This window comes from Sinocyclocheilus grahami, unplaced genomic scaffold (assembly GCF_001515645.1).
Source record: "Sinocyclocheilus grahami isolate Dianchi unplaced genomic scaffold, SAMN03320097.WGS_v1.1 scaffold8.1, whole genome shotgun sequence".
Classification (NCBI taxonomy): Eukaryota; Metazoa; Chordata; class Actinopteri; order Cypriniformes; family Cyprinidae; genus Sinocyclocheilus; species Sinocyclocheilus grahami.
The window spans coordinates 2,046,925-2,118,754 of NW_015505187.1; the positions used below are offsets into that span (position 1 = coordinate 2,046,925).

Below are 71,830 nucleotides of genomic sequence, written 5' to 3' on the forward strand. Positions count from 1 at the left end.
CTGTCTGTCTGTCTGTCTGTCTGTCTGTCTGTCTATCTATCTATCTGTCTGTCTGTCTGTCTATCTATCTATCTGTCTCTCTGTCTGTCTGACGTAACTCCAATGTATCACTGGTCTTTGTACCTGTATGAAAGTTAGAGTTCACAATTCAGTTCGTAAATTGCAATTCATTTTTAAAATCACATTAGACTATTACAGTTTTTCTCAATTGCTTTGGCACATTTTTCGAAACAATCTTAACATTCTCTAAACTGTGAGTGCAAATGTCACAACTGTTTGCTGGATCTTCAGAACTTTATTGCATGTCTGCAAAATGTAGTTACTCACCCAAAACATTTCATTCATGCTTCAAAACCTAGTTATCGTGTCAGTAATTTGGCCAAGGCCACCAAAATATAACTGCAATGATCAGCTGTGATGTCCTCACATGCAGCATTCATGTCATCCAACAGAGACATCTGATCTTGTTGTCTATGATCATATACTTTCCACCTCCATGCTGAAAAAAACTCTTCTATTGGATTTAGGAATGGAGAGTATGGTGGAAGGAACTCCACTGTTATCTTCTGCTGACCAGCACCTAACAATGTAGGATCAGTGGAAGCTGATACGAAAGGTTTGCACAATTGATGACACTGTGGACCGGTTTACATTAGGCTGTACTCTTCGACCAGCCTCTTCCACTGTAAAACCACGATTTATGACATGATCCACAAGTGTGGCTCTGATTTCATCAGAGACTCTGACTCTTCTATTTCCACCTCTTCCTCTATTATGTCTTCCTCTAACACCACCACCATGTATTCTTACACGTCTTCCAATTGCTCTTCCACGAGCATGTTTCTGCAGTTCAGGGTTGTGGAAGTCCTCCATTCTTAGTGATTGTGCTGTGGGCACACAATACTACATACAGTATATAATGGTTGAATGGTTGATTCAAATTTTATTGCAATTAAAGGTAATTTGCCAATTTAGCAGACATTACAAACAATGTCAATGTCAGATATTTATAGAATATACATGCGTGTATACCAATTTTTCATAATTGAATGGATCGTTTTGAATGTGATGGCTTACACGATGAAAAATGGTTGAGAAGTTGTGAACAGTTTGACAGTTTAAGTGAGAATCGATCAGTTTTGATCAACAAGCCATATGCAATTAGTTGTTGTGCAAACTGCAGACAATTGTACTTACTGTTTGCACACATGTGCCAAAGCATTTGCAATTTGCTCAAATCAATAAGAAATTCCAATCTGATGTGAACAAGAAGCTAATTGTTCAGAGATCTGAACTTATTGTTTCGGGGGGGAAAATTCATTTGAGAATTGAGCCAAAGCAAAACTGAGAAAAACTGTAAATGTAAGTGCCGTGAAAATAAAACTTTTCAATCCATAAAGCATGTCAAAAGAAAAAATATATATAAGATTTGCTCATTTAATTCGGGTCTCCCGCATAATTTACTATGATGATGATGATGTAGCCTAGATGATGATGAGACATTTAAGTGTTATATTGATTAATTGTAATTTGGATTTTTATGATTATAAAGGTGTGTGTAATGACTTGTTGAATGTGTCACTGTGATACCGAAACTGAAACCACTTTACTTAGATTTTTCGTTCTTTAATTAGTTACTACTTCGGTGGGTTTCATAATTATGCATGTTTCATGACTGACATTTATGATTCGACATTAATGAAAAACCTCATGCTGTATGAATGAAATAAGAGCTCAATCTGTCTATGGAACACTGATAATAATGTTGCGGAGGTGCTCACTGACCACTGGATGACGCCATTTGACAAATTTCCTTTTACTTGATTTATAACTCAATATTACGCGTCTCTATGCATAGAATGAAGCGAATGCGCCTTGGTCGACATCGACCTTTTTTTCTTATGATTAGTAGACCATGAACTTATGTTAAAAGGAAGTAGCCAGATTCACTGGAAGAATCATTCTGCTGGAACAAATAGAAACGTGCATGCTGCGCTCAAATGAAATGATAGTTTATTTTACAATAGCCTACTTATTTTTATCTAATAAAAAAATCATAAACGTATTATATGAACTGGAAGTCAAATCGGACATATATTTGGACATATTACAATATGGACATAAATTGGACTCACGTCCGCCACCATAGAATTATAATTCACCCTTCTGACTGTTAATTTACTTGATTAATAAAACGACCAGTCCGAAACTCTTAATGTTATAAAGGAGTTATTGAAACATTGGCCGTTCATTGTCGATTAACACTCGGATCAAAGCGCGCGCAAGAACCTAAATACATGTTTCCCTTCGCATAAGCCTGCAACCAATATAGAAACAGAAAAATGCGCATGATATCATCACTTCTATGGTATGGTCATATGGCCATATAAGGTACTGTGTAAGAAATGAAATATTTATTTCTATTCTTGACTGTTCCCAGCTGTCTCACTGTAAAGCGTATTGAACTATTAAATTGCTAGGTACATAGGTAACCAAGCGCTTTGGATATGATATAGTGCAACTTTTTAAGCAATTATGTAATTCAGTTACAGATTTGGGTAGGAAATGTAAGAGATTAGATGTTCATCTGCATTCTTGCACTGGCACAGAAGTGCACTTTCTCATTTGTAAGACACCCATGAACTTTCGTGCAAACAGTGAGAACTAAAAAGGAGATTTCCATGATTTAAAGTTAGTGTCAACAAAACAATTTTCGTGTTCTCTTAATTTAAAGCTGCATCCCAGTATTTGAATGGCTATTTGAATAGTGCATAACACGTGTGCGTGTTTGGAGAGCTCCAAGTGCACATTTACGCGGGTGCAATATCAGAGTTTAGTGCTATAATTCAGAGCACAACATGGAAAGATGAATAATTTAGGTTGCTTTCTTGATTTCTGATGGCACAAGATGCGTGAATATATCAAGATCGTTTTGATTTAAAGGTCCAAACTGTAAACATTCCCAAAGTGCCAGACAAATTTGCGCACAGAGAGGATTTCCTCGTTTTTGATCTCATTTTTGAAGCGTTAACTCGTTCCATTAACTAATTTCGTTTAAAAATGATCAAAAATAACGTAAAGCTATTTGAAGTAACAAATAAATATGTTATTTGTCTTTTCATCTCGTTGGCAAGGAGATGTTGGCGTTCAAACCGGTCGTGGCGTTTATATGCGGACCGTCCAGTTCTGCGGTTATTATTATGCTGTAAGGGGTGGTTAATATGTAATTTGCACCATATGGCATTTTAAAATCCAACCTTATTCCCACAATCTTCGATCTGTGTGGATTTACCTAATGATGCCCAATTAGTCATTGAGCAGGACCAAAGATGAGGCTTGTGTGGATACTCTCTCGCTAATATTTGCTCTCCAAATATTTCCTTTGAAACGTTTACAACACATTTTATCTGCTAGCCAGACAAGGGACATCTGGGAGGGTTTTCAACTCACTATTTTTATAAATAAAACCACAATTGGTTCACATTTGCCCCTCTGACTCTATTTGTTCATGCTTGAAAGAAAATGTAATAAAAGGGGCACCATGATGGATTTATGATTTATCAAAAGCACTTTACCATATGGCAGTCGTCTTTGGAGCAGGTTTTCAAATGTTTGCTTTAAAAGAACTAAATCTGATTAACATGTAGCCTACGGTCGTCGCGTGGAAGGATGAAAGATGCGCCAGTCACGTGACCGCCGGAGAGCCTCAATCTCCAGTCGTTTGAGAATCACAGAAGTAAAATAGGGCTTGTATAGGCCCATAAATGAGTTTAACATGTCAGAATTATCCTTTAGGAGCTGACTACTTTCATATGTGGGCGCGCACTCCTTTCACTCGCTCATTCAGAACATCATGGGACCTGTTCAGCGCTGGGTGGTGCTGAAATCACACACTCCACACTTGCTGCTCTGTTCGCTCAGCAAAGGCAACGATTCAAACCCACCAAGCATTTATGATGCAAGTGTGGTTTAGCTAACTGAACACAAGTCCTCGAGTGGAAAAAAGTCAACTACTTTGTATCTACACTAAATGTTTGTTCTCATAGCCTATGTGCGCATGCATGGAACCTGTAAGTCTAGGAAATCATCTGTCCCGTTGATGCAAACTGAGTGAATTACTCAGTGACAATTGCGGGCGACTGTTTTAAATGAATTCTTGAGAGATTCTAAATGTAAGCTGTATTAAATTGAATGCAAAGGTAGGCCTACTTTGAGGTCCGTCCTGTGCGTCACTGCCATAGTAAGATTCATGTCAGTTATCTAAAATATTTTTCAAGCTAATAAGTGAATTTAATATGAAATGGAGAGTGCGCGAACTTCGTACAGATGTTATGGCTATTCCTCCTTTTAACGCATATTATGATGCTGCGGTCAGTTTAGTGAAATTCTGTGGGCCAAAAAGGTCAATAGTTGACGCAGTCACGCAGGAAACTGCGTACCAACCTCTGTGATCACTGGTGAGCACATAGTCACCATCGAGAGTCTTTAATTACTTTCTTCCTATGTGGACAGTACGTCATCTTCTTGATAAAGGCACTGGGTCATATATAAGATGTCACGCGTGGGGATTAGTGAGTGGGGGCCACGCGCAGGGACGCATCTCCTTCAAGAACAATAAGACCAGCTCGGCTGTAAGAAGAGGGTTAACCGCATTTTAACTCATTCGTTTTGCAATGTGTGTGTGTTTTTTTTCTCGCAGTAGATTTCATTATAATTTAATACATCAAATGTTAACTAAAATATAAATGTGATTTTTGTATTTTTTTTTTGCAAGGCTACCAGGTGCCCTTTGGGATGTGCGGCGCAAATTCTGATCTGGGAAACGAAGGTTGGCAATTGATCATTACAGTTCTTCCAAAGATTTTCACCCCCTAATTGCTGTCTTAATTCTTAGTAAAAAAAAAAATCAAAGCTGTACTGAAGTTAGACTTTTACTGATGAAAAACGAGCTGAAACTCATCAAATTGAGTAGCCTGTAAATCAGAAAAAAATATTAAAATGTTATATGAAAACATTTATATTTCCGCGTTTATACCCCAAAGACGCAGAAACCCGTTCTTTTCAACACTATCAGAAAAAAGGTAGGCCTACACATTGGTAATTGTGTAATTTAGGATAAATAAATAATTTATAGTATTTTAAAGATAGCCTACATAGCCTTAGTACCTAAAATGTATAGCCTGCTTAAGTTGCAACCTACATATTTGAAAGTGTACCGCACCAGTTTTATACATTTTTTCAGCTGATTTTGTAAGAAATTCCACTTTATCATAAATGCGCAAACCTCCCAATAATGTAACGTGTGTATGGATATGTGTCAGGGGAAGGGAGTGTGAATCAGCTGGGCGGTGTGTTTCTGAACGGCCGCCCTCTGCCCGTCTATAAACGGAGACTGATGATTGAGCTCGCGAACGAGGGGGTGAGACCATGTGAGATCTCCAGAATACTGAAGGTATTGAGTAAAATTCCCACTTTACCATGTGTTCATGCGAATATCAACAAGCTGGATTAACAGTGCGCTCTGTGCAGGTCTCCAACGGCTGCGTCAGTAAGATTTTGGGTAGGTTTCAGCGCACAGGGTTCATTGGTCCTAAAGCAACGGGAGGCAGTAGACCCAGACTCCTGACTCCTGATGTCATCTCCATCATAGCGCGGCACAAGCGGCAGAACCCCGCACTTTTCGCCTGGGAGATCCGACAAAAACTGGCGACAGATCGAGTCTGCACTGGAGATAAAGTCCCCAGTGTGGGTTAAAACTGGATTGATTTTGGTTGATTTTTCTTTACTAGGTCAATATCAAATATTAAAAAGTTTAACATCAAAAGCTGCTGTTGATTCAAATATGTAAACGTGTAATTTTGAAAGACAGTTTCTGTAAAGACACATACCATCAAATTAAAGAGATAGTTCACCCCAAAATTAAAATGGTGTTATCACTTATTTACCCTTATATCAGCCCAAACCTGTATGACTTTCTGTCTTCAGCATGAAGGTGAGTAAATAATTACAGAGCTTCAATTTTGGGTCGAACTATTTCTTAAAAATTTACTAACCTTTAGGGCATTTAAGATGTAGATGATTTAGTTTGCTTCATTGGAGCAGATTTGGAGAAACTGAGCATTACATCACTTGCTCACCAATGGATCCTCTGCAGTGAATGGGTGCCATCAGAATGAGGGTCCAAAAAACAATGGCTAGAAATGTCTTAATTATGAATTTGGTTATTACAAACACGCAGCTTTTCACTTTAATTGATGGACTGAGGATTATTGTGATGATTTTATCATCTGTTTTGACTCTCATTCTCACGGCACCCATTCACTGCAGAGGATCTGCTGGTGAGTAAGTGATGTAATGCTACATTTTTCTGATGAAGAAACAAACTCATCTGCATGTTGGGTGACCTGAGGCTGAGTAAGTTTTCTGCACATTTTCATTTTTGGGTAAACAATTTCTTTAAATGCACAAGTCCAGCCTACAAAAAAGTATTGAACATTTCCAATCTTATTGATCAGGAAAAATGTGTGTATGACTCATGAATCAATGATCATCAGGTGTCTTCCATAAACCGGATTCTTAAGAAGATTCATCTAGATGTGGACATGATGAGCAGTGCATATCCAAATGTAAAACACAGTTACACAGGTAATCTGTTTCAATGCTATAGGGTGAATGCAGGTCAAGTGTGGCATGTTCTGATTGTCTGTTTAGTAAAGAATAATGATAATGTGTAAATGTCCTACATGTATTCATCCTACTTTTAGGCCTAGAAACAAATTTGTCTACTAACCTTCCCACTTTGACTTCCTGTCACCCTAGAGGAACAAGTGGACGAGCAGAGGAGTTTACACACAACAGCTGAGACAAATCAGCAACAAATGAACACAAACCGGCAAGGCACCTCTCATCGCAGCAGAACAGCTTTCACTCCATATCAGAGTGAGAGGTTAGAGAAAGGTGATCATTTCAATCTCTCACTGTCTGCTCAGAGTCATCTGTGTGCTGTTGTACTGAGACACATTATAACATCTCCCCTTCTGATTTCTGGCCATTCAGAGTTCATCCATGGACTTTATCCAGACCTTCTGACCAGAGAAAAGCTGTCTGAGGAGACAAACCTTCCACAGAACACTATAAAGGCAATTCAGATTTAAAACTTGAGCTAACAACTTTTGTTCCTCAAAATCGGTCATATGAAAATGAGGCTTCCAGAGTTGGCAGATATTTAAAGGGGCTTGTGCTAGATGTTTGACTTGATCTTGATCTTCCATCTGAAGGTTTGGTTCTCCAATCGCAGAGCGAGGATGAGGAGGGAACAAAAGGAAGAACCAAGTGACTGTGGATCACTGGGTAAGTGCTGATGTCTCGTTTTCATTGTAAATTACATAGTCTGCATTGTAAACGGTGTCTCTTTCTCAGGTGTAACTAGGCCAGGGTTTCTGGGAAGTAGGAGTGCTTTGATTTCATTGTCAGCAACATCTGACAGCTCATTGGACGGTTACTTGGCTCATCACACACAATCCGCTTTTCCATTGGCCCATCACAGAGACAGAAACACTTTCCCATTGGCTCGTTTGAACTCAAATGCTGCGTCAGCATGTCCATTGGATCGCACAGAGAGTTTGACTCTGCCCTGCCACCATGGCAATGAGGAATCAGCTTACCGATTGGTTCCCTTTGTCACAGATGAAAGGATCTTAATGGCTAATCAATCACAGTGGGCTCCTGGTCAATCTCTGATTGGACAGAATTTTTCAATGTTTTGATATCCAAAATAGAACATTCATGAACATTGATGTTGTGGACAGTAGAGGGCAGTAAAGGAAAGAAATATCGGCACTTGTTGTAGAATGTGTTTTTTTTGTGTGTTATATTAGATATTATGATAATTTTATATTTGTTTATTGCTTAAGCCTATTAAAAACAAATCATTTATTTTATAGTTTGGTTGTATGATATAAGTGAAAGAAATGGTTTAAAATTTAAATGGACCAGAAGCTTAAAATATTGTCTGACTCCATTCAAATAAAAAATTATTTGTCAAATCAATGAAAATAGATATTAAACTGCTAAAAAAAGAAGAAAAAAAACCCTACACTGAAAAAACATCTTAATTTTTAATTAGTCTTTTTTTTCACTTTTTGTCTAATAAAAAAATGTGATATTCTTACAAATTTTTTTTTTTAAATATTTTTTCTTTAAATATACTTGTTTTTATAATGTATTTCTACAGGGTTTCCACAGGTCTCATGAATATTAATTTAAGACTTTTTAAGACCTAATTTTTTATAACCAAATATTTAAGGATGTTTAGATATTTGAACTGGAAAACAAGACACAAATGTTTAAAAGATCTTTGAAAGATATTTATTTTTTGCAGTGTACGCAACATTTAATGCAGTGACTTTATGAATTCAAGACTTTAGGCTCAGATTTAAGAATTTTTAAGGCCTTAATTGGCTGGAGGGCAAATTATGACTTATGAAGGCATTTTTAAGACCTGCATTTTTATCATTTATGTAGCATTTTATAGATATCTTACACTCTCAGAAAAAAAGGTACAAAAGCTGTCACTGGGGCGGAACCTTTTTAAAAAGTACACCTCTGTTCCTTAAGCATCCATATTGGTACCTTAAAGGTACGCAGTATCTAAGTGTACCTATAAAATGTATAAAAGTGTACCTTTTGGAAAGGTACCTCTACCACCCCAATAACAGCTTTTGTACCTTTTTTGTGTAGCTGAAAAATGCTCATTAAGAATTTTTCAGTGTAGAAATATGTCAGGGCCCCTTTATTCTACATTTAGCAGCGAAATCAATTCAGATTCATTAAAAAAATTAGGAAGTATTTTCAGAAAAGTACAAAACAAAAATAGAAATCCTAGTGGACTATTTGTGGTAGCTACATGTGCCAAGACCCCTGCTATTCATTCTAGTAGCCTCACTGACTTACATAATGTCTTATATACTAAATACTTCTCAGCAGGCACACAACGTCATATTGCAACGTCGGGTGACCAATGTTAAATTGATGTCCAATACCGATGTCAGCTGCCGTTGATATTTTGTCGTTTTTAGGTTGTGTAACTAAAATCCAATGTTAAGTCAACGTCCATTTGATGTCAAATATTGACGTCAACCGATTTTCATTTTCAACCAAAATGCAACGTCTGTCTGACGTCATGTCCAACGTCAACCTGACATTACATAGACGTCCGGTGCCTGCTGGGTTAGTACTTTAGGGCACACTCTTTCTCTCACCACCTCTGTCAGTTCATCTGGTAAGAAATCTCTCCTGTGAGCATTGGCCTAAACTCACATACTTCTACACAGCGAATGAACAAGATCAACACTTGGACACAAACCAGAATGCTTCAAGCACTAGCAGGGAGTCTGTCTGGACAACGCTGACAAACATGCAGAGGTCAAACTCACGGGCTTATTTCTAATATAAATGCAATTAATCTAAAGATGTTAGTGTTTATTTTCAACATTAGAAAGATCAAACACATAAACCCTTAGGAAAATATAAGATTCCCTATGTACATGCAGTAGAAAACTCTATAAAGGAAATATGCACCACTCATGAACAAGATGCTCAGAAATAAATAAAAGATTGAGGAGAGTCATTATACGGGCAGTTAACAAACCACTGAAGCAGAGAAATGACTTCAACTGATTTCGAGTGGAAATGTGGTTTTCTCTTGATTTAAACACAAAACCTCTGTGTTTTACTATACATCGGAGTCCTATAGAAGATCAGACGTCTTGTGTCTGTTCCAGTGGTTTTCAACTCTTGTCCTCTGGGATTCCGCAACAGCATAATTTGTTCCAGCCTTGAACTAACACATCTCATTCAACAATAATCAGCTGCTGCTGGATTAATTGAATCAGGTGTATTAGTTTAACCTCAAAAATCCATCATGGAGCTGGAGCTGAAACAGCTTATTCATGAAAGCTCTCCTGACTTTCATCCATGATTGCTTCAACATACTGTCTGTCTGCTCCCGTTTGACTCAAATAACTGCTTTATAAATTCAGTTTGCTTTTCAACAGTTCAAACTTTGACCTTTGACCCCTGCTGATTTCAGCTCCCTGAAGGAAACAGGAAACTATTGGTTTGGGTTTGCGTGACCTTTTTTCCTCACACGTCCTTTTGTATCGGCCATAGAGAAGGTTGTATTCGTCAGCTATGGTTTGCCTGAACACAACCTGCTGAAAGCAAATCGACACACACACTTGGTGGGTTGAAACATCAGATCTGAGCAAATGGAAACCATTAGGCCATGGAAAGTAACATTAGAATATCTAATTATTAGCCATTTTTCATTTAATAGCAGTGTTATTTAAGTATTATTTATATAGTATTGCTTTTGTTCATCTTTTGTAAGTCACCTTGGAGAAAAGCATCTGTTAAATGCATAAATGTGCATTTATTCTTATTACTTATTTATTACCTATTCATTATTTATTATTATTTAATTTATTCTTTATTAACATCTGCCAAATGTATAAATGTAAACGTATTCATATTTTGAATAATTGTTTTTAATATTTGTAAAATATAAAAAAGATTAAATGTTTTAGTCATTCTGTTATGTGCTTTTGTCATTTTCTTTAGTTGTTAATTATAGCTTTATTTTTCTATCTAATATTAAGTTTATATAATATTTAGATTAGCTTTTATACATTTGAATAGTTTTAGTTTTAGTTAACAGCACTGGTGAGTAGGAATTACAATATTACAAATTACAGAAAAAAAAACTTTTTAAAAAAGGTTTAATTATTTACAAATAAAACAAAAATGCCACAGGTATATTTACTTACATTTTAAAAGTTGAAAGTACAAAACAGACTATAAAAATAGTGTTCAAAATAACAGCAGCCTAGATATTCAATATTAAGACCATTGATGGCAGCAGCGCAGAAAATCACAAAACCGGGGTTAACAACACAAAACAAGTGTGAAAACTGATAAAATGTAAAAAAAACAGGCACCTTATATACACAGCGAACATAATATTTACAATAAAATACATTTTCGTATTAAAAATGCAATAAACATTGGTTAAAACCGTTACCCTGCCTGTTGTCAACTGCATTACTCTATTTAGTACTGCAGTTTGATTAAGTATCTTTGCACTCTTGGCTAAACTTTGACTTGAAAGACCCTCCACATGGGCGACACACACATGTGCGGCTTATAAACCTTCGGGGAGCCGTCTTTGAGTCGAAACACACTGTTATGACCCAATATTTTCCTTTAAAGACATATCGTCCTTTTGTCCGTTTACAAATGTTATTTCAAAATCTACACGCCAGATTAAACACAATAAACACTTCTGGAGGATGAAATGCCATGACTTAAGTCAATCTATAAAAGATATCAATAAATACTTTGCAAACAGCGTATGAAATTTCGACAGATATATTACACCTTGTTGAAAGCAAAGGCCTTCAGATGTTTGTACTTTCAGATCTATAAGACCTACGGATGTACAGAGTGACATTAGCACACTCTTTAGAGTGCAGTACACGAAACAGCCCCAAAGGGGCCACAGAACGCTCCAAACTGGAGTAAGGCAAGGTGCGAAACATTAGAATGTCACTGAACCCTTCTGGAAGTGTGTGATAACATCCCATTCAGGAATGAATAGCAGCCGCAGTGCAGACTGCCGATTCGTGAAGTGGTTGATGTTGAAAATGGTGTTTAGAACATCGTCCTCATAAGTTGCACCTAAAATGTCTTCAAAATGACACACAATGAAGAAAATTAGTCTGTGAACAAGTGATAATGTCTGAAAAATGCACCCCAGTGGAAACAAAAGCTCCGTCCTGTCTGAAAACGTTGGGTTATTGCCATCTTCAAGTATCTCCAGGGAATGACATTTAGAACATCTGCTCTGGTCTGACACAAATATGTTTCTGTGGATTGACACCACAGTTTCTTCTAATTGCTTTTCTTTCGTCATTTATCCATCTGTCCTTAATTTATAAGGGCTAAATCACCAGCCACAACAAACTTCTAGAGTTCAGAAGTTGTCATTTCCTCCAATTGTTGGTTTAAAAATAATGTCTGATGTCTGATTTTCACAGATTGTTTGCGAAAACATCAGATATTCTTGTCTTGTAACCTTTCCATTCCAGTGGTTTTCATTTAAGCTAAACTCTGGCCTCCAAGTTGTTTGTATACGAATCATACAGCAACCATGGTCTTCATGTTGTCGATGCTAAAAAACGCAACGCACCATTAGTTCTATTCACCAAATCTGTGGAAAATATAATAATCTAGTAACTTATTTCCAAGTCTGAATAATATTTGAAGACTTTGCGGATCCATTCAGAGTAGAAGGCCACGTTGACGAAGACGGCAGGACGCCTGGCGACGGCACATCCGCGGCCGTTGATGCTCACACCCACTATGACCTTGCTCTCTCCTTCCTGGCACACCAATGGGCCACCGTAGTCTTTCTGTAAGAGGTGAATCGATAAGAATAAAGGTTACACTCATGAAACAAACACCGTCATCTGAAACGATACTCCTCAAAAACCAGGATCTGATTCGTACCTCACAAACACCTTGGTCTCTTTTGCCTCCAGCGCAGATTTTGGTCTCTGTGATGGGCAGAATACCCTTGTGGCTTTGCGAACACCTCTTGTTGCTGACAATTGGAAGTCCCACCATCTTCAGACTGCCCTCATGACCTGTGCCTAACAGAGAGGTCAAAGGGTCAGTTTTAATTGAAATCTAAAGGTCTGGAAAGGTTTGAATGCAAAAGCAATTATCTTTATTTATTTGGCCCTGTATCAAAATAACTCAACACGGGTTTGGGAAAATGAGTTAAATATGAGCTAAGAATGTTTAGTTTGTACTAGTGTGTATTTGAATGATGATTCAAATAGAGTCAGATTAAATATTTATTTCTGTATCTTGTTCTTGTTCCACAAGATACAAACATGAACAAAAGATGCCATAAGTCATTGGGATTATTATCAAGACCATCTGAATGCATTCTAGAGCTGTGTTTTGAAGACCGGGGTTTTCAGATTTTGTACTGCCCGTTTAATAAAGTAAATTCCCATGTGGAAAATAAGTAAATAATTAAGTTGATAATGTAGTGTAGATTAACCATAATAAATATTTTATTTTTTATCATTTATATAAAATACATGAATTCTAATAATTGATCAAATATTAGTATTATTTATATCAGCACTAGTTCGAAGGAAAAAGGTATGAAAAAACATATCTGCGTGTATACACACACATAAGTGTGTGTGTGTATACACGCAGATATGTTTTTTCATAAATTTATATATTAACTTTGAAAGCCTAAACAAATACATTCTAGGGCAGTTTTGAGGTGGACAAAGAGCAAATAGAATTGAATATACCACAGTACAACAGAAAAGAGTTGAATAGAATGGAACCAGTAAAGGATAATTAACAATGGACCATTGCACTTTGGATATTCATTCATTTTTTTAAAATAATTTAACCCTTCAGACTCTATTTTGTTATTTTGCATATTATAACCAGAGAAATATGTAGTAATTATTTAAAATACTTTTTTAGGGGGAGTAGGGTTTCCAACCAAAAAATAAAACTGAAATTAACAGTTTAACAATGATTACATTTGTATGGAAAATCATAATGAGATCTTGATCGAATTGATGCGATTAAGAATTAAGTAATAAAAAAATAGGCATGTAACCATTTTACTACAATTAAGTCTTTATTCTGATTATTGGAAATAATCACATTGATGGTGCACATGTAAATGTAGCCAATGTTGCAGAATAGAATAGAATAGAATAGTACCTTTAGTGTCTCCCCAGCCATACATGAGGCAGTAGGTGCCTTCTGCAACAGCACATCCTGAGACAGGAAGCAGCACAGTTCGCACATGCTCAGAGAGAGGGGCAGGCCTGGGTATAAGACTATGAGTTACCATAAAGATGGTTGGATGGATGAGAAGATGAATGGGCAGATGGACAAATGCACTTACGTTGCGAGTTTGAGCAGGGCCAAGTTGGATCCCTCGGGCCCACAGACCACATGTGCGATCTGGAGACCCTGTGTGCCGGTGGACGCATTGAGATGAAGAAGCCCCACCTGCACGGTGTACTCCGAGAGGTCAGGAACGCTGAGGAACGCGCAAGAAACACTATATATGCATATATGTCAAGTACAGAAGTTATATGACAACTAAAGTATGCAACTTAAGTATCTCAGTAGAATGGTGATAAGTCATTTGAGCCTTCTGAAAATATATAATCTGATGTGGATCGCAGACAGAGCGGAGAAGACTTTCTACAAGCGTGAGATATGTAAGTTGGCGAGCATCCCTGGTAAAGTCATCTCCAGTTCTGATCAAGGCACAGAGGTCAGATCTAGCATCCAGCCCGGCCTGTGTCTTCATGCGAAGCATAAGATAGCTGAACCCAACAGGGAGCGGATCTGGGCAATGTAGAGATGATCTAAAAGCCAGACACACTCGTTCTCCTTCTCCTTCTGTCCCCCTTTTCCCCCTCAAACTAAACAGAGCCAGCAGGTTTTCACTCAAGTACCACTGAAGCAGATCCACAGGCGTATATCATGCAGCCGAACATAGAGTCTAAACAGATGCACCACTGACAGAGCAGAGAGCCATCAGTCACAACTCGAGCGGATCTGTCACTACTCTCTCTTAAACCGGAAACTCTGGATCCGCACGTCTCATAGAAAACATCAACTGACAGATGGGAACACAAGGCCGAGACAGGCCAGAATCATGCACGCCCAAGAATGAGGAAAACTCAAATGTGGTTGTACTGACAAGAGAGAGTAGCTAGTTAATAGTGGATGGAAGATGGGTTGGATGGAAGGATTACCAGGTAGAGAAGCACTGTTGATCAGTCAGAACCCATTCTTCTCTGATGAGAGAGCCACCGCACCAATGTTTGTTCCTGCAGGAGGAGAACCAATTAGAATGTGTCGTTATGCGTCGTTACTGTCTCCCATGCTATAAATATTACATATTTTTATGAATTTTCTAGATACTAAAACTTATTTTTTTAGCCAAATATCCTAAATCATAATGCCAAAAAAAACAACAACAATATTTTTGTGTTCCAAGTAAGTTGCAAATGTGTTTAATCTTTGTTTTTAAAGACATTCAGCATGTACAAACCAAATAAGTAAATTTGACATTTTGTAAATTAGATGTTATACTCATTCTCAAACTTCTGTTTTTTTTCCAATAGAGAATGTACTTTTCCTTAAATTACATCACTATACTGTACATTGTAGAAGGTTGTAACCTGCAGCTGTACCTAAAAGAGCTTTTTACCTGATTTAACCTATGAACTTAGTTTTGTAGGTATAAATATCTAGTTTAGTCATGAAACTCCCTATGGTTTACATGCAATATGCTAGCAATCACTTCATTTCCTACATGGCACAAGTCAAATGACCCCTGCTGATTTTGAAGTCTATGATATTGCTTGCTCAACATTTAAAAAGTCTGGTTCAGTTAGTTCTAAGCCGGTCCTGCATCATGCTATTAAGATTTTCTCTGAAACCCTCCACCTCCCCTAGCTCCCCCTGTCTAGATCTGCCTAAATCAGATCCATACTTGCTCTGCTGCAGCATACATAGCAGAACTAGTCCACCAAGACCAAATTCTTTAACATTGTCATGTCCATTAACATGCTAAAACTATTCAGAGAGTTGTCATGAATGAAATCATGTATTTACATTATTTCATTGATGTTATATAATATTTGGACTTGAATAAAACCAGTTAATTTATACGTTACCATTTTTTGTGTATATTTAATATTTGTTTAAAACACAGTATTCTTTTTATCTTCATATTTGCTTTAATTTATTTAGGTTGACTTAGATTATACACAATACTTCACACTGATCAAACAGGAAGTGTGTACCCTTTCTGAATGCTGACCACCCAGCTTCCATCCTCTGCCCACTGCACCTGCATCCCCCCAACAATTCGCGTGGTTTTGTGTATAAAACAAGATGGTTTTGGTCCTCCACCTGCTGAGAGCAAAAGACATAACTGTTAGAGAAGACTTAATGAAAAAGATATTACAGTAAAAATATGAATTTTTTTGAAGACATATTGTATATGCACTATAGAATATCATAGTCAAGTGGTTTCATGACCCAGAACGTTGAACATAAAAACACAAAACTGCACAGACCCAATAATAAGCAAAATTAATAACAGGCTGAAAATAATTTAAATGTAAATATAATTATGTACATTTTGTGAAAGCAAAGCAAATGAATCAATCAATCTATACAAATCAATAGGACACTTGTGCTATAGTTGTTGCATAGTGCTTAAAAGTTTTATTTAATTTTAATTTTTTTATATTATTTATTCTATTTATTTTAATTTTATTATTTGCGTTTAGCACATTTTTTCTTTGGTGCCTGTGACCACAAGAGGCCAGCGACCCACCAATTGAGAACCACTGTATGGTTATTATCTGCTAAAAAAACAACAACAAAAAAATAATAATTTTAACTTACTCTTTTGATGGTCATCCGATGACACTGATTTACCTGAATAATAAAGACATTAAATGTTAGTTTGCACTCAAAACTAGCAACGAAATATTATAATGAAACATTTCACGTGCATATTACCCATTGTTAAAAAAAACTTTCAGACAAATTCTCATTAATTAAAATGGTGATATTGTTGAAACTTAAAAAGAATCTAATATAATTTGGATAAACCTACATATAATCATGGAACTACACCCAGAACATGTTTCCTATTATGATGATGAATGCCAAGCCTGCACAAACAGCAACTCATTCATCATCAAGACCATCACAAACGTGCCTGAATGAAACACAATTATAAAAATCCAGCTGCAGTGACACAGCTGCATGGGCAGAAAGATGACGAGGATTGCATCTGTCTGGCATTGTAGTGTGACGACGCATTCAAGGAGACAATATCCACAGACACAAATTCAATACATAACATCCAACAGGCTTTGAAAGCTACAAATGATGACAAAATACCCCTGGCATGGAGGTCGAGACCCTGTCTGTCATCATAACCAGAGTTGTGTGCCATTCAGAATTAAACTGAGAATGTGTATTACGTTCCAACTGGATTTCTGAATTTGAAATGAGGTTGTAGAATGTAAGATTTTAAGGAAAGGAATTTAGGGAAGTGGAAAATGTATTACATATGGAATGAATTAATATAACTAACTAAATATGTAGAGCTATACGCTATATTGCCAAAAGTATTGGGACACCCCCTTCTAATGAACATTAGGTTTGACTACTTTAATAATTTCCATGAGTACAAATCTTAATTTTTAAGCATATAATGATATTCTAGGGAATTGTGTGCTTCTAATTTTAAAGCAACAGTTTGGACAGGACCCTTTTCTATTCTAACATGACAATGCCTCTGTGTATAAGGCAACGTTCAAAAAGAAATTATTGATTCAGTCAGTGTGGAAGAACTTGACTGGTCCAGCTGAACACCTCTGGTGCGACTTTAAATGCAGACCTTGAGCCAAAAACTCTCATCACCAAACACCAATGACTTGTACATACAGTATATGGACAAAAATATTGGGACGCCAGCCACCCTTCTTTAGAACAGTCTCTGTTGCAACAGTTTAATAAGCGTCTAAAATTACTGTACACATACAGTGGGGCAAAAAAGTATTTAGTCAGCCACCAAAGGCACTTCCAAAACTGTGGCAACAAAGATGGAATCATAATTCATGTACAGTATTTAAAATTTTTATTTCTATCTCTGTTGCAACAGTTTAATAAGCGTCTAAAATTACTGTACACATGTACAAGTCATTGGTGTTTGGTGATGAGTTTTTGGCTCAAGGTCTGCATTTAAAGTCAGGTGTTCAGCTGGGATTAGGACTCCTCTCTCATCTTTTTAAGTGGGAGAACTTGCACAATAGGTGGCTGACTAAATACTTTTTTGCCCCACTGTATGTACAAGTCATTGGTGTTTGGTGATGAGTTTTTGGCTCAAGGTCTGCATTTAAAGTCAGGTGTTCAGCTGGGATTAGGACTTGGCTTTCTGCAGGCCAGTCAAGTTCTTCCACACTGACTGAATCAATAATTTCTTTTTTAACCTTGTCTTATACACAGAGGCGTTGTCATGTTAGAATAGAAAAGGGTCCTGTACAAACTGTTCCTGTAAAATTAGAAACACAATTCCCTAGAATATCATTATATGCTTAAACATTTGTACTCGTATAAATTACTGAAGTAGTCAAACCTGTTCATTAGCTGGATAGATGGATATAGATAGATAGATAGATAGACAGACAGACAGACAGACAGGTAAAATGTTGGCAAACACCAAACCAGAAGCCAACCTGAACCAGTTTGAAGATTCATGCTAGTCTACACTGGTCTTTTAACCAGGAAAAAGAGGAGAAAAAGAGGAGAGAAACAGGAAGTAGGAACTCACATCGCTCTAGTCCGCAGTAGTCCCAAGGAATGGAGGAGTTGGACGTGTAGCACCATGGCCCGTGCTTATCTCGGTCTGGATTCCTGCACAAGTTCAACTCTAAGCCCGCGCTGGCCTTCGCTGACTGCAAGTCTCTCCTACACACACACAAAAACAAAGAACAGGAAATCAGCTACTCAGTTCAGAGAAACAGGCCAGCACAAGAGGAATTGAAATGTTGACTCGTATGTCGTTGTGTGACAAGATGTTCAAAGAAGGAATCATATTAATATCATCCCTCCAGCACCCATAAAAGTTCGAAAGTATGAACTCAGAACAGTCGCTGCAGCTCTGCGTATTACACCACCTGTCCTCAAGGCTACACACAAGCCAGGCTGAAACTGCACGCCAAGCGACTTCTACAGAGTTGACTTACAAAGAAAATAAATCCTAGAGCGAGACAGACAGCCCTGGGATCGCAGGGCCTGAAAACCCAGAGTGAAAAATGTATAGGAAGCAAAGAGTGATAGAGTGGAGAGGTAAATTCTCGTCCCCGGTGACCAAGCCAACGTTGAGTTTTCTCAGAGACAACCTTTCGACCCCATGTGAGGCAGACTCACTGGCTGGACGCCATTTGAAGAAGCTGATTGGCTTTGATCTGCCCATGTTTTGAGAGCGGGGGACAGCACTTCCTGGGGTCAGAGGTCACTCCTGCAACATGTCCATCTGTCTGTGCCATTTTGGCTTTTAAAATTCCTGTAAATTAAGTGATGTTAACAGCTGAGGAACTACAGGATGCTGAGCGAGCTGCTTTATGGGGCATTTGTCTCCCGTGGAACAGCGTGTGGCATTTTCTGTCCTCGGTGTATCAGTGATGAATATGAGCGGCCCGGCTCGCCCTTCTCTGTTTGTTATCACTGCCTCAGTTCTCTTTCAATGTTGTAATACTGCCTGATAACTGCCTTCAAAACTCAACATCCCACGAGAGAACAAAAGTGCAAAAAAGCGCTAAATATTTCAAAACCTAGTGATCTGCCTCCCTGCCTACATAGACAGCTGCCTCCTAAGACGGCATCCTAACTGGAATGGAACATTGTGAGTGACCAAAGCCCAAAGTATACTTCGGCCGCCCGCGGTCGTGATGGTCTGCACACTGTCCGCATGACGTTATTGTCATTGCCGGCAGGGTCTGTGGAAGTCCACGGAAAATGAAGTACACCCGGGCCTTGATTTGAAGTGCTCTACATTGTCAGGTGCCATAAAAATAGTGTTTCATATGTAACAGCACAAAACACTCACAACTGATTTCAGTACAGGCAATACAAGATGAATGACACAATACTCAATACACAATATCTGTTAATATTATGGATAAAATACACAGATTTCAGGTAAAACAAAGGTATTTTTTGCTATTTTTAATTGATTACTTAATATTGAGCATTGGATTACTGATTTTTTTGTAGTATATTATATCAACATTTCACTCATTTGCCAGCCATCTTGGATCTTTTCACTAAACACATTGCATAATTAACTACATTTCGGAACAGATTAGCATTGAAAGTGTTAACAGCTTCTTAACATGTTAGAAATCTGTCATTAAGAAACAAACACTGATTGATACTATATTTTGAATAATGAAGGGGACGTGCTCCCTTGATGGTTTTTATTTCACAGAAATATTGAGGACTAATTATCATATCATTAAAAATTGTATTGACCTGCATTTATTATAAATCTATAGTTAAGAAAGAAACACAAAGAAACTATTCTTTATTTGAAATTTCCAGTGTGTCATTTCTGTAGTGTCATCAAATAGAATTTCAAAAATATTGACTGTGACTATGTTTCCAATTTTTACTTTTTATTCCATTAAACTTTTTTTGTATTTCAGTTTAATGGTTTAATAAAATTTTGATAATGTCAAATCAATTCAAAACATTTTAATCACTTAACATTTTAATGATTTATTACATTTTTACAATAAACCTACTTTAATAGGGCCCATTTTTCCAGAATTAATTTATTAATATTTTATGATTTAATAAAAATGTATTATCAAAAAGAAGTGGTGGTAATCAAATAAAAGCATAAAACAACCGACAATTTAATCTTTTAATGTAACAGAATGAAAAATTCACAATTGCTTTTATTTTGGGGCTGCATAACAGAGGTTTAAATTAAAAATATAAATAAAAAATTGTATGATATTCTGTCAAATTCCTTAAAAATAATGTTTTAATAAATGATATAATTATTATTATTATTACAAGGAGTACATTCTATTGTACAATTGTAATATATGTCTGTCATAATTTCTTCAAGATAAAACAAACTTTTCTTTTGTCAGGTTGTAGTGAAAACCTGCACGGCTCATTCACAAAGATACACACAGACCATGCAGGCTTCATATATAAATAGCAGTCTTTTGCGGTTTAATATTCACAATAGACTCTAGTTCGAATCACAATTGATTACGTGTTCCCTACTTATGATTTCAGACAATGGCAGCCAGTGGTTTTCTTTGTACACTGGAATAGTAAGTATTTTGACTTTGAAAAAAATGACACATGGCAGCTTTAAATGGTTTCAGTGATTTCACGGAAACATGTACCTGAATGTGTGGTCGGACCACAGCCCACAAGGAATACCAGATCTTGTTTTCGACAAATTACCACGGTAACTCTCCCCGTTGTCTTCATAACATTCTAGGACACAGATAAAACAGACATAAAGATAACATAAACAATGTTAACATGTTCAGTAAAATCCATGCTTATTCAAAGCTCCATGTTTAGATTATTTATGGATTTGCTGATTGTATCCATGCTGTCATGAAGTAAGCATGTTTGAAATAGCATTTTATTAGTGGGGGAGGGCCAATTTCACGTCATGGGCCACTTTACAATTGGTGGTTGGCAAACATGTAAGGGAAAAAAGTTTTTGTCTGTGCCAACATCTGACTGAAGTTTGAATGAATCCAGAGAGGCACTGCGCTGTCTCTCTGACCTGAAACCACAAAGGGACGCTTCTGGTGAGAAAAGAGTCTTTTGAAACACAAAGCTGGAACATTCATGAAAGAAGATATTTTTTCTAACAGGACGCATTACACAATTTGTACAGACGAATCTTTTTCTTTTAGGACTGTGCTTGTGTGACACAGACGAAGGGGAATGTGAGGGTACCCAGAACAAAACCACACTCGAGCAGGGTGCCAGATCTTTACAGGCAGTCTCCATACGTCCATGATGGCGCCTGTGCGCAAAACATCTTTGTCTTTCATCATTAAAACTCTTGTAAATTGTGATGAGCTAAGCGTTTTGGAACAACACAATTCATTATGTCGTTGAATATGGTTCATGCTTCCTAGCCATGCGGTGTGTGTAAGTGTGTGTGGGCTCACCTGTGCTGTCAGAGCTCTCTGAATCACATCTGGGGATGTTGGTACAGAAAGCTTTGTGTACTTTTGGGTCTGTGGTGAAACACCAGGGAATTTCAGAGCCATCGGGGTTTCTGCAAAAGTTCTCCCTGAGATCCCTGTGTGGGACACAACCTATTTAGTAAAATAATTTTTGCATGCATATTTTTCTTGCTTATTCTTTTTCAGAATGTTAGGACCGATTTAGGATCAGTCAGATGTGAACAAACCCAAATCCTAGGATCAGCCCCTAACTAAGGGCTAGAATACATTTTTTTCGATTTTTGCCAGTAAGCTCCCACCTAGAGCAATTTTTCAAAAATTTACAATACTGTATATTTGCAGTGTTTTTCCTGGAAACATAAAATTGAGCCTCATTGTGAAATTTTTATGTACTTTTTTATTTGGTCATTAAGTTTCCTCAAGAGTGCATCATAACCTGCTTGTACGACAGTGTTAAAACAGAAATAAAACTATCCCACTGATTCAAAACTCTGACTAAATTATTCAAATGTGATGTTTTATACATGGAAAAGGTTTATTTAAAATTAATGCAGGTAAATATTGCTGTATTGAAAATTATAATTTAGCAAGAAGCATTGTAGAAAACGTGCCTTCTATGATTTTTGTTGTATTTTACTTTATTTAATAAGATTCACCATAAGGCTGTAAGAAATATAGGTAACGCTTTAGCATAGGGACCAATTCTCACTATTAACTAGTTGCTTATTAGTGTGCCTATTATTAACATATTGGCTGTTTATTAGTACTTAATGTGGAATATTGTGCATGACCATGTCAAAATCTACATTCCTAATCCTACCCAATACTTAAACGTAACAACTATTTTACTAACTATTAATAAGCAGCAAATTAGGAGTTTATTGAGGCAAAAGTCATAGTTACTGGTTTGTTAATAGCAAGAATTGGACCTTAAAATAAAGTGTGACCGAAATATACAACATATAGCTACATTTAGATTTTTTATATATTTTAGCTATATCACCCAGCAACTACCTAACAAAGTCCTAGCAATCACCAGGGGCCTCATTTATAACCGTTGCGTATGCACAAAACCTGCCCTGAAAGAGGCGTACGCCACTTCCTACGCAAAAGGTGGGATTTATTAAAAACAAACTTGATGGGAAAATTTGTGCACCTGCACGCAAACTCTGACCAATGCATACAAACTTTTCCTGGAGAGAGAAAAGTAATGAAGTAAACAACGACTTTAACCTGTTTTAAAATAAGATAAGATAAGATAAGACGAGATCATTTATCTTTATACTAAACTGCACATTTTTAGCAAGAACAATGATCAATGATGCGCACTTACTTTGATATTGTGGCGGACACTACTGGATTCGGTGGAACGGTCTATTGTCCGGTTTGAATAGGACCAATGATAATAGCTTACTGCAGTGGTTTTCAATCCTGGTCCTGGGGACCCACCGCTCTGCACATTTTGCATGTCTCCCTTATTTAACACACCTGATTCAGATCATCAGCTCATTAGGAGAGAGATCCATGAACTGTGGCGCTGTGTATCAGATAAGAGAGACAAACAAAATGTGCAGAGTTGTGGGTCCCCAGGACCAGGATTGAAAACCACTGGCTTACTGTATAACCACAGCTGCACGGAGGTGTTGATGTCGTGTAAAGGCATCTCCACAACATTATGAAAAATACCACTGTATTTAAAGGATACAACTTGAAGAAAACGGTAAGATTTGCACGTTTCCTTTTTAAAATACTTATGACGCGCAGAGTCAGATAATTGTATTTACACTGCAATAAATATAGGAAATATATTTTTCCACTAAAATAGTTAAAAGATGTTCACCTTATCAGCAAAACTGCATTCATTTAATTTATTTCGATTTTTTTTAAAACAATCGAAATATTATTTGGCCAGTGGAAATGAATGAGATCAATTTTTCTGAGAACTATTTTAAACAGTTTTTTATGGATATTTTGATATATTTATTCAAAAACATAACAAGGATACTGGATGATTTTTAGCAATAAAAATGAATGTGCATGGCACAAATGGCATTTATAGTCCGTATCTCATATTTCCTTAATGTCTTGTACCTTTGACGATGTTAAACATGGTGTCACGTGGATGGGAATATGCATAGAAATGATGTTCAGATGAGGTTATGCATAGAAAAACTAGGAGTTGTAAGCTTCATATATGGTGATTTCGGGGAGGAGTCGGGGTGGAGATGCACGAACGATTTATAAAGGGGTTTTTGCGCAAGTTCTGGCATACGCATGGTTTTAGAAATCTGAAAACTTTTGTGCGTACGCAAAATCTAGCTTTCCTGCATACGTACACTTTTAGGATGAAATCTACGGAGAGTTTTATAAATGAGACCTCAGAACACCTTATCAACCACATAGAAACATGCTGAGGCATCCTGAAAAACATAAGTGTAGCATGACTCACTTGCATTTATAGTTGAGAGGTGTGTATGAATGGTTGTGAGGAAAAAGGGCATCCCAGCGTTGACAGGTCACACCTGCAGGGGTCACATTGACTGTACCCCTGTAACCCTCTCCCTGACCCCGAAAACAAGAGCTGGTCATCTCCACTTCCACATCATTATCTGAGTCTGAACGAGGGAGAGAGAATGTCAGGAATTCCAAGCATCAGCATTTGAAAAATGTTTCGATTGGAAACATGCCATGGATGAAATACAGGAGTAACACTTGAACCACGAGATTTATGACGAGTCAGTGCACCTGTACACAATCTCTGGGCTAAACTAAATATTACACACATGCAAGTATCTGTGATAGGAGAGTGGTTTCCTCCACATGCGTTAGAAACATTTAGCTTGAATTAATTAATAAAATAAAATAAAATCAGGCATAAAATGGAGAGATGTTTGGGTCACAGCATAACACAACATCACAATATCACAACAAAACAAAACCAGAAGTACAGCTAAAACCCAAATGCAAATGTTTCATAGAATGAAAGGTGGAAAAGTGAACATACCACACACACTTATGTTACAGTACTCCCATGGTGTTTTTTTGTCCATTGTGTAACACCACGGACGCACGTCATTATTGGGATTGCGGCAGTAGTTGTCATCCAGGCCTTTACCTACATGCCTATAAATACAGATACAGAGGAGCATGTTGAAAATCACGCAATTGGTGTGTGTGTGTGTGTGTGTGTACATGTGAATGTGTACCTGTGAGGCTGGTAAGTGTGTTTATGAGGTTTCTGTGAGTCCCATCTCTGGCACTCTTTCCCACTCTCTGTGTGATCCATGGGCCCTCTGTATGTTTCCCCATTACACTTCATACACTCCACTACAAACATGCATGCACACAGGTATTACAAACACCAAATGCACACACTGTCATGCAGGCAGTACAACAAACACAAATATACTGACATAAGGTATTCTCAAATACAGATTTGCACAGACACAAAAGCACATATTATATACAGTATGGATGAAGTAATCTCTAACCTTCTGAACACTGGGGCAGCCCACATTCCTGGTGCCGAGTCTCAGTGAGTTCAGTGAAGCACCAGGGTCCACTTGGATCATTGTCCGGGTTTCGGCAAAAGTTCTGACGCAGGTCAAACTTTTTGTGTCTGGCAGGCTTGAAACTGAAAAATCAATATATAGAGATAATAAGAGAGGGAGAACAGTTAAAAATTAAGTTATTGCGATCAACCAGCTCTTTTTCAGGGGTGTCCAGTCCTTTTTCTGCAAGGCCACTGTCCTGCAGAGTTTAGCTCCATTTAAAAACACATGAACTAGTTAATTGAGGTCTTCAAGATTACTAGAAACTTCCAGGCAGGTGTGTTTGAACAGGTTGGAAAAGAACGTTGCAGAGTTTCAGGAGCAGGATTGGACACACCTGGTCTTTTGGGACACTGATTGAATAAATCAGGTCAGTTAGCCTAAAAGATCAGCTTAAACAAATATGAATTTTGAATTAGTGCTAGTGCTGGTTCAGCTTGAGAACTGGCATAGCCATGCTGTTCAACAGCAACATTTAGCAGATGAAGCTGGTTGACAAGCATGGCCATTCCTGTGAAGCTGGTTGACTCCCTGATGGAGCTAGTTAAGAAACCTTGTTGTCTTTCAGCAGAGGTCCACACCAGGATAGTTTACATTCTACTGGTTGACCAAAATAGTCTACTACAAGGGTATCCAATACAGCTCCTGGAGGGCCACCTTATACACCTGAACTAGTTTATCAAGGTCTTCTGGATTACAAATAATTCTGAACAGGTATGTTGGAGAAGGTTGGAGCTAAACTCTGCAGGAAAGTGGTCCTCCAGGAGCAGGACTGACACCCCTGGTCAACCAGGTCCTACAATCCTATATACATCAAGCAGTATGGATGGCCATCCACAGGTACCTTCAAATCTGCCCTGCAGAGTTTAGCTCAGGGGTCGTCAACTCTGGACGTTGAGATCCACTTTCCTGCAGAGTTTAGCTCCAGCTTGCCTCAACACACCTGCCTGGAAGTTTCTAGTATGCCTAGTAAGACCTTGAATATCTGATTCAGGTGTGTTTAATTGGGGTTGGAGCTAAACTGCAGGACAGTGGCATACCAGGACCGAGTTTGGACACCCCTGCTCTACCTGGTTGACTTGAATCAATCATCTACCCTGTAAGGAGGCAAATAGAGAAAACCAAGATAACTAAAGACAACTGTTGGGTCAGCGATCCACCTGGATCAGATGAGGGTCTCATTTGTTGAACCAACACACCTGCCTGGAAGTTTCTAGTATGCCTAGTAAGACCTTGAATATCTGATTCAGGTGTGTTTAATTGGGGTTGGAGCTAAACTGCAGGACAGTGGCATACCAGGACCGAGTTTGGACACCCCTGCTCTACCTGGTTGACTTGAATCAATCATCTAAATCAGCCTGGACCAGTTAACATTCATGTAAACCAAGCACATTGTGCCCCAACAGATGCTATCTGATGATCTAAATCTGCGTCAACCTAAACCTTTGAATTGATCTGGAAAACTCCTGTTGCTTCTAAAACATCAAAATAAGTTAGAATGGCACCAAATCATGATACGATCTAAACAAAATCCATGCAGAGCAGATGAATTGCTTAAACAACTGGGTTACGAAAGGCGTGCTGTGCTGGAATGGACTGTTCCTGCATCTGGATCTTGCGGCTGGTTCCACATGAGGCCTGAGATCTCTACAGCTAATGATGTTGTGCTAACAGATGTTAGCCAGCTATTTCTCTCTGGCTGCCAACAGACACTCTCACACTCTGGATGCAATCTGAACAGAAAATTTTAAACTTTCCTTAATCCCATTTACAACACCAGGAGGTCATATGGGTTGGAAACTGGTCATTTATTGGAAACCCTTCGTTTGTGTTTGTACAAAAGGTTTACATCTCATAAAGAGACATTTCTGGGAAGCAGGTTGCTTGTTGGCTGGCAACCGGTTCTGGAGCCAGCACCAACACCTTATTGGTAGAAAAAGGGCTTGCGTTTTTTGTCTTCTCAGAGAAGATTTACTTGGTTCTCATCACCTTCTCTCTGATCATTTTCTGCTGTCTCCCAATTTGACTTGGACACACTGTGCTGGTGGATAGATTGAGAAGCTGAGAAGAAAAAGATCTTATCACATGGAAAAAGGTTCGAAGGGAATCGAAGTCGGAAAGCACTGTTATCCATAGGGAGGAGAAGGTCTGGATTAGCATCTGTGCGCTAGTCTCAAATGCTGCTCGTATTTTAATGTGTCTGCGGCTTTGTGAGCTCAGCTGGAGGGCAGACAGAACATGACTTCAGTCCATAAATCCTCCTCCTCTCATTCTTTCTCTATCTTTCTTTCATTCTCCCACCTCTAAAATCTTTATACAGCTTGTAAGCGGTGTAACTCATAGAGCTAATAACATCTTGGCTAACAAGGGCCTGGCAACAATTGACCACATTAACCGGACTGGCTCGTGTTCACGCAGTCAAGGCATCACTCCGTACAGTCCCACTTAACTTATGTTGTCAGAAAGACGACTCTCAAAGGACCAGGCCTGAAAGCAAACTCATCTGCAGCGATTGTTGGCAGACAGCATACTGGCGGCGATTAACAGCTAATGGCTAATGGCTAGAAACAGCGAAGACTATTGCGAAAATTGCTAGCTGTCAAAGACCATATGAAAGTTGCAAATGAGAAGTTTACTGAGAGAATGAGTCACAGAGGTGTGAACGGTTTAAGAGAGAGAGGCGAGAATTCACTATGAATTGCGTTGTTTATTACCTGCAGATATTTACACAGAGTGTAAAAAAGGTTAATGCTATTTACACAAAGTGTCAATGGAACTTAAATGCTATTTACTCTGAGTATAAATATTGTTAGATAATGTTTGCACAAAGTGTAAATGGCAACAATTAGCATCTTGTTTACAAGTGCAAACAGTGATAGATGCTATTCACACAAAGTGTAAATAGAAGTGATATGCTATTTATATTAATTTAAATTGTTTGTGCTTTATTTCAATGCACCGGCTGCATTGTTGTAGAACCCAATTCACTAAGGAATCGAGATGCGTCACAATGCAGCATGTCGGCGCCTTGCAATATCCTGTTCCTCCCCAAAAAGCATTTCTATTGGGCGAGACAAATTTTTAGGGGTACTTTATTCGTTGCCTGCCTATAAATGGAATAAAAAAGCTTTGTGGTTTATTTATTTTCAAAATAAATTTTTACTTGTGTTCATGTGGGATGGACATATTCCAGGCTTGACACGTAATTCCAGTCTTTGTGAACGATCTTCTCCCCTTGTAGTTGACACCTGACCCAATGATGCACTCTTTCACATAGTCTGTGGAAAACATATACGCCACAAAGATATTCATATAATGTGAAACTATAAACGTTGTTTACAGATTACACAATTCGTTGACGTCCTGCGGTGATTTAAGTCTCCAAACAAGAGTTTTACTGTCGATTACGGCGTAAATCTAACTGTTCAACTCCAGTTCTTGCTGGAAACATAAACAAACGGCATCTTGTTAACATCAACACTTATCGTCATGCTTTCTTATACTTTGTTAGCTGTTTGCTGCCAAATGTCTCATGCTTGTGTTGTTTACAATGACAGAGGTGATTTTATACATAGGAAGAAGCAATTTCACACTTTAAAACCAGTGATCTAAACAAACATGACTGGCATTTGCTCGGTATTGCAACAAAACATTTCCAGGAAACGTAAGTAGAAAGAAATAAAAGTAAAAAGTCAAGTGTGAGTGAAGTTCTTCGAAAATGTATTGCAAATATTTACCTTTCTTTTCGTAAAGGTCGTAATTGGGTTTTCGCTCTCTTTTTGCGCCTTCAGAGAAACGGTCGAAGGGAAGCAAGTGACATTTCCTGTTTATGTGGTCAAAGTAGAATGCCCTGTAAGGAGGCAAATAGAGAAAACCAAGATAACTAAAGACAACTGTTGGGTCAGCGATCCACCTGGATCAGATGAGGGTCTCATTTGTTGAACCATTTGTTCACCCAAAAATTGAAATGACGTTCATGTCGTTCAAAAACCTGGATGACTTAATTTCAAAACAACACTGGTTGACTTCAACTGTATGGACAAAAAAACACTCAAAATATCTTATTTTTCTTGTTCCAACGAAAACCAAAACAACATCAGGGTGTGTAAATGATAACAGAATTGTCATTTTAGGTGAACTATCCCTTGTGTGATTACATGTGCGTGTGTCACCTGCAGGACTTCTTGCTCTTGCTGCATTTGCGTGCGCAGTCATCCAGCGAGAGATTTCTAATTCGAGGAGATTCCGGACAGTCTGTACAAAGCAGCCGGCTGTTTTCACTTTTCTGATACCTTTGCAATGTCTGTTTCCTGCACTCTGAACAAAAGAGACATTGTTCACCCAAAAATTGAAATGACGTTCATGTCGTTCAAAAACCTGGATGACTTAATTTCAAAACAACACTGGTTGACTTCAACTGTATGGACAAAAAAACACTCAAAATGTCTTATTTTTCTTGTTCCAACGAAAACCAAAACAACATCAAGGTGTGTAAATGATAACAGAATTGTCATTTTAGGTGAACTATCCCTTGTGTGATTACATGTGCATGTGTCACCTGCAGGACTTCTTGCTCTTGCTGCATTTGCGTGCGCAGTCATCCAGCGAGAGATTTCTAATTCGAGGAGATTCCGGACAGTCTGTATAAAGCAGCCGGCTGTTTTCACTTTTCTGATACCTTTGCAATGTCTGTTTCCTGCACTCTGAACAAAAGAGACAAGGAGATTAAACACAAATACATATGCAGATACTTAAAACACACACGTACATGTACACTCGTAATCTCATACATGTGGTGGGAGCTGTCACACACATTATCAGAAAGGTCGTTCTTAGGAAATGGTGCCATTTGTGCCCAATTTGTGTCTTTCCGACTTAAAACTGATATATTTTGACAGATTTGAATTTGATATGAAAGCACTTTTAAAAATAGTATTATTTTTAAATGTTTGTTTTGTTTTACATCATTTTAATAGGCTACATATAAAGAAAAAAACTTGCCTGAATTATAGTTTTATTGAAATTTAAATAATCATCCTCTTTGTAACCTGTTTTTAAAATCATGCTTTTAATTATTTTTACAATATTCACACTGCCATTTAAAATTTTGGGGTCTGCAATTTTTTAAATATATTTTTAAAAAGTCTCTTATGCTCACCAAAGCTACATTTATTACATAAAATAGTAATATTGTGAAAAATTTTATTACAATTTAAAACAACAGTTTATTCTATTTTGATACATTTGAAAATGCTATTCCAAAGCTCCAAAGACCAGTCTTCAGTGTCACATGGTCCTTCAGAAATCATACAATCAATCTACATACAATTTAATATGCTGATTTGCTGTTCAAGAAATATCTCTTATTATTATCAATACTGAAAACAGTTATGCTGCTTAAAATCATCCGGTTGCGACATCTGGTGACCAAAATTCAAAGTCAATTCAACTTCTAATGTCAATGTTAATTTGATGTCCAATACCGACGTGAGCTGATATTGATATTTGCTGTTTTTAGGTTACATAAACAAAATCCAATGTTAAGTCAATGTTAAATTGGCGTCAACCAAAATGCAATGTCTGTCCGACATCATGTCCAATGTCAACCTGACGTTATATTGACATCCTGTGCCTGCTGGGTTAGATGTCAAAGGGTCTTAACCCTCTGGGGTCTGAGTTGATTTTGGGGCCCTTGAGATGTTTTGACATGCCCTGAAATTTGTGCTTATTTCAGCTACTTATAACATACTATTGGCCAACATGTAATTTTTTTTGTATTCAGCACAAACTGTGCTACAATAATATGTGAGCAAGATGGATGTACATCAAAGCAAACGGAGTAAACATAACTAGACTCCTCAGCATTTATATCCTTTCACATTAGCAAAATCAGGTTTCCGTTTCTATTTTATGACTGTCTCTTCTGCAGAAATGAATGAGAGGCCAGTGAGTGGGGCCCAGACTTTCATGATTCACTGCACTCTGGTGGTTCGAGGACATTCCCGAAGTCAGCTTACATACATGTTCAAAGCTCACATTGTAACTCCCACACTAAAACATCTTCTTTCTAGCGTTTCCTTACACTCTTTATTTTCTGATCTGTACTATTAAATGTTGACCATACAGTTCACCCAAAACTTAAAAGTATATCATTATCGTCTCCTATTGTCTTGTCAATGTAGTCTATACAACTCATGCACAGCATTTCAAGTCTTCTGAATCATATGAAACCTTTGTGTGAGGAACACACTGAAATGTAAGACATTATTCACTGATAATCTTCCCAACAGTGAGGTTTTAACTGGAGAACAGCAGGAACCGAACCACTGAGTCAGAGAGTTCGTGCACTTAATGTGTATTTAAGGCTTCTGTATGCTCGTCTGAAGTCTATAAGTATGTTGCATTTGTAGATTTCACAAGGTTGCTCACAAGTTCCCATCTGCAGACCTTCAAAGCACACTTCTGCTTAATTAGTAGTGATATGGACTCCACAGCAAACTACTACTGTACTGTAAGGGCTTAAAGTAATAATTACTCAATAATTACTCCGAGAATATCCGAGAGCTTTAGTAATTTTTAGAATTACTAAAAATATCCGAGAGCTTTCTGACCCAAGAATACTTTTTGTGTGCAAAGAAAACAAAATAATGACTTTATTCAATAATTCAAAAAGTATTCTCAATGTAACATGGGACTATTTTAATGATGTCCTTGCTACCTTTCTGGGCCTTAAATGTGTCAGTTCCGTTGCTGTATTTGATTTAATCAATTTGTGCTCTGAAGATGAACAAAGGACTTATGGGTTTGGAACGACATGAGGGTGAGTAATAAATGACAGAATTTTCATTTTTGGGTGAACTACCCCTTTATAACTCCATAAACTTCAAGCAAAAGCTAAGAACAAACTGGTTTAAATACAGAGTTCTGGCATGAAACTCTAGATGGCGCAGTCCGATAGGTCTAACTCAATCTGACCTAATGACATCATTATCACATGGCACAGCTGATTGGTTCTCTCCTGTATCGGTAGCCAATGAGCTCGCTGCTCAACATTCAAATACATGACTACTGCTTGCTGTAGCAGTTGCAGCTTGCTTCAGAAACCCTTCACCTTCCCCAGCTCCACCTGTATAGATCTGCTACGAGGTGATTCATGTATGCTATATGGGGGTTATTTCATGTATGTTATATTTGCAGCAGCAGCAATATTTCTTGCATGCTCACAGCAGCATGTTGTGGATGTATTGGCAGTAACAAGTTTCTGTACTTGCTCTGCTGCAGCAGCAGCAGCAGCAGCAGCAGATCTATTCCGCCAAGTTTGAAACAGCTTGCCATATCTAACTTTCCGGAAAAATTAGGTCTGCTGGTAAACACCTTCAAACTACGATTGGTTCATGGCTCCGTCTCCTTTGAAGTGAAAATCTTTTTTGTTAATTTTGTTCAGTCCAACAAGGTCAGATGTCCGAGAGTAAAATAAATCATGAACACACTGAAAAGCTGCTTTATAGCAAAAATCTAAAAATTTAAAAGTGTCACTGTGTTGCCAAATTGTAGAGCTGAAAAAGTGTGAGGAAAGGACGCAGCACATATTTACATATTCATCCAAATGGTTCTCTCAACACTATGGGTATGTTCGCTTACAGTATACTACTGCATATTTCAAGGTATTTCAAACTTCTTTTTACCCTAAGCAAATAACGAAAAAGAACTTCGCCATGAGTATATTGAGTATATTAAGGTCACATCAGTGAAATTTAAGCGAATTCCATGCTTGACACAAAAACAGGTCATGTGTCCATTGTCAGTAGTGTAGATGTATGAAGCACCTATCTGATATGCTGTTGGTCAGCATGGCAAATTTGCGTGACCAACTTGGAACATGATCGAAATCTGTATGGGGAACTTATTCACCCTTAGAAGAAACTCCATATCACATGGTGCAGCAGCAGCAGCAGCAGCAGCAGATCTATTCCGCCAAGTTTGAAAAAGCTTGCCATATCTAACTTTCCGGAAAAATGAGGTCTGCTGGTAAACACCTTCAAACTACGATTGGTTCATGGCTCCGTCTCCTTTGAAGTGAAAATCTTTTTTGTTCATTTTGTTCAGTCCAACAAGGTCAGATGTCCGAGAGTAAAATAAATCATGAACACACTGAAAAGCTGCTTTATAGCAAAAATCGAAAAATTTAAAAGTGTCACTGTGTTGCCAAATTGTAGAACTGAAAAAGTGTGAGGAAAGGACGCAGCACATATTTACATATTCATCCAAATGGTTCTCTCAACACTATGGGTATGTTCGCTTACAGTATACTACTGCATATTTCAAGGTATTTCAAACTTCTTTTTACCCTAAGCAAATAACGAAAAAGAACTTCGCCATGAGTATATTGAGTATATTAAGGTCACATCAGTGAAATTTAAGCGAATTCCATGCTTGACACAAAAACAGGTCATGTGTCCATTGTCAGTAGTGTAGATGTATGAAGCACCTATCTGATATGCTGTTGGTCAGCATGGCAAATTTGCGTGACCAACTTGGAACATGATCGAAATCTGTATGGGGAACTTATTCACCCTTAGAAGAAACTCCATATCACATGGATTCCTATTGGAATGTCACCAATTAAGCAACAGTAAATGTGACTGCACATTTAGGGTGGCATTTGGGACTAAACTTGACCAGATCATTGCTTTAAAACATTTCAGTTGCTCACAAATTGGACTAAACAATTTGTTGTAGGAATCACTGAATCACAAATGTTACCAATGAATAATAACTTAAATTTCAGTCTATTCCTCACACAAATCTATTGACTTATGATACTTTTAAGTTTGTCTAATTTTATGTAGTTTTACGTTTGACGGGCATGCTCACTTCATTTTGGGTGAACTATTCCTCTTAAAATCTGATAATAGAAGTATTCATATCTCTCCCATATGCCGTTATCTCACTCAGTGTGGGCATGAACTTGGATATGCTCTGTGCAGTAGTCCTGGGCCTGGTGCCCTGATTAACAAGTGATTTGGTAAACTGTTGAACATCAGCAGTGTAAGGTAGCACTCAGTTTGCTTCAGACACACGCAGTGCTGCCGAACTCCTGTGGCTGAAGCGGTTTTGGTGAGAACACATTATTAATGTTCGGACCGCATCTGGATTTCATTGAGCTGCTCCTCAAACACTGATCTTTTCCTTCAGCACCCCAATTAGACTCCTTTAAATTCCTCTTTCTGGCCTGTCGGGGGCATCTTTATCTCCCATCCTGCTTATTAGATTTGGCTAAATCTCTTCCTTAAATAACAACGGGATGATGTTTTTGGTAGCAATGAGGACGGGCATCAGAGAAACATCAGCATTAATGGTTTCAGTCTGACTCACTAATGTCCTTTCCTTTCCTAAAGCTTCAGTAAAAATTTGAAGAACTTCTCGTTCTGTGTTTACGCAGCACATCTGGTCCGGTGAATATTTGCAATGGTGAAATATGGGAAAAACGGCTCTGTCCAGATGTTGCACAGCACATCGATAACGCCCGCTTTAGAGAGTCCATTCACCCCATATGTGCTTTTGCCCATTGCAGGAAATTTGCACTCTGGGAAGGGTCTGTTGCACTGCTGTAGCGCATCTAATGATGCATGTCACTGTTATTCAACATCAATTTCTTCAGTGGAACAGGACTGAAAGCAGTGTATATGTTGGCACTTTTATAAACCATTTACAGTTTCAGGCCCTCTCAAGATGATACTGCAGAAAAGTGTCTTGCTAAAAGACACAATAGATTAACACTTGTGGGATTTGAACCTACAACCTACCAGCCCAGGTCTTTGACCACTAGGCCACACCAGCCCATATCCTTTGCACTATGTGATGCATGTAACATCTTCAGGCTTCAGTTTATGAGACCGAAACATGAGAAAAGGTCAGTGGATTTGTGTAAAATCCAAACCAAATATACATTAGTGTGAGTGGGGACAGTTTGAAAACTATGGCCTCCTAAACATATATTAAAAACCCCTTGGATTGTTTATTTGTATTTTTCATTTTCCACCCCAAAAGATGGGAGGATTTTCTTTTATTAAATTGATTTAAGCTCAAACGAACCCCTCAGTCACTCTGTGTGGAGAAAAAGACGAGCTCCTTTTTCAGCAATCCTTAACCTTCCAACAATTTACCATGATAGCCATAGTTTCAACTATTCACTGTTAGTGATGTCAAAAGATATAATAATATCTTGGATTTCTAAGAGTTTACAGTTTCAACTTAAGTTTCTTCATCAGTAAAGTCATTCAAAGCATCTGAAAGTGCAACGAATTTCAGTCAAAAGTAATAAAGTTTAATTAAACCCAATTTTAGAGCATTAGGAGTCAGAGTTCACAGTGTACTTAGTCATTAATATGAGATCTACTTCAGACAGAGGAAGAATGCTCTTGAATATTTTTGTCATTTCTTGTGAGGTCACTGATGGCTTGTAGTTCCACTAGTATAACTGCAGTAAATAAGGTATTAGATCACCATTAGTGCTGCACGATTATGACAAAAATCATAATTGCCGATTATTCACTTGAAATTGTAACTGCGATTATTAATTACGATTATCACAATTTACATTGAATGATGTTTATACCATTGTTTGATGCAACTGCATGCCATATTTTTTATATGAAAATAAACTAAAACAACTATAACATAACTATAACAACTTTAAAGCTGAAAACACTCCAACTGAAAAACCTTTAGTGCTTTTCTATAGTATTAAGCCTCAAATGTCAAATATACATCGGATTGGTTTCTTCTTTAAAAAGGAGATTATAAAATTAGATTAGATTATAAAAAAGATAAGATTATAAAAAAAGTAAAAAATATGAATGATATTATGTTATACTAAAACTAAAACAATGGGAAAACCCTTAAGATAACACGTAGAAAGTAAAAAACATACCCTAAGCGTGCAGAATAACATAAATGGACTTTGAACGATTAATTTCGCCTTGAACGATTACCTAATTGTGGCATCCATAATTGTAATCGCGATTAGAAATTCGATTAATTGTGCAGCCCTAATCACCATGTTAAGCTTTTGCACGGAAAAGAGAGATAGTACAAGTCTTACCAGTCTTAAATACAGGACATACACAAAATAATATCCAATATCCCCAGAATCACAGTTACCCTCAAAATGTGACATCACTTAACCAGATGTAGCCACTTACATCACTTAACCTATTTTTCAAAAACAACATTAAGTAGTTATGAATACATAACCCGATGAACTTCTGTTTAATTAATGTAATATTTCTCAAAGCAAACTAACAGTGACATTTACCCTGTGCTTAAAACACAATCAGTTACTAATCAATAACGCACTTTGGTTTCACGTGTGCGTTACGCGTTGGTCACTCACCCACATCCACAGACAGAAAGACGCACAGAAGAGCTTGATAAATCCACATTATGCCCGATTTCATGATTCTCGGTTTGATATTCCAGGATTTGGGATGGAGAGTTTATAAGGTCCGAGCTGGTGCCGCTGCTGGTGTGAGTGATGAACAGAAACGGATCGCAGCAGCGATTTCTCTCTCTCTCTCTCTCTCTCTCTCTCTCTCTGTCTGTCTCTCTCTCTCTCTCTCTCTTTCTTTCTCACTCACGCTCTCTCTACACACACGCGCGCAACATTAGCGTTTATTGGCGAGTTTGATCCTAAATTTGGATGTGGATGTGGGATTTAGCAAAACATATGTCATTTCCTAGAGCTTTGACTGATAACCACATTAGAGACATGCAGTCTGGCCATGAACTGTGTGTATTAAGTGAATGCTGACTAATAATAATAATGAATGAATGCATGAATGAATGAAAGAAAGGTGTGAATGTTTTGTGAAACTTCTTGCAAGTAAAATCTGCTTTGTTCGTCATTTGTGTGAGATATAGACACAATTGGAAAAATATGTAATATTAAATTAATACTAAACACAGTTAGGCTATAAATAATAAGGAGGGACATTAATACACTACGATGTAGGTTACAACGTAAATAAAACTTGTACTTGATGAGCAAGACTAGGTACAGTGTCTTTAGGTTTTGGTTATGACCCCCCAATTTAGAATTTAATTATTTCATTAATTCACCACTATGTCGTTGTACAGCTGTATAGGCCTGTTTTGGTGGAACATAAAAAGGAGAAACTCTGTAGAATTGTTCTGGTTGCTCTTTACCATGCAATTACTGTACAGTGAAAGGGTACTGGACCATCTGAGCTTCAAAAAGGACACAAAACACCATAAAAGTACATAAAAGTGGTCCATGTGTCTCATGCATTACATATTCCTATCTGAAGTTGACAGACTATTTTGACTCAAATTTAGAAATTACCTGTAAAATTTTATATATTTAAACATACAGTACTTCTTGATAGAAAATAGCAATATAATACAAAGCATGATACATTTTTCTCAATTTTGCAAAACTGGCTTTAGTTGTCAACCGTTTATTCACACATTAGAGCTCATTTAGTAAATTTTAGAGTAAAATCTTTATAGCACATACAAGGGGAGGCTCTGAAATGAACATACTAAAATTGGAATCTTCTAGTTTTCTGGGAAGGCTTTTATAAGCAACTGACCTTTCTATGATAAGCATTTTTACATAATATAGGGAATATTTGCTTGTAATTATTGCAGACTTGAAACTCAACACTGCTATATTGCAACACTTTTAAGGGGGAAAAGTAATTCATCACCACTATCAATGCTTGCACTGATGGTTGAACGAAACGGTCCCTAAAAAGTGCATCTGAGACAGCTACCCTTTGGCTTTTAACATTACTACTGTCTGTTCTTGTTCACTATTCTTATTCATCAACCAGAAAATTCCAAGAACAAAGTGGACTTCTGAGGAGTTACAGCACAGTCCTTCCTCATGAAGCTAAGTGATCCAAGAGACTAAAGCAGTCGTCTGTCAGGTCATCTCCAGGCACAGAGTAGTTTGATTGCAGTCTGAAAGTGAAATCATGGTAAGGGAATTGGGAGTAAGTGAATGGCTGACCACTTCACACCCACCCTGTTATTCCACAGCAAAGCCAACATATGCAATATAAGAATATTGCAACACTTTTAAGGGGGAAAAGTAATTCATCACCACTATCAATGCTTGCACTGATGGTTGAACGAAACGGTCCCTAAAAAGTGCATCTGAGACAGCTAACCTTTGGCTTTTAACATTACTACTGTCTGTTCTTGTTCACTATTCTTATTCATCAACCAGAAAATTCCAAGAACAAAGTGGACTTCTGAGGAGTTACAGCACAGTCCTTCCTCATGAAGCTAAGTGATCCAAGAGACTAAAGCAGTCGTCTGTCAGGTCATCTCCAGGCACAGAGTAGTTTGATTGCAGTCTGAAAGTGAAATCATGGTAAGGGAATTGGGAGTAAGTGAATGGCTGACCACTTCACACCCACCCTGTTATTCCACAGCAAAGCCAACATATGCAATATAAGCTACAGCATCAATAAAGAAAGAATCTCCCACTCTGGATGCTGGTCGGAGTGGCACAGCTGGAAACAATCCCATTCCGATTGCCGATCATCGGGCTTCATGTTTAACTAAGTGTTCTTGAGTATTTAGACGCAAACCATGTGGAGGGCACAGTTGTTATTTCACAGGAAATCCACACTTTGGCCGTTAATGGGCAGTTCTAAATGCCCTCTAGAGAGCGAGAGAGAGACATAGAAAGAGGTGAAACGCAGACCTCGGATTCTTTCTCATTAAGTCGCGTGGAGCTTTTAAAGTTGGCCTAACTGTTGAAATGTTTGCTTTGCGGTATGTGTGGCGAGCAGGTGGGCCCAAGCGGCATGCTGGCCAGCCGGCAGCGGTGGAGCCCAGGTGTCAGTGTGTCAGTGACAAGGAGAGAGCAGTGCCTTGCGGGGCTGTTGGGGAGTTTGTGGCCAGATTAAATGCCTTGACTTAAATACCCCAGGCTGGGCTTCGTCCACCACCCAATCCCCATGGGTGGCTCAGCCTGGTGAAGCCCATTACAAAGCTGCACAATTGGAATGAATTCCGCCCTTTTCCACTGCAGGATTTGTTGTGAAAAGTACTAGTTTTACAATGAGATGAAAGGGTCTTTATTGAGCAACTGATAATGATACAGTCCCATTTGTCAGAACATCTGTCCATGTCATGAATCACACTCCAGAGTGACAACTGTTCAGTGGCATGAGTCTGCTCAGGATGAGCATTTTCCCACATGATACAGTGACAAGCATTGGGACATTTTGTCTATTTATGCAGCTTTGTGTTGAGTAGCCCCACCCACAGAGAAATCTCATTGGTCCAAAATCCTGCTTCACATAACATATGCTAATAAGTTGCAATGTAACGGACAGATAATTTCTTCCATATTGTGGCATATAAGAATAATTACCAAAAAATAAGTAGTGGTATGCATTGGTTGTTGATTGGATGGAGGCAGATCTGAATGCAAATGTAGTCGATTGTAAGAAATTGGAAGGGTTTAATATGGAAGCCTGTTTCTGCCAATGAACAAAACAAAAAAACATTGCGACTCTTTATTTCACAATTCTGACTTTTTTTCTCACAATTGAAAGTTTACATCTCGTAATTGTGACTTTTTTCTCAGAATTGCGTGATATGAACTCGCAATTGTCATGATACTCGTTGTACTCACCCTCACGTAATGCCAAACCTGTATGCATTTCTCTCTTCTGTGGAACACAAAAAAAGATATTTTGAAGAATGTTGTTAACCGTTTCAGATCCCACTGACTTCCCAAAAATATTTCAAAGTATAGGGACAAAAATGTTTTGTTATGACATTCGTTTTTAGTGTAGACACACAAATTGCTTGTCACTAGGATATTACTTGTCACTGAATATTTGCTACAATTTTTCACTAAAATTATCCAAAATGTTATGCAAATCTGCAATAATGGAATACAATAATATTAAATATGACATCAAGTTGGTTTAATGTGTTTTAAGGAGCAGGTACTGCAAAATATGCAGGTCCAAGGTTTATTATTAATCGAGTAAAGCACCGTTCAAACAGAAGTCACTTTAACACCAAGAAGTTTTCTGTTGGTCAATGCACCAAATTAGCATGACCAACAACAACTTGAACCCAATTTGAAATTTGCATGGGGAAATCTTTCACCCTTATACGAAATTCCCAATCTTGTAGGTTCCTATTGAAATGTCTGTGACTTAAATGTGACTGCATCCTAATTTAGGGGTAGAGACTGCCACCTAGCAAGCTCAAAGCAATATCCTGGGCAGGCACCACTCTATTCCACATATTCCTCATAAAATGACCCTTCTAGTTTTCCGTTCTCTCTTCTGCTCCTTTATCTTGCTGACTGTGGCTATAACCTTCTGGCTCTGTCCCAGCACAGCCATTGAGTCAATGAGTTTATGTGTGTGATCTTGCTCCAAAAACGCTTGTTCCTTTTAGAGAACACTTCATTAAAGTACCATCAGAACTCCTGTCTGAACCTCAGCCATTCCTCCAATCTCTGTTTCTTGCGGTCTCATTCATTAATTGCCATTCTTATTCTTTTTGATTGTATCTGTTTGTCACACTCCCAAACAGTCTCTATCTCCATCACTGCCTTTGCTCAAACGCTCCTCATCAGTGTGAGTGCTGTCGCCTCAGAGGAGAGTGTGTGCTTCGGCTTCAAGCGTTATATTGCAGCTGGACAAAGAAAAAGCTCAGATATCAAGGGAGGAAAAGCAAACCATGAGCACAGAGGTCTCAGAGTCACATTAGGACAACGCAGGCCTCTTAAAAGACTGAGGTAAAATATGGATTAGAGCTTTGTGTCTGGTACCAGTGAATTACCACCAAGGGGTCAAGGTTTGGCTGGCTAGAATGGGCCAGTTTGCCCCTACTGGTAGAAGTCTGCAAAAAGCATATTTTTCTGTTAATAGCCATTAAGTAGCCATGTGTTCTGACGAAATAAATTTTTTACAAGCATCATATCTCAAGCATTTCATGTGCTATAGTATGTTTTGGTGGTGTTTTTAATGTGACGCTGTGCTGGCACTTTTATTTTTTGTAAAACAATTGTAAAAAAGCTCACTCACATATCTCTCGGCCATTTTTCCCATTAGGCCTCGTGAAACATTACCCTGAAGTTTTGACAACTTATAAAAGCTAATCTGTTCCAACTCATGCATAAAAATAACATGGTACATGCATAATACCAAGCCAACAAAAACATAAACAGTTACCAAAAGTGAGTCATCCAAAACTTCATAAGTGCACATAAGATGATTTTTGTCTATTTTGACTAGTCCCACAATGTTGTGGAATGTTCCAGAATGCTCTAGAATATTATAGAAATGTTCCCATCCGTGCAAAAGCAAAATATAAAAAAACAAAACAAAAAAAAACATACAATAACTTATCTGTACTAAACCAATGTTTTATAAGAAGTTCTAAAATTTACCTGACCTATATATTTACCAAAATATGGATGCTACATGAAAATAAATAGTACAATAATAATTAGCACTACAGAATTACAGAAGAATCATAAAAAAATTAAGTGAAACAAATATTTGTTACATTGTGCAAATGCTTGTCAGCACACCACTTTTACCATTTTTTATAGAAGTAATTATGAAATTACATAAAAAGATGCACTTAAGCACTTAAGTCGACTTAATACTTAAGTCAGTCAAAAAGAAATAAACAAATAAATAAAGCACTCTTAAGGTCATTTGCATTTAATAAAGATTTCTAAATGATATTACATTTTAATTTAACTGCAAATAACATGCATTTAAGTGTCTGAAAAACATCACAATCAGTTTGTACTTCAATATATATTTTAAACCATATTATTTCTGTTATAAGTACTCTTTTAAAAATTATGCTCAAATATACTGTATTGTACCGTCAACATGATAAAAAACATGTTTTTCAAAATTGGTAAATGATAACCTATGTGTACATATCCTCAAGCATTAAATTTCATAGTCAAACACTTGCTTACTTATATTTGGTGTTGTGGGCTTTGTCTCTCACAACCTCTTATTTGACATACGCACAAACACGCACCATTACGACATAAGTCTTGCAATACGGACTCGCTCTGAAACTAGCGAGAAGAAAGGGTGGGTCCTCACACTAGTGGCTGGAGGGGAACACTTATTCTCCAAGGCTGGGGTCTGTCATCCTGCTGTATGCACTTTCACACATGCACAAGTACCATTCCCTAGTGGGACTAAAGTTTTAACTCTCATTGAGGGGCCTAATCGCTAGTATGATCTCCTTTCTGAGACCTTTGACCTTAGCTTGTCAAAGTAACGGCCTCCTTGCCCCAACTGTCTCTTGCCCTCTTATGCTCATTCTCACTGTTTCTCATTGCTCCTCATGTTAAAGTCAGAATTTCAGCGGAAAAGATGATATGAAAAAAGAATATAAAGTGAGGAGGAAGATTTAAGATTTAATATTAAAAACTACATTTTTATAAAGAACTAGGAAAACTGCTGGCTTTCCATGCAAAAATGCTGCTAAGCCACTGATAAGGTGCTATATGCGTTGCTATATGCTTACTAATGTGTTCTGGCTGGTTGTTAGCATGTTACTTTAGAAAGTTGTAAGTTTGTTTACGTAGCATGTAATGCAAGGCATGGTACATCTTACATGCCGAAGATTAATACTTACGGTCAGGGGTTTTATAAAAAGTGTAAACGTATTAATAGTGATGCTTGCCTTTTAGCGAGAACTGCTAAAAACATAGCTAGCAATAAAACAGTGACAGATGTATGATGGAAATAAACTTTAGAAGGAATTTGATAATGGAAAGGTAATAGTTTCTCACTGAGAGTTTAAGAACAAATGCATTCTGAGAGAACAGAAGAGAACAGCGAGTCATGGCATCCGTGTAATGGAACCACAGTTCTCCCTTGTGCGGTAATAAAGCGGCTCTCCAGCACTATGAATCTATGTCTGGGGCTTTCCTTGCTTGTTGTGTAGCGAGCATTGGTCCCACAATCTAATAGGGAGCAGATGGCGTGTTATTTCACAAGTCGCGCCTTGGAAAAACATTCCTGCACATAAATCCAATTACAAACAAGCAGGTTTCTTAACCCTGGCGCGCGTGCGACCGGCCACAGATCACATCGGTGCGGTTCGCACTTTCCCCAGATAACAATGTTACGGATGAAAACACAGGAAAGTGGACTGACCACACTTTTGTAACTTGACGTCAGCGAGGACACAAATGAATGAGTTTCACTGAAGCAAAGTTAAACTACACAATGGACTAAACAATGTTAAGAGGATAATTTGTTTCGTCGTCATGGCTCAATGAAGAATTTCCAAGATAAACTTATGAGGCATCTTCTCTTTCTTACATAAGTTTGTCTTCTTGTCTTAAATGGATCAAAACAAGTCTTTAAAAATGATTATCACATCATATCTCTTGGGGTGGGACATATTGAAGGCTAGTATTTATTTTCCAAATAGCCAGTATAGTTTAGTTACATCACACTTGTTTCATTATGATTTGTTACTTGCTGTTAGTTGGAGGCAGGTGATATTAGGGGAGGTACGTTCTCAGTTTAGGAAACATGTGATTGGACAAACCTGTTTCTAAATTCAAAATTAAACTACTTTTAAATTCTAAAACTACACATAAAACAAAACACAGAAAATGTTCCGAGAAGGTAATGAAGTAATGAAACTAAATCAGATGAGGGTGTCCTAAAAACTATTTAAAATCTCAGTATGGGTGGACTGATTCAATCCCTTTTGCTTATTGGTTGTCTTCCAGTTCCTGGTTTACAGTTTTGAAATTGAGCCCAAAGAAAAGACCCTACCCTGGCCTGGAAAGGGTGGAGGGCTGGAGCCCTAGTGCTGTGGCAACTGTAAGGTTGTCTGGCACCTCATTGCTTACTAAGTGGCTCCACGTGTGAGGGAACAAGCCCAAATAAATTGCTTTACCCTTCCAGACACATGGCCCAACACCCTGCTGAGACCGCTCAAGACCGGACTCTGAGTGACTACGGTGTCTTAAGTGGAGTTATTAGGAAGAGAGAACACAGAGGAAGAGGGCAAGCAATAGAAGAAAGCAGGAGACAGGTGTTAATAGATGTCCTACTACAGTTTTCAAAAGCTCCTCATGCAGGTCTGGATGCTGGACTTCAGTTTCACAGGCAGCAAATTACCTGGACCGCAGTTTGACCCCCTTGTCTTTCAAATACACACCTCCACCAGAAAAGATGTTTGGCATGTGTGCTTGGATACTAAGGGTGTAAAGCTGAAGGCCTACAAAGAGATTTTCATTGTTAGTTTCACTAAATAAAAAGCTAAAAAACTCTGAAAATCTTGGACAAAAATATAAACAGAAATCGCAGATATAACAGGTCTGATAACAAAAAAAGATTTACCTGAAATATATTGGAATAAGTGATTGCAAATTCAGTTTACTCTTGCTTTTCCTATTATTTTTGATATATCATAATATACTGTATGGATATCTATTTAAAATAGTTTGTTAAAAGCCAACATTACAATGATCAACATTGTAAAGATTTGTTGGAGCCTACAGTATATGTTATTTTGGTTACACTTTATTTTAAAGCCCAGTTTTCACTAATAACTATTAACTATGACTTTTGTCTCAGTAAATTCCTAATTTGCTTATTAATAGTTAGTAAGGTAGTTGTTAGGTATAGGGTAGGATTAAGGGATCTAAAACATGGTTATACAGAATAAGGCATTAAGTGCTTTATACAGTAAGTACTAACAAAAAGGCAGTATGCTAATAAAATGCATGCTAGTTAATAGTGAGAATTGGTCCTTAAAATGAAGTGCTACCATTATTTTCAAGTCAAACCAACTGAAGGCAGCATGAATTAAAATACAAATAATAATTTAATGCATATATTCTGTCAGGATTATGGACTATTCTGTGTGTGTTTTTGCCCCTGTGACCTAGTTTCTTCCTCATGTTGATTGTGTTAATTTGATTCCAGGTGTGTCTCGTTCCTCCCCAATTATTCTGCCTTTAAAAGCCCTAGTCATTTCAGTTCTTGTTTGTCGGGTCTACTTGTTGAATGTCCTCCTTGTTCTCGGTTTTCCTGTGGATTATTAAAGATTATGTGTTATTCAAGTACTCCTCGTTTCCTCGTTCCTTGCCCCCTAAGTGAATTGTGACATATTCTTAATATATGGTTACATGTTCTTCGTTTGTGTGGACTTTCATGTTGTACGAGCGGCATTGAAGGTAAGTCTGGTTGTCCCAAATCTGATGGTCTCAGCATCTGGTTTTCTGGTGAATTGGTGCATCACTATACATTTACCCAAAGCAGTTTATAGTGTGTTCAAGGCACACATATTTGGCAGTATGTTTACTGAGAATCCAACTTATGGTCTTGTGTTGCAAGCACCATGCTGTCGTTGAACTAGACAAATGGCAACAAACACCAACAAGTTGGCAGCTGGATTTAGAATTTTCAAAAAATAACTGTGATGCTCACACTGCCCCAACAGACAACGAAAAACGCTGACTGAACATATTCAGTCGGTTGAAAACAAACTCTGACCAACTACGGTAACAGAGGCTGACAGGGGTAACGCACTAATCCAACAAAACCAAACAAACGTGATTGTTGGCGTTTGTCAGTGCGGTGTGAATTGGCCTTAAAACAGCACCACCCAACTGGCTTTGAAGAGAGTTTATATATTCTCTCTGGCAGTCAGTTGGCTTGTTCTCATGGGTTCAGTGACCAATCAGCCAGCATGAATCTCCTCATCTCCAACGAGCAACAAACCTCTCAGCAGATCCTCTCGTTTGTCTTTTCCTCAGCAAATAATGCTAATGCTAGTGTCTAAAACATGGTTATACAGAATAAGGCATTAAGTGCTTTATACAGTAAGTACTAACAAAAAGGCAGTATGCTAATAAAATGCATGCTAGTTAATAGTGAGAATTGGTCCTTAAAATGAAGTGCTACCATTATTTTCAAGTCAAACCAACTGAAGGCAGCATGAATTAAAATACAAATAATAATTTAATGCATATATTCTGTCAGGATTATGGACTATTCTGTGTGTGTTTTTGCCCCTGTGACCTAGTTTCTTCCTCATGTTGATTGTGTTAATTTGATTCCAGGTGTGTCTCGTTCCTCCCCAATTATTCTGCCTTTAAAAGCCCTAGTCATTTCAGTTCTTGTTTGTCGGGTCTACTTGTTGAATGTCCTCCTTGTTCTCGGTTTTCCTGTGGATTATTAAAGATTATGTGTTATTCAAGTACTCCTCGTTTCCTCGTTCCTTGCCCCCTAAGTGAATTGTGACATATTCTTAATATATGGTTACATGTTCTTCGTTTGTGTGGACTTTCATGTTGTACGAGCGGCATTGAAGGTAAGTCTGGTTGTCCCAAATCTGATGGTCTCAGCATCTGGTTTTCTGGTGAATTGGTGCATCACTATACATTTACCCAAAGCAGTTTATAGTGTGTTCAAGGCACACATATTTGGCAGTATGTTTACTGAGAATCCAACTTATGGTCTTGTGTTGCAAGCACCATGCTGTCGTTGAACTAGACAAATGGCAACAAACACCAACAAGTTGGCAGCTGGATTTAGAATTTTCAAAAAATAACTGTGATGCTCACACTGCCCCAACAGACAACGAAAAACGCTGACTGAACATATTCAGTCGGTTGAAAACAAACTCTGACCAACTACGGTAACAGAGGCTGACAGGGGTAACGCACTAATCCAACAAAACCAAACAAACGTGATTGTTGGCGTTTGTCAGTGCGGTGTGAATTGGCCTTAAAACAGCACCACCCAACTGGCTTTGAAGAGAGTTTATATATTCTCTCTGGCAGTCAGTTGGCTTGTTCTCATGGGTTCAGTGACCAATCAGCCAGCATGAATCTCCTCATCTCCAACGAGCAACAAACCTCTCAGCAGATCCTCTCGTTTGTCTTTTCCTCAGCAAATAATGCTAATGCTAGTGTTAATTTCCGCACATAGTATCTGGGCTCTATTGTCGAGGTGTTGGGTAAGTTGGGCAAGTAAAATCTGAGCTCCAAATAACCTCTTTTTCTACGCTGCATACCTGCACTTTAGTTGGGATGGGAACTTGGATGGATGATGAAGACCAACAAATGTTCCTCTCCCTTAATGCTTTGGGAAATAAACCGTAGCAAATGGAAAATGGCCATTTAAAGTCTGGAGGAGAAGTCTTGCAGGACTAGATCAGTGTTAGAGAACCTTCTACAGTGATAAACCATGTTTCTGGGCTGCTTTTTCGACAAGAGAAGTTGGCATCCAAACGAGGAAACTGAATCCAGACATCTGCCTCCTTCTGTTGTGACTTTATCAGTCCAGGTCTGTCTGGAATCCTAAGTGCAGAAAAGCCCAAGCGACTTTCATTGGGTCAGCTAAATCCAGTGTGGGCAAAGACCAGAGTGATGCCAAAAAGCACATACAGAAAACACACCGGCGCTTCATCTGCCACACACACTGAATCCAGTCGCTGGAACAGCAAGAGAAGATACCACTGAAATGCAGAACTTGAAAGAGGATAAAAGAGCATCTGTGTGCAGAAATAAACCATCCCCAGGGCAGAGTGACTCCTCAGCTGAAACATAAAGCATGGAGAGATGAAACACTCAAGCAGCCGCCTGGCATCTCACATCGTGCAGACACTTTTAATAACCCTATCATGTCACAAGATCATTATCACAATCACTGCTTCTTGCTACAAAACACATTGTGTTACTGTGAGTCAAGAGTTTGTGTTCAGAAATGCGTATTCTGCACAGACTCCATACCACACCTGCAGGTCCCAACAGAAGAGCTGCATACACACATTCTACCTTCTGAGAGACCACTCTTTGGTGGAAATTTGAGCAATACCTATATAGCCAATACCTAAACTTGAAGGTGACATATTGTGCCCCTTTTTACAATATGTAATATAAGTCTCAGGGGTCCCCAGAATGTAACTGTGACGTTTTAGCTCAAAATGCCCCACAGATCATTTATTTTATCATTTTAAAAAATGCCTATTTTGAGTGGATGCAGAAACACGCTGTATTGGAGTATAAGCAAATGGGCTGCTGCTCCCCGCCCCCTTTTCCAGAATAGAGCTGCGCCATTACAGCTCATACCTGCTAAAAAAAACATCTGTTTTGGTTCTGATTATCATGTTTATCGTGCTGAAATCATGCGTTTTAAACCATATTAGTTTAAACTTCTGATATACAGTTTTCTGAGTGCACACATCTGAAGCACATGGACAGAAAGAGGCTGTCACAGCATGCGAGTACTAAACTAAGTTCTCATTCACACACAAGTTTACGTTAAAAACACGCATAAGTTACAAAAACAGTCAGTTATGACTGAAGGTAAACAGCTGGGAAATAAATCACATGTTTATTTTAGATCTGTGTTGCAGCAGCAATATACAGTAAATAAATCAATAAATCCACTGCTCTGCTGTCTCCTCTGAGGCTGGGACTCTAAACAGTGTTCTGTGCTCGTCTGTGCAGCCAAAGGCAGAACAGTTAGCATGTTTTGCTCAAACTTTTGCCATGGCATTAGAGCTGGTACACCGTTGTCGCTTGCGAAATCAAAACGACGGCACAGTGGGTGGAAACTTACAGATTAAGGGGCGGTAATATTATAATGAGATCCCTTTGCCACGTCACTAGGGGAGCGAGATCAAACGCGCTCGTTTGCATAAAAAAGCTTATCAAAACAAAGTTACTGAGTTAATCTTTTTCACATTTTCTTGATTGGTAGATGCACTGGGGTCCTGATTATAGCACTTAAAACCTGGAAAAGTCCGATTTTCATGATATGTCACCTTTAACAACTACCTTACTAACTATTAATAAGCTGCAAATTAGGAGTTTATTGAGGCAAAAGTCGTAGTTAATGGTTTGTTAATAGTGAGAACTGGACCTTAAAATAAAATGTGAACGAGTTCAGCTAGTCATGCAAATTTGCCACAATGACCAATAGAAAACTGTTAGCAGAAATAGTTACGATTAACATGTTAGCATGCTACTTCGAATTTAGGCCATGTTTTTTAGATATGTATCATTGAAGTTCCATATGTAAGTACAATGTCTTAATACCATAAAGTATATGAATATAAAAATCTTTCATTACCATAGTATTATTAGCATATATTAGCATTGACATGGTGGTGGTGGATAGAGTCTAGGAAATTCTGATTATGAATAGATTTGATTGAGTTCTTAAAATTAATATGAATTACTAAAACTAACTGTTTAAACTGATATATTAAAGGTGCACTAAGCGATTTTTGCCAAACGATGTTGATATTTGAAAGCACCAAAACAAACACGCCCATACCCCAACAGGACCTCACCCTTATTTTTGAAATCTCCGCCCCACACTTGCATACACAACCATGGCAACAACGATCACGGAAACATGTGAAGATGACACACAATCATATTCAAACAAAAGCCAACACGGATAAGTTGTGTGAAACGAATCAAAATCAATGTTACTCATCTATCAAGAAGAAACAACGCAACCTCGGCGTACGATTCCAGGTCTTCCCGCTCCTTGAGTTCTCTCCACCGCTGGAAAGCTGCTCCGATATTTACGCGGGTCCTACCTCTTTCCTGATCGTAACCCTTCTTTTTAATGTTTCGTTTCTCTGATATTTTCCTCTTTTTTATCAGCCATCTCTCTCTTTCTATAGTCGATCTGCTAATATCCGTCCTGTGCACTCAAATTGAGCGCTCTCTTCTCTTTATCATTAGAAGACATGCCCCCTTACTGCTGATTGGCTGCAAGTGTGTTTTGGGACTCGGTCCGACGCTGTGGTCTAAAGCGTATTTCAAAAATCCTGCAGTGCACCTTTAATGTATTATTTCAAGCAATAGGCCTACTGCACTTATGAAATTGTTAGCTTAGCTACATGCTAGTGTCAGAAACTGTGAGGACTACACTACTTTCTGAGAAAATTTTTTGTCAAAATTTGAGCAAATTGCATCAGCAAAAAGTATGAGGATATTCTACTGCCATGAGTTTTTCTGTTGTGAATTCAGCCTATGATCTTTTAGACATGTATCATTGATGTATCGTAGTATTCAAAATATACCCTTATGGAAATTAACCATCATTTTACTACAAATTATGCCAACAAACCATGGTTATATACAAATTATAATCAATATGGCAAAAAAACAGTTACTACTCTTTTACTACAATAAAAGCATGGTTAATTTTCGTAAAGGTAATGCAGAGTAAAGTATAATACATTATAATTCTTCATTACCAGGGTGTTAGCATATATTAGCATTAGCAAGGTGACAGACAGAGCTCAGGCAAATGATTATGAATTGAAAATTAATACAAAATTTTGAAAATAATTGGTGGAATTTACATATTATTTCAGCCAATAATGTGCTTAACAAAATGTTAGCTTAGCTACATGCCAATGCCACAACCTAGGAGGACCAATCTTATGGTAACAATTTTATGTTTTGCTCAGTTGGTGGCTAATTCATTGGTGAGGTTAAGTTTAAGGTGATGTTTATTGAGATTGCTTCCCAATTAGCCATTAGCAATTATCGAGCCAATGCATGAAGTTTTGAGACAGCCTTTATGTAACATTAGCCTACAGTATCTGTAGTTTCAGTGATGGCTGAAAACTTTGCTTCCCCTCTCTTTCTCTCCCTTTGGCTTTGTGGTGGGTTCAGCCGGACATTACACACATCTGTGAGAAGTTATTGTGTTTGGCTGTGCTGCGTGCGGCGGCCAAATCACTTTCACAACAGACAGCTGGACATGAAAGGACATGAAAAGCAAGAGCGCTACCAGACTCCCGCTTTCAGAACGCGTGTCTCAAATGAGTCGCAGGTGACTCACAGTCACACAGTTCAGGGGGTCTGTGGAGTTTACAGCTGCTGGTATGGACCACGCATGTGTGTAGGGGGAGTGGGCATGAATAAGAAGAATATCTAAAAAACAATCCTTTTATTTCCAGTGACCCACCCAGAAGAAAGACTTGGCATCTAAACATTCCTGATTGTAGTGGTTTCCCTCCAGAAATGACTACAGAACAGAGAAATTGTTCACAGCACCTGGAAGTTCCTCTACATCCTCTGCTGTGCGTATGTACTAGCCAACTCATGGGTGATTCTCACGAAAGCTTGGTTTCAAACATTGCAAACATTAAATGTTTACAAAGACTTCCGTGAACAAATTAACAACAAAGTTAGTGTTTATGAGCATTCATTTAAAAACATCCACTGACAATTTAACATCTATGGGCATCTATTTAACATTAACAAATATGTTCCAAAGTCCTTAAAAATTTCCTTTCCTCAACAGTCTGAAAATGTCAATACCGCAAGGAAAGCTAATACAATTTTACATTTTTAAAAACTGACTATTAACAGTCATGCACAGTTACTCAAAAATCTAAGGGATAGTTCACCTAAAAATTAAAATTCTGTCAGTTACTCACCCTCATGTCGTTCCAAACCCGTAAGACCTTCGTTCATCTTCGGAACACAAATTAAGACATTTTTTATTAAATCTGAGAGCTTTCTGACCCTTTATAGACAACAAAGCAGCTACCACGTTCAAGGCCCAGAGAGTTAGTAAGGATATCGATAAAATATTCCATGTGACATAAGTGGTTCTAGCGCAATATTATGAAGCTATGAGAATACTTCATTTTTTTCCTTTTTTCTCAAATTTCTTCTCTTCCCTGTCAGTCTTCGATGCTCGTCCTCTCGTAAACAAAAATCACAAAAATACAAAACAAAAGAAAACAAAATTTATTCAACAATTTATTCTCTTCCGTGTCATGACAGTACCATGACACTCATGAACGCACATCGAAGCCTGCATCTACTTTCGGAAGGCCAAATAAAGTGCTTTTGCTTTCGCCTAGAAACACACAGCGTCTCCCTGACATGCTGCTTCAACACTAACTGCGGTTACTGAAACCACGCCTTCTTTCTTTGCGTGCACATTTGGGCCGTATTATGCTAATATTTCCACATAGTGAAGTAGATATGTGGGGGTGTGTTAGAATGAGCTGTTTTAGGGGGGTGTGGCAGAGTCTTAACTTTGATAAATAATATCTCTTTGGTTTTGAGACTTTAGTCTTTGCAACTTCAGGGATCTTATCTATGCACAATCAGCTTGTAACACTCCAAAGAGAAAGAAAAACTTGAAATCGCATCATATGACCCCTTTAATCAAGTCGTTATTTTTGTTTTCTTTGCGCACAAAAAGTACTCTTGTAGCTTCGTAAAATTAAGGTTGAACCATTGATGCCACATGGACTATTTTATTGATGTCCTTACTACCTTTCTGGGCCTTGAACGTGATAGTTCTGTTGCTGTCTATGGAGGGTCAGAAAGCTCTCGGATTTCATCAAAAATATATGAATTTGTGTTTTGAAGATGAACGAAGGTCTTACACATTTAGAACGACATGAGGGTAAGTTATTAAAGACAGAATTTTCATTTTTGGGTGAACTATCCCTTTAAATTACCACAACACCTTCTGCAATTAGCAACTTGATATTTATTTATTTATTGTTTATATATCTTTGGTACTTGGCATATTTTCAAAATTATGTGATAAACCTGAAAGAATATAAATATGCATTGATTATGCACATGAATTTACAAGCAAACTACTACTTTTGCATTTTAAAAATTACCATTACATAAATTACATAACATAATGGATTTAAGCTCAGACAATTTTATTTTAGAATGGTTTTAGGGTTAGAGTTACAATAAGGACAGGAGTAAACTTTACCTCTCAGGTTCAATTCAATTCAACTAGATTGTTACATTTTGCAGAGTAAAAATAATGATAGATACTATTAACACAAAGTAGACACTAACTCGTGCGATAAGCAGTGCTGAAACTTCTTTAAACATGCTGTGAAACAGAGAGCTGTTTTCTTGGATATCCGAAATCTGTCTGGAGGCATTCTGGAAAAATAGCAACCACTGTCATTCCATAAAGCATCAGTGAGCTTTTATAATGGAAATAAAGTGGCCTCCCATCTAATAACCAGAAGCGATCAACATACAAACAGCAGAGTTTATTCAAACATAATTGTTTAGCAATCAAGATTTAACCCCACTGAAATTCAACCGCAAACCTAGAAATACTGCTTGCAAGAATGAGATACCCTCATCTGAATCTTGAGGTTTGGTCCTTTGCTACTTTTTAGACCACACAAATACCAACAGTCCAACATCAACCTTGAGAAAAGACACTTTAGGCTAATATGTCTGCTGGAGCAAAGCGCCACAATCAGACATGGTGTTCTTGCATGCTAGTCAGTCTGATTTGGCTGCAACCACTAAGATGTTTTGGACTCTGTAATGCAGCCTTATTTTAAAAAAAAAATGCACATAGAATGTGCAACATCTAGAATGTTTATAGAGGAAACATGCTGTTTTAATACAAACAACTAAACCATGTTGTTGTCAAAATCCCTGGAAGGAGATAGAACGTGGCTGTGTATGGCACTTGTGAATTATGTCCAGTTGAAATATGTGCACAGTGAGCATGTTTAGTTTTTACTGTGCACTGTCCACTTTTGTTTATGGGTTCAGGGTCGATGTGGTGACAAGGGAGGAAAAACATAAGGACACGTTCCATTCGAGAGCCACCACGTCTAGAGCTCATTGTGAAATAAGGCCTTGTAGAGTCTAAGAATTTTAGAGAAAAAAAAAGCGAACGACTAACTCAATTATTCAAAGCAGCTTTTAACAACAACAGATCCACACAGGCCCTGTCATAAAAAAAACGAAATAAAAAAATGTATTGTATGATGTTTACTATGCGATCGCATTTACTCTTCTTGCGTCATGATCAAACGGACTGTTATATGATTGAATATGCACATTACGTTTACAACTGGCCACATAAATTTGACTCTGCAAATCACATATAAATCCATTGATGATTTTGCTACTGCTAGACAACAAATTAAGAATGTTGAATTTAAAGACAAATCATAAATTTTTTTAATTAAATAAATAAAACATTTTATAAATTAAATATATAATTTGATTTGAAAGAATTTATGTAAATAAATATTGCATTATTAAATTAAATTAATTATTTAATTAAATTCAGTTAAATAAAATCTCGAGAGTATCTTTGAGGCAATGCAAATGCACATTGCATTTACAATAGGCCACATAAAAAAAATCACATATAAAGCCGCTCTAATATTTCTATTCATGATTTAGCTAATGTCAGGCAGTACAATTTAATTTGTGATTTAATTTAAATGAAATTAAATTACATGTTGAGAGCATTTCTGAAGAATCCCAAATGGAAATGCACACTGCATTTACAACTGGCCCGATACATGTGACTCTGTAAATCACATATTTCCATCCACGATATTGCCAATGCAGAGAGCAAATTAACATTTAATTTATGAATTTACGCATAAAACACTACGTTGATAAATTCAATTAAACATGGAATAAAACCTGGCATTAAACGGCTTTGCTCACTCTTGGTAAACTTTTAGAAAGGCAGCAGTAGCCTAAAACAATTATTGCCAGTTAGCTATTGATGAACAAGCAATTGTTCAAAAATAGTGATTTCATATTGACTTTGAAATCAATCTCCACATCTGGCACCTCTGTCTCTTGTATCGACCCATTCTATGGCATCTCGTGAGACAAATATATATTACCGACATAAATCACGAGTTGTTTGTGTCGCAAGTAGTGCTGTCAAATGATTAATCGCGATTAATCGCATCCAAAATAAAAGTTGTTTACATAATATACGTGTATACTGTGTATATTTCTTATGTATATATAAATACACACACATACAGTATATATTTTTAAAGTATTTACATGTTTATGTATTTATATTCATATAATTTATATTATATATAAATATATTTAATATATAAACATAACATTGTTCTTAAATATACACATGCATGTGTGTGTATTTATATACACAGTACAAACACTTATATTATTTAAACACAAACTTTTATTTTGGATGTGATTAATCGTTTGACAGCACTAGTTGCAAGTAACTTATGAGAGGCAAAATGTTGTGCTAAGACTGCTGAGGACTTGACAACATTTTGATCTCCTCCGTCTCACACCTGCTCGCAGACACCAAGTACCCACTGCACTTTTCACACCAATTCCAACGCACAATAAAATATTTATGATACTGCTCTACAGTCCACAAAATATTTTACATTTATCCCTTTAAGCAGGCGGCATTAGGAGACTGACGGCTTTAATAATGCCTCAGCCGTTAATATTACAGCTTATTTCCTCCCATCATTTTACTAGAAGCGATTTAACCAAATTAGGCCGATGACAACACGGCTATTTGAAATTGTTCAAAAACCATGAACAAAACGATGCATGGTAAAAAAAGAAGAAAAAATACAACCCAGACTACATTAAATGCCGGTTACGTTTTGTATTGTTTGGGTCACCATTTAAAATTTGGTTCCTGAAGCAAAACCAGATGTGAACCACTGGATGACAGTACAATTAAGGGGGGCTGAAAATAAGCCTAGGGATAAGTCCTCCTAAACCCTGACTGAGGCAGACTAACGGTCAACCAGGAGACAAGTGGAGGCAGCAGGATCTGACTGACCACTTAAAACACACTTCACACTATCGGACAATTCCAGAGATCAAAACCCACACAGACCAGAGAGACAGAGAACCGAAACGGCAGCTTTTTAAATCACACGTTGCCATTTTCTGTTCAGCATCTGAGCTCAGTCTACAGGAAGTTAAACGAAAGCCTTTCTTCATCCCAGTTTGTCTGAAGGACTAAGTTGCTAAATCTAATTCAGTATTTTCTAAGGAATTATATGAATTGATCTCATATTTCCCCTAAACATCTGTCTTTTTGATATTCTAGAAAACACTTTCACCTCTATTAAGGTATCCTGTAAACTATTTCTGTCAGAAGCTGGAGACCCTTAATGCTTTCAAATACTGGTCCCAAATCAGTTTTGACATTTAAGGTTAAGGTTAGCTTGGACCGTCAGGATCGGGACACATCTCGGTTCAGCAGCTGTCGCCCCAAGAAAAAAGCAGTGAATGTTACGGTGAGGTCACATTAACGAAATTTCAGTGAGATTTCGGAAAAAAAGTCCTTTGTCAGTAGTGTAACGACGTATGAAGCACAGCTCACTTTCAAAGCCAGCAAAAATTCGCAAAATCTGCATCCGTCCTCATGCGAGGCTCAAGATCGCACATAGTCCTACTGAAATAACTGGATTTTTCCCGTGAAAATTTGCTAAATGTGATTGCACCTTTATGGTCTTTGCACCTTTAAGGTCCGAGTCCAAAATGTTCGTAAATTTTCGCATGTGTTTTTTCGTATGCATCATCGTCACGAACAGAGTCAAAAAGCTTGCTACGGATGCGAAAAATGCAGAAAATTGAACCCGATCCAGATTTTTTCTATGACGGACGGACGAAGTATGTAGATGTGATTGACACAATGTGTGGTCGTATTTATTTTTTAACATGTGAAAAATTCAGACTCAGTGTGCAAAGACCTTTAGGCTGCATCCAGAATGGAATATTAGCATACTACAGTATATACTGAATACTGCGCAGTATGTTCTGTCTCTTTAAAAAAAAAAATAGTAGACATTATTCCACACTAAACAGTAGAATGCTACATAGTGACATCATCAGATGGGAAACAACGTGCACTAATTTGTATAAATATGTAAATTTTTGCAGTCGGTTTACTAAAAAAATGAAGGGTGCATTGCATTGTGGGATACAGTATTCCATGCAGTTTGCTGTCGAATACCTCATATTTTAGAAAACAAATGGTCATCTGGGAATTTTGTATTTGCATATTGAAAATTTGCATACTGTCCATAATATACATACTACATACTGCGAATGTAGAAGCAGTATGCTAGTATGCTATTCTGAACAGAGCCGTAATCTGTTACTTTACACACTCCAGCATCTACAGAGGCAAATATTGTAGCATCGCACACACAGCTTAGTTTTCACTTCCAGTGCAACACATGCCAACTAAATAGGGCATAAGGAAGAGATAAGATTATGTTAAAGGTTTGAATACCCTCACAGGCAGTTTTTGTGTGTTAGGCTGGAAAAACGTTTTGAGATAGCACTTTAAAGTACAGGTAGAGGAAGTGAAAAACATGTACTTTATACTTGTTTAGATAAACAAGATGACATTAGTTTTGCTGGGAATTAACGTGGGTAATTCGTCGAGTTAACGGTCTGGAACTGGAGATGTTTTCAATAATTTCTCATTTTGACAGCCAATTAACTACGATGTTTATGGCATTTTCTTTTTATCATACACTGATTTAATGCACGTCACTTCTAGAATGCTTGTCTGATTACGGTGATGAATCATGGAAAGATTTTCAGAAGAATGGCTTTTCAACGCAAGCCAAATCCACAAAGTCCAATCATGTTGTTTTCAGGCGCATTACCAAAACCGTTTCCTGTGTACAGAGGAAATGATGCATAAAGTAGCAGTGATGTTGCTCACTAAAATTCACTTTCCATTACGGATTTGATGTTGTGTGTCTTCATGTCTTTTAATTTCCTGTTTGTCTACGCTTCTAAAATGAGAAAGAACACGATGGTAATCAGTGCTGACAGAGACCCAAATGACTTTGTACATATACACTAAGCCAAAAACAATGCAAATACGGTTCAGCGGCCATTAATAACTTGCAGAAATCATCTGTTTGCTATTAATTAATCATCATAATTCATAATCAATACAATATTGAATATATTGGGAACTGGCTAAGCATTAGGCATCCCTCCTTCTCTTCAAAACAAAAATAACTTTGAACTGAATACTTAAATAGAAAAAAAAATAGCTTTGCTTTTTTACAGGCATAACATTCATGTACCAAGTAATCATTTGTAATTGAAGTCACCTCCCACCCACTCCTTTTAATAATTATGTTTATTATTTACAGAAGCTCTGAACCACAAGATGTGGCTGTTTGTAACAAACTGGGCAAAAACATAGATATACAGAATGCAGACTTTCCCCCCTTCTTTTTTCTTCTCCATTTTCTAAAAAATATTTTTTTCTCCATAATTTTCTACCTACTTTTTAAAAACATTTTTCATATTTGTATTTAATTTAAAACAAATAATAATAATAATAATAACAATAATACTACAATTAATAAATAAACTATACATAAATTATTAAAATATATTATTATTATTATTATTATTATCAATATTAAACCAATAAAATGCTGATTTTTTTTTTTATAACGTTCAATTTGTGAGCAGTCCAGGGGTTCTGTAATTATCCTTGTCTCTTCTCAAAATCTTAATTATTCCATCAATTTTAGCCAAGATTTCAATGAGGCACAAAGATCCAGTCTGAACCTCTTAAAGGGACGGAAGTTAAATTTTTCATCAGATCAGAATGCCGATATTTTGCATCTCTCTGGGTCAGATTGCACATTGTGATATTCCTTCGCTTATTTTTTTTTATGAATCCATTCACATCAAGGCACGTTGACAGGAAAGAAAGGCTGACAGAGTTCTGCCTCTGACATTAAAGTGAAAAACGACACATCAGAGACTCAGACAACACAACCAGGGGCAACATTTCTTATAAAAACTCTCTCGAGTGTCTCAAGATATCTGTAAACATTAGATAATTTTCTTTCCACCTTTTCGAGTTCTCCAGAGGAAATTAAAGTGTGGGAAAGAGCAACTATATCATAAATGCCTTTCACCCTTTAGCATCTGCATATCCACACACAAACATTAAACATAGCACATAAAACTCAACATTAAACATACAGCAGAAAACTCTTAGCTCATTTTCAATAACTTAATCTCAAATAAACAGCTAATGCACCAAAAAAAAACAAAAAAAAAAACACACACACAACAGCAGGTTTTTCTCGCCATATTCACAGCCAGGACGCATAACTTTGCGAGCTTTTAGGTCGGTACGAATCGGCAGTCATTTAAAAAGCCCTAAATAAGAACCAAAGGGCTGTTTGGCCACACGACCTGCTTGGTATCAAGGGCAAAGTACAGCAAGACCACACACAGGGTAACGTTTGGCAGCAGTGCGCCTTTGAAATGCACTATGGGCCGATAAAAAATAGCGAATACAGGTACCCACGGACAAATGGAGGGAGGGATTGTTTACTATAAAACGGCGATCTGAAATGAAACTGATATTCCCGAGGCACAGAGGTGGAGACCACTGGGAAAAACAAGAGACTTTTGCATCAGGTCCAGTAATGGGCTGCAGACCACAAACAAGGCTGGATTTTGACCCAACCCGGAGGGGTCCATTAAAGATCTCAGCAGGGCAAACCATAAAAGTCACACACGAACAGTGTGTAATACTGAGGAATTAGCCATGTAAATATGCTGAAGGACAAATAGGTTAAAAAAGGCATCACACCAGTAAAGGGCGAAATTTTGGTTGGCAGTGTTGTGATTGGATAATTTTTTTTTCGTTTTAAAGACAGGACATTTCTTCATAGCGAAGTGACGATGAAGTGTCAAGGTCTGCCCACCCTGTCGCTCATGTGGAGAGAGTCTGACCTCACGGGTCAAATGTCAAAGGTCATTGCTCATTTATCATCTCCGACCTACTTTGACCTCAAAGGCTGTGAGTGATCGCGGCTTGGGTTTTGTACTTCCTGGGTCAGAGCCTCTCCTTCCATGTGCTGGGCTGTAGCATGGGAGTCCAGATGAACGTCTAAATGTAAGTTTTGGCATCGAAGAGGGGTGTGGCGTCTCTATGCTGAGGTCACGAGAGGCAGTGTCCTCGTCCAATCAGAAGCCAGAGCAGCGGCAGCTGGAGGATGACCATGGACACGATAGATGGACTCAGACTTGACGCCCCACCGCAATCCTCATTCTGCTCCTATTGCAATGCCAACAAGAGAAAGCCAATAAGTCAGCTGCGGAACTAATGGTGCGATCACATGTGGGAGTTACTTTGTAATAAAGTACAGAATTGGGGTTCCAGAAATAAAAATTCCATTGATTTTCTCCATTGAGAATAGATAATATAGTTTATTGCAAAATATGAAAATATATATAAATATGTATTGGTTATTACTATTATAATTTGTAATTTCCTTTTTCATAATTACCTTACACATATTTTTACATAATATTTTAAATATAGATGTATAGAGATTATATATATATATATATATATATGTACTATATATGATTGTGATATTGATCGATTGACTAAAAAATATTTAGAAAAATATTAAAACATACAAATACAATATTATAAGTATTGTATAATAAATATAAATACAATATTATAATCAGTGACTACAAAGTTTTTATTTACTGCATCATGTTTTTTTCCATAATTTCCTTTAGCATAATTAAAACAATATACTCTATCGTTCAAAAATTTGGGGTCAGTAAATTTTTTTCTTTTCTTTTTTTTCCTTTTATTCAGCAAGGATGTGTTAAATTGATCAAAAAAAAGTGATAGTAAAGACGTACGTTGTTAGAAAAAAAATTATTTTGAATAAATTCTGCTTTTAAACTTTTTATTTATCAAAGAATCCTGAAAAAAAGTATCACAGGTTCCAAAAAAAAAAAAAGATAAGCAGCTCAACTTGCAGCACAGCACTGATAATAAATCAGCATATTATAATGATTTCTGAAGGATCATGTGACACTGAAGACTGGAGTAATGATGCTGAAAATTCAGCTTTGCATCACAGGAATAAATTATATAAAATAGTAAATCGTTATTTTAAATTGCAATATTATTTTACAATATTACAGTTTTTTTCTGTATTTTTGATCAAATAAATGCAGCCTTGATGAGCAAAAGAAAGTCCTTCAAAAACTTTAAAAAATAATACTGATCCCAAACTTTTGAATTGCAGTATATATATATATTTAGCATATTATACATGATTAATTACAGTAATTGTGACATTAGGTGAATGCACCATAAAACTACAATATCCTACTACAATCAGTCTAAAAGCTTCTTTTTTTTTATTTTTTATAATATGAATAAATATGCTTATGCTGTTAATAATTTATTCATTGGTGAATCGATCAAACCTCTACAATTAATCCAAAATGCAGCTACAAGATTAATATTTAATGAGCCGAAAAGAACACATGTCACACCTCTGTTCATCAATTTGCACTGGCTACCAGTAGCTGCTCGCATTAAATTCAAGGCATTAATGTTTGCCTACAAAACCACCACTGGCTCTGCACCCATTTACCTAAATTCATTACTTCAGAGTTATGTGCCCTCTAGAAGCTTGCTTTCTGAAGTGAACGGCGTATTATTGTGCCATCTCAAAGAGGCACAAAATCACTTTCACTGACTTTTTCATTAACTGTTCCCTCCTGGTGGAATGGCCTGCCCAAATCAATCCGAGCAGCTGAGTCCTTAGCCATCTTCAAGAAACGACTAAAAACACATCTGTTCCACCTTTATTTGACCCTCTAACTCTAACACTTTCTATTCTATTTTAATTGAATCAGCTGGTGAATTAGTCAAGCGTGAGAGTTACATCAGCAGTTTAACAAGTTGTAAGAAGCAACAGCTAAGTTAATTAGTTGCAAAATTAAATGCACGAGAGAAAGAGATATTAATTTGAATTAGACAGAAAAAATGTAGATAAAAAGAACAGAAGTGTGCCCGCTGATAGCCTTTTGCACAAACTGCCAGTGCTGTTTTAGCAGCTAATTCACTAAAGGAATTCAGGTAATGAAAGAAATTTCCATAGAAAGCTGGTTAAGCAAACTCGAATAAGAAGACATACAAAAAACGAAAGTGACACAGGTGTTTAGTGAATTTACTACTTATTTGGCAGACAAGATAGATCAAAATAAATAAGTAAATGAATGAATAAATAAATAAAAAGATAGAGAGCTAGAGGGAGATAGAGAGATGGACTGACCCGAGACAGCACATGAACACTGGCAGCAGTAACATGAGCAGAGAGGAAAGCAGTGGAGAGCCTGCATTTCTCCTACACATGGCCTCATCCTAACATACATTATACAGCCAAATACACAGCACCAGAGAAAGAGAGAAAGAGAGAGGAAGAGTCATGCAGAAAAATGTTTGACAGTCAGAAGTTTAAGCAACACGCGAACAAGTGCACGAGCCAAAAAGCGTTAATACTGTAAGTAAAAAGAGAGAATCCAGAGCAGGAAGTAGGTATGTTTAGATAAAGATACACTACTTGGTCAAAAGTATGTGGACACCCCACTCACCCCACTCAGTCGGTGAACATTTCAATTCAAAATCATGAATAGGAAGCTTGTTCAATGGGGCTCATGTCTTGGTTTTGTGCAGGCCAGTCAAATTCTTTCACACTAGACTCTTCATGTCTTCAAAAATGGGATTGCATGACTATATGCTTGATATTATGCACCTGTTCTATCCGAAACACCCAACCCAGTTAATTTAAAAAAGGTGTCCACATTCTTTAGGCCATGAAATGTATGCTTGTGTGAGATTAGAACATGTCAAACAAAGTCAAGCTCTCCGAAACCAAGATCTATCACACAGAGCCAAATAGCGTTTTTTTTACATCGGTCATGACTCAAAGATTCTCATCCAGAGTCTCAGTGTGGTAGATGACTGAAATGAGAGCAGCAAAGACCAGCCGTTTTTGAAGAATAGGACATGATGCACATCAAGTCATGCTGATTGCTAGTTTGGTCTCAATCTGTCGTAGGCTTTTGCAGTAGGGAGGTGTTTAAGTGACTTACACTTGCGTTGTTTTCAAAGCACTGTGTCGGACCTTTCCGATAGCGTGGGTTCTGGGCTATCTCACAGGGATCTGGACCTGGAGCTGTGAGACCAAGTTCAGGATTCAAATCAGCACAATCTGATATTATGCGAAAAAGTAAGGATTTTCCGAGGTATAAAATTGTGAATGTGATTTGTATAGAAACATATGATTTTTAGAAGAAAACCCAACAGTCAGTGGGCTGTACGCAGATCGTACAAAAATTCACGAATGCGATTGTACTAAATAATTTGTATGAATTAATAAGCCACCAATTCACTAAAACTTAGATACAATTATAATTGACATTAGAGTGTGTTGGACTTAATACACTCCTGCTGAAAAAAACTGCTAGTCCATCCTGGTTTATGCAGGTCTAGTGCTGGTGGTCTAGCTGTTCAGCAGCAAAACCTGTTTTTTCTGGAGCTCCAAGGAAGTTTTGCTGGTTTATTTAGTAAAGTACCAACAATACCAGCACTGCACAATTTTATAAAACTTTGCAACCTGTTTAACCTCTACAAGTCACGTATTTGGGGAAGTCGTGGCCTAATGGTTAGAGAGTCGGACTCGTAACCCAAAGGTACCCCCAACCCCCAACTGCTCCCCGGGCGCCACAGCAAAAAATGGCTGCCCACTGCTCCAGGTGTGTGTTCACGGTGTGTGTGTGTTCACTGCTGTGTGTGTGCACTTTGGATGGGATAAATGCAGAGCACTAATTCCGAGTATGGGTCACCATACTTGGCCACATGTCACGTCACTTTACAAGGAAAATGGGACATTGGATAAACATGTTGGGTAATGACTTGAGAACTGGTCAATAATTTTTCCACTTTACTGACAGCTGGTTGAATGAACTGACTAAAATGAACTAAAATGACAGCGATGCATTTACTGGAAAAGCTACTTCTAGTTATTTCTGAATTTCCTTCCCAAAGCTGACACTGACCTGACGAGTAATCATCATTGTGTGTCTCAATACAAAACAGCAGGTTTGTTTGTACATGAATGAAGGATACAAGGCTTTTCTTCCTGGGAGAAAAATCTTTCATCAGCCTGGCAACACGGTTCTTTTGTGTCGGCAACAATAAGCACCAGATTTGTCTTCGGAAGCTTTTCAGCTATGAACTGCCTGAAAACAAAAACACAAAAATATGCACAAACTAATGGGCACAATTCATCTCTGACAAAGGTGGCCTTGATCATTAAGAACTGGGTGACAACTTATTAAAAGTCTATATAATGACATAAAATGTTACATTTAATTTACTTATTGTTACATGATATGCAGACTAAATAAAAAGAAAACATAATTTACAGAATTGTATAATTGCATGTTTAATTTAGATTTGTTTTCATTTAATATTTATTTATTATGATATATGCCATTTAAATAAGTAAATAAATAAATAGGACTGTATAACTATTCAATTATAATAATCAATATTAGTTATTTTTTCCCAAATAAAGATAACTGGAAAATGTATGTAAAGCTCAGGAGCAATGAATATGTTTTTTGCTGCGTAAATATTTAAACAATTAATCACAAAAATGTTATCACATTAAATTGACAACCAACAAAAAAAAATAAAAATCATTTTGACTCCACGATTAAGTTCCATAAAAGTCTCACCTGGAGCAGTTCTGACAATCAATAGTCCCCTTAAAAGTTGTCTCATCATTCTCAAAGAAATACTGTTTCTGCTCTTTAATGCAACTCTCTTTAGATGGCATTTCAGACAGGTCATCGTCTAGGTCCGCTGTGAACAAAACACAATTGATATTCAGTTGCCGTGAGCTACAATACTTGAAATGATTATATGAATTACTGTTGATTTAGTGCTTAAATAACACCCACTGAACTGTCAATTGAGTCAATTACAAAAAAATGAAAATTAAATTTCACAGAATACAGTCAAAATTTACACCACACCCCCATCACATTAATTGTCTTTGACATTCTGAATAGAATACATGGTCACACTCTGTACGTACAGGAATTCAAGATTAGCAGTCATTAGCACTGTAGTTTTGGCAGTGCACCAGACGACAAGAAAAACAGGCGTCTGCCAAATTGCAGTAGCTTAATCATTCTTTCATAGCAAGGAATTACTAATGTCTAGATCTTACCTGCCTCAAGGAAGTTAGGAAATGTGATGCTGACAAACAACTGCTGCAATATTGACCTGGAGAAATAAAAATAAATACTGATTGAGCTGAGAACAATGTTTTTGTCCATATGCTGTAATGAAAGTCATTGGGTTCCAAAACAACATTGGACTCCTGTTTTCTTGTAAAATATACAAAGAGGCCCTTTTTCCACAGAAGAAAGGTTTGGAACATGAGGGTTAGTTAATAATCAATGGATTTTCATTTTTTGTGTGAACTGAGAAAGTTAAATCGCTCACCAGGCTGCTGCAGAAGCCCACCAACCAATGTTCAGGATGTCAGCTATGGTGGGCTAAAAAGGACAAACAACATGTTTTAAATCTACACAACATTTCTGTGAGCACTAAGGGCATCTAAAAGGTCCTTGTGATGCATCATCCCCATTAAAATCAGCATAAACTCAAAGATGTCGGCATCTTAAACTCGTATTCTCTCAGACATTCTTCTCTAACTTTGCAAGTTGCATATCCGGAGCTGAGAAGCACCAAAACATCCTGATTTTTATTGGCAGGGGGCCCTATTATGACCCTGCCAGACAGAAGGGACCCGGTGCCAAACAATACGGGAGATATTAGACGAAAGCTCAGCAGATGCAAGCATAAATCCACAAACAAGGCTAAACGAATGAGCTCAGGGGACCATTAGCTGCAGCACACGCTGCTCTGATTAGCATGAGAGAGAGGAAGTTGATTCACAACTTTGTGATGATTCACGGTTGACTCTGTGTGTTGTGAGGTATAGTCAGCATGTAAGACAAGGCCGAAATCATTCGAGTCACAGATCAGAGAGAGTATCATGAGGCTAACTTATCAGTGTGATATGGAACAATAATATGAAGTTCACTAATTGCATGACTAAGCTTTATAGTCCGGGGAAAATGTGCTATGCAAGCAAATCTTTATTTGCAGGTGCCAAAACACTTTTCAGATAACACGCAAACCACTACTGGATACGATTTTATTGTGAATGAACTTTTTTTGTCTTAAGAAACTGAAATTAATTTAAAAAAAATGAAACTCACCACATAGACTGATCTGAGACCAGCGGCGGCTTTAGTTTCTTTGGTGGGTTCACAGAGGGCCTGGTAGTCATAGGTTATGTTGATGGAGAACAGGGATTCGTTTATCAGATTCCTCATTAGGCTGGGGTCAATCATCCCAAAAAACTGTCCGATCTGAAAACACAGACATTCACAAACACACACAATTACTTAGAGACGGGGGCATCATAGGCTTCTGTTGTTATTATATAGGGATAATTATAATTACTACAGACTAAAAAAAAAATCACATTCACAAAATTTCAGCAAAATTTTTCAGACAAAAAAGGTCTGTTGTCTATAATTGTCAATAGTGCAGCGTCGCACAGCTCAAACAGCTACTTTCAAATCAAGCAGCCTTCTATCGGTCAGTATGACGAACTTGTTAAATCCTGTTGACAAATTTTTTTTCCCATTATGTAAAATTTTGTTTCCTACTGAAATGACTGGATTTCACCCACAAAACTTTGCTGGCATCTCCAAAGGATTTGATAAATTTTTGCTTACTTCTGGGGATAATTTAATGCCCCAAAAGAATATCCTTCATGAACCTGCATTTTAAAAAGCAACAGGCACAGACTGTAAAGATTCACCATTGAAAAATAAAGTATACAAAAGCTATTTTTGTTTTCAATTAACATCATTTAAACCCGCAATGAAATGTTTGTTTATTCACCATTTGGTCTGCAGATGTCTTGAGATGAGCTACAAACAGTATAAAGAATCACGCTCTGAATACACACATCTGCTCCTGACGAATGAGTCGTCCACTATTAACAGTTTGCAGGAAGACAAAGTGTGGCTTCTTTTTTGGTTAAGCAAAGGTAAAATAAAATAAAAATAAATTGTTCATATTTGCCACACTGATTCTTGGGGAAAATGTGCATAATTCTGTGGAATCGTAAAAAATGCAATCACACTTTATTTTAAGGTCCAACTCTCGCTATTAACAAACCATTAACCTCTACTTTCCCCTCAATAAACTCCTAAGTTGCTGCTTATTAATTGTTAGTAAGGTAGTTGTTAAATTTAGGTATTGGGTAGGATTAGGGATGTAGAATATGGTCTTGCACAATATGTGCTTTATAAGTACTAATAAACAGCCAATATCTTAATAATAGTCATGCCACTAGTTAATAGTAAGAATTGGTCCCTATACTAAAGTGTTACCAAAAATGCTTACATGTGTTAAAACAGAAATGTGCAGAATTAAATAGTGAATAATTATGCACAGCTTTCTGCTGAATTCTGTCAGATTCCTGTGGCTATTCTTATTCAAAATTTCACAACATTGGCTGAGTTACATAGCAGGCATGTGTCACTCAGGGTATGAGGATGTCTGTCCGTACTAATCTGTAGAATAAGTTCATGCTGTGTGTTTAAAGAGTGTGGAGCCCACCGTGCTCAGGGGAGCCAATAGGATCTGTTCTAATCTTATTAGGATGGCATACTGCATTATCATAATTTAAACCAAAGAAAGAGCTGTCTGTGAGCCCAGAAAATCTTAGAGGTGTGATACCGACCGCGAGTGTGTGTGAAATTTTAAAAAACCACCCCTGTTCTGGATACTGTTACGAACACACACAGCTTAACTTCCAGCTTTGTATTGCACGTAAGAATGTAAAAGTGTGTGCATCCGAGACTATAAGTCAGTCCAAAGGCGATATAAATCCTAGAGCGTACAGAACGGCCGCCGCTCCCTGTGCAATAACAGCCGTAATGAATGTGAAGTCTGCCTGACGGTCCTAGCCGACCCCTGGAGAGTCTGCCCACACAGAGGGGAGGAGATGGGATTTAGGGCACAGTCGGTCTCCTCGGCTTCAGTCCTGCTGCCAAACACTCCGGCCGTGATTTATCCTGCACACACTCCGCTCTGATTGGTTTCCCTCGCTGAGCCTAACTTTAAACATTTACTCTACTGCTGTTGCCGGCGGGGTACAGGTGGGGTTGGGTGGGCGCTCTCTGGGGGTCAAAGAAGGGGAATGTGGAATGGAAGCAAAATGGTGATTGGGTATGAAGAGAGGCACACCTTATTGATATACAGGTCCTTATTGGTCATGACAAGAAAGCCTCCATCATCCAGAAGAAAGCAGTCCAGATTCTTTGAGAGAAAAAGATAAATACAGTCTTAGTGTAATTTAAAGTAAGCTTGTGCTCAGTAAGTTTTTTTTTTTTTTTAAAGAAATTAATACTTTTATTCAACAGGGACGCATTAAATTGGTCGAAAGTGACAGTAAAGACATTTATATTGTTACAAAGGATTTCTATTTTTAAATAAATGCTGCTTTCCATTCATCAAAGAATCCTGAAAAAGATTTCATGGTTTCCACAAAAATAAAAAGCAGAGAAACCATTTTTAAAGGTGAAAATAATAAGAAATGTTTCTTGAGAAAACATACTAAAATAGAAAACCGTTATTTTGAATGGTATTTTTCACAATATTACTGTTTTTACTGTCTTTTTGCTCCTTGATGGGCATAAGAGACTTATAAAAAAATCTTACTGACTCCAAACTTTTAAACAGTAGTTTATATAATATAGATAATAACATCTCTTTAGATCTAACACAAGTAGTCGCATAAATATGATCTTACGCTATCGTCCCTCCTGCACCCACAGATTTCCCCAACACACTGTGCAGGAAGAGTAAAAATATAGACGGATTCATATTAGAGTTTCACAAAAATATCAAAACTGTATTATCAGGCAATATTAAAGATTTTTTTAATTTATTGGTATCAGTGGACATTGGACATACTAACTCATATCGGATATGTAATTGTGAATGCTCGTTTTTTACATTTAGATCATCTTTGACAACATCTAATGCTCACTTGAAATTAATCTTTCAAAAAACATCAACAATAATAACACTATTAAATGTAAATGCAAATCTCAAAACAAATATCAGTTTGTTTGTTTGTTTTTAAAAACTGTGTATTATATTGTTGTGATTACAAAGTTCACCTGTAGTATTTAGATTTCAAATTAACTTTTTGGAATTTGAATATTGACCATTTAACCATAACTTTCATCACTGCATACCTAATTCATACAAATACAAACTGACATTATTAAGATGGATCAAATTGACAACATTCTCAAGCATCCTTCTAACCTGCATTACAGTTCAAATGAATACAGGTAGTTAATTTCTTGCACTCACTTTGGGCGTAATCGTAGCGTTGATGAAGCTTTCCATCCAAGTCTGTTTATCCAGTTTAACACCAACCACTGAAATCAAAATGAGTTTAGTTTTAAGTTTTCCATCAGTTCACAATCACACAATCAAACAAAGATTCACTGGCAAAACAAAAAATCTACTTTAATTACACTATTGGTAGCTTTCTGAACTGGCCACTTCTGGTAAGTGTCAATAATTTGAAAATATTGTTTGATTACTTGACCAAGCTTTTATATTGGTTTATCGCCACATCTTTCTATCTACGGTATATTCCCATATCAAAACCATAACGTCCGACTCTTACCTGCTGGCTTCAGCATGAATTCATCAACTCTCAGGTCCATCGCTCTGCTCACTAAAATAGAATCTTGAGTTTCTGATAAAAAAGGGGACAGAAAATATCCATTAATCCAAAAGGAAAAATGGGATTTTGCTGCTTTTAATATTCACCAACACAAACTTACCATTGAATGCATATGGCGATGATGTAAATACAAAAATGTTGTTGTCCAGACTTCTCTTGTAGAAACTAGATTTGTATGTTTCTGCCTGTTCAGTCCATTCTGAACCAGCACTGCAGAACACACACAGAGCGATAATTTTAGTCTAAATCCCATAGGCCTGCCTGGTATTCCCTCTCTTTAAAATAAGCTTTAAAATATAATAGTACCTCGCAGGATAGACTCTAGTGACTCCGCCGTCTGTCACCACAAACTTAGCCCTGATTCTCTCATTCCTGAAAACCACAAACTAGACTGAAAAAAGTGCTGTATAAAATAGATAGAAGAAATTCTATCATACTTTTTCTTTTATGCTGCTTATGTGATTTTCTTTTTCTGTGGAACACAAAAGGAGATGCTTAGCAGAATGTTCATGCTGCTCTTTTCCATACAACAAACGCATACAGTGGCCAAACTCCTAAAAGGACAATATAGCACCATAAAAGACTATTTTTATGAGGCTCTTTTTGGAATTTGACAGCATATGCTTTCATTGTTTGAAAAAAAGTAGCATGAACAGTTCAAAACATCTCCTTTTGTGTTCCACCAAAGAAAGATGTTCAGACAGGTTTGAATCAACATGAGGAGAGTAAAGTTGAAGTTAAATTCACTTGGCCTAGTGTATTTTGTATTTATAATTCAGTGCAACTCACTGCCCCTGTTTGTTCCAGTGTTTGGCCAGTTCAGCGGTGATGCCAGCGTCCAACAGCAGTCTGTTTATTAGCTCCATATTACCTGAGGAACCATACATTAAAAAAAATTGGCTTCTATTAACATCTCGCCATCCTTTTACCATCGTTTTGACATGACAAGTATCAAAATGACTCTGGCACTACAGGAGCAACATCTAATGGAAGATCAATAGGCACAGTACAAAGCTTTACGTCATTATAAGCTTCACCTTTAACTTGATAAATGCATAAACACCTGTTGGTCATGAGTAAGCACAGGCTCCACGTTCTGACCTTTGAGGTAACCGATGCCAAAGTCATAAAGAAGTAGAACTTCATAAAAAAGAGAGCGAGACAGCGACGCAAAAAAAACGAGGCGGAGAGACATGTCGGGAAAGTAACACGCAGATGAATTTTCCGAGACGTGGAACACGATTGTATTCTTCGGCTGTTTGAAACAGCAGTAAGTGTTCAAAGGTTTTTCGTTTTTTTGGTGCGGGCACGTTCAGAACGTTAGAGTGTTTTATAACATCGCACTGCAGTTCATTACCGCAAAGCCTTTACGACAAAACACACACACACTTCAGAGAGAGCAGCTGGTGTACAACTTTATTCCGCCCCCCTCTGCACGCTGCATGCTTTTCATTAGGACCTGATTGAGAGCAGCGCAAGAACACAGTTCAACTGATCCGATCATGGACTTAAAATACCAGGCCTCTGTGACAAACAGCCACAGAAATGAGTGTTTACAGGGCTATGTTTTGCTGGTTACAAAATTTTATGGTCTATCCTCACGAGGAAGTTTTATTCTTGAGTGAAAAAACAGACAACAACATAATGAGTCGAAATTATTGTCTGTTGGTTAATGTGAGAGAATTTTTGTAGGATATCTGAAATAGAGATCAACTTTTGGAACCTTAAATTAAATTAAATTACATTTTCTATTTTATTTAATAAAAAATAAATGTGTTAATTTAATTTAATTTAAAATGTAATTTAAAATGTAATGTAATGTAATGTAAT

General features: G+C 37.5%; 2 protein-coding genes and 1 pseudogene across 2 annotated transcripts in view; 1 reads left to right on the top strand and 2 right to left on the bottom strand.

Moving 5' to 3' along the window:
• Positions 1-5,274: 5,274 nt before the first annotated feature.
• LOC107590429 (paired box protein Pax-4-like) lies at positions 5,275-7,833 on the top strand (annotated as a pseudogene).
• Positions 7,834-10,878: 3,045 nt separating this feature from the next.
• LOC107591310 (hepatocyte growth factor-like) lies at positions 10,879-36,951 on the bottom strand. Its single transcript, XM_016280437.1, has 18 exons — positions 36,828-36,951; positions 29,605-29,749; positions 29,170-29,282; positions 28,596-28,710; positions 25,373-25,515; positions 25,088-25,208; positions 24,886-25,004; positions 24,331-24,496; positions 21,864-21,997; positions 21,075-21,168; positions 18,479-18,615; positions 16,540-16,572; positions 15,930-16,041; positions 14,874-14,948; positions 14,009-14,146; positions 13,822-13,928; positions 12,568-12,710; positions 10,879-12,470 (listed from the first exon to the last, which is right to left on the bottom strand). Exons 1-18 carry the CDS (start codon positions 36,889-36,891, stop codon positions 12,288-12,290), a joined length of 2,142 nt encoding a protein of 713 aa, XP_016135923.1. The 5' UTR covers positions 36,892-36,951; the 3' UTR covers positions 10,879-12,287.
• Positions 36,952-60,262: 23,311 nt separating this feature from the next.
• Positions 60,263-71,830, bottom strand: part of LOC107590440 (voltage-dependent calcium channel subunit alpha-2/delta-1-like) — a 23,189-nt gene continuing 11,621 nt past the window's right edge. The window contains exons 17-31 of the mRNA XM_016279186.1: positions 70,790-70,871; positions 70,307-70,372; positions 70,101-70,210; positions 69,941-70,012; positions 69,619-69,686; positions 69,047-69,085; positions 68,482-68,553; positions 66,435-66,587; positions 65,653-65,705; positions 65,375-65,430; positions 64,878-65,004; positions 64,264-64,376; positions 63,228-63,310; positions 62,408-62,496; positions 60,263-60,372 (exon numbers count right to left, since the gene is read on the bottom strand). Coding sequence (XP_016134672.1) covers positions 60,336-60,372; positions 62,408-62,496; positions 63,228-63,310; positions 64,264-64,376; positions 64,878-65,004; positions 65,375-65,430; positions 65,653-65,705; positions 66,435-66,587; positions 68,482-68,553; positions 69,047-69,085; positions 69,619-69,686; positions 69,941-70,012; positions 70,101-70,210; positions 70,307-70,372; positions 70,790-70,871 — 1,220 coding nt within the window. The 3' untranslated portion in view covers positions 60,263-60,335. The remainder of the gene's footprint in view (positions 60,373-62,407; positions 62,497-63,227; positions 63,311-64,263; positions 64,377-64,877; positions 65,005-65,374; positions 65,431-65,652; positions 65,706-66,434; positions 66,588-68,481; positions 68,554-69,046; positions 69,086-69,618; positions 69,687-69,940; positions 70,013-70,100; positions 70,211-70,306; positions 70,373-70,789; positions 70,872-71,830) is intronic.

Excerpts from the sequence above, each read along its gene's own strand:
- LOC107591310 (XM_016280437.1), bottom strand. The coding sequence starts at position 36,891 with ATGAAATCGGGCATAATGTGGATTTATCAAGCTCTTCTGTGCGTCTTT. Across the intron at positions 28,711-29,169 it reads CGACCTTTACGAAAAGAAAG|ACTATGTGAAAGAGTGCATC; the intron begins GTAAATATTTGC and ends TGTTTTCCACAG. Across the intron at positions 12,711-13,821 it reads TGGCTGGGGAGACACTAAAG|GCACAGGTCATGAGGGCAGT; the intron begins GTACTATTCTAT and ends CCTCTCTGTTAG.